Genomic DNA, 72,089 nt, shown 5'->3' on the forward strand with positions numbered 1-72,089 from the left:
AAGGTCAGTTTTCGGCATGCTTTCTTCCATCTATTTTCTGACACTTTCTGTATGTCACCGTTGTTGGTGAACATATGGCCCATTTGTTTTTTGTTGACTACTCTCCTATTCCTTTCCATCCAATAACTTAGTAATTTCCAGGAATAGATGAGCCTTTGCCTTATAAAAAGTTCCAAGAAATTTTAGAAACATTTTTCTCACTTTAACTGGATTTAGAGAAAGGCTACAGTGACAGCAAATAGAACTCTATAAATCCATTGTAGTCATCTACTAGTCATTGATATTTTACTCAAACTCCTTCTCTTCTTAGAATTGTCCCTAATATGATAATTAAGTCAGCATGGGTGTTTTAGGGAGATGGAGGTTAAAATATATGAAGAATATGAAGTTTAGTTGTATACTTGCTTTTACTATTGTAATCAAAATCTTCAATAAAATTGTTTTTTTTAAAAAAATAATATGATCTAGCATATTTCTCTTCCAATGGTGGAATTCAATTTTTTTTACTACCAGTTCTATGGGCATGGTGTAGCTTGGTGGGTGTGGCTTGGTGGGCATGGCAGGGGAAGGATACTGCAAAATCTCCATTCCCACCCCACTCTGGGGCCATCAAGAAGTGGTATTTTCCAGGTCTCTGAACTACTCAAAATTTCCACTACTGATTCTCCAGAACCTGTTAGAACCTGCTGAATTTCATCCCTTGTCTCTTCCTAAATTGACTAGATGGGCACTGAGTAAAAGATGAATCATACTGAAACAAAATTAAGTCAAGCCAGTCTTGTACAATTACCAAACCTGGGAAGATTGATGATATAATTCTTCCTTGGAACTGAAGGGTAATAAATGGTAATATTTCTCTTCCTCTACATAACTGAAGACAGACCGAGACTCCCTTTCTGCTAAACTTTGAGATATATCAGGGCATGAAAGTGACTCTGGAGAGCCTCACTCATCACAGCCTTCCTTTGCAGCCCTCTCCCAAATGGAAATATTGGCAAAACGTTATTGGCAAACACTGTAGCTTCTATTTATTTAAATCTAATTTGTAGCAGTGAAACGTTTGTTGTGTTCTATAGAACTCCACAACTTATATTTGTTGCTGTGGCCAGAATAGTTTCCTACATGTTGCAATTGTCATTAGCATTTACTTAGAGAAACTGGAGTAATTTCATCTGCTGGCATTTTGAATTACTGTTTTTTGCTTAATCAAGTGCTGCAGGACCATAAATACACCAAATAGATTTATGACCATGCAACATGCTGTGATCTGTTGATGTGATCTGTGATATTTTCAGCAGTCATAATCCAGCATATTGATCAGAAAGGGGAAAGCATGAAAGTTGGATACAACTGGTTTCATGGATTGGACCAGGGGTGAGTTCTAAATTTTTTTACTACCGGTTCTGTGGGTGTGGCTTATTTTGTGGGTGTGGCTTGGAGGTCATGTGACTAGGTGGCGTGGCTAGCTGGTCAGAGTCATTTCTGGAAGGTCCTCGCACTTACGACCAGTCCTCACACTTACGACCCGACTCATTTGTTTGCTTTTAACACTGATCAGCTGTAGGACGGCCCTTTAAAGCCCCGCGGCAAGAGTTTAAACAGTTTTTTTCCCTCTAGTCATCAGCTGGGACTCAGGAGGCAGCAATAGATTGGGGTGGGACCAAATAAAAGGTAAGAATAATGTGGGGGCTGGGGGAGTGGAGGGCGGGGGGGAGAACTGGTTCGGTGACGTCATATCGTCACCACTACCGGCTCGGCCGAACCGGGAGGAACCCACCACTGGATTGGACCCCAATTCAAGTATTTTCCTTTGCTTTAGAAAAGATGTCATTGGGTCATTGGAGTTTACTACAGAGACAAGGCCAGCTAGGTGGCCAGCTGGAAGATCTTTTCCATTTCTCTCCCTGACCACATGAAGTTGCCTGGGAATTCCCAGTGCCTCATTGCTTCACAAACAATTGAGAAATCTCTTCGTTTAAACCCAAAGGTTCTTTGTGCAATATCTCCACTCCTTTAGACACATTCTAAACTTCATATGAAATAAGATGAGCAGTAAAGCCAAATTTTAATTCTTATTACATTTTACAGCTTATTTATATTTAGAAAATTATGATAGGCATTGATTAAGAAAAAGAAAGTAAGTGATTACAGTCAAATAAATATAAATTAATTTTGCTAATTGGTTAACCAAAGCATGTAGGAATCACACCCTAGCAATAAAGGGTGACTTTAATTACCTGATATCAACTTGGAGACAAACTCTGCATCAAGTGGGAGATCATTCTGGACTGACTATCTGACAACTTTGTCATCCAAACGGTAGAGGAGGAAACTAGAGGGGCTGCTACAATGGACCTAATGAGCCAAAGTGGCACAATGGTTAGAGTGCAGTACTGCAGGGTACATCTACTGACTGACAGCTGACTGCAATTTGTCAGTTCAAATCTCACCAGGCTCAAGGTTGACTCAGCCTTCCATCCTTCCAAGGTGGGTAAAATGAGGACCAAAATTGTTTGGAACAATATGCTAACTCTGTAAACTGCTTAGAGAGGGCTGTAAAGCATTGTAAAGCAGCATATAAGTGTTCTGCCCCAGCTACAGATCCCAAAGAACACAGCACACACAAACTCTGAACAAAACTCAGTTTACTTCAAAACGCAGTCTTTTGCAAATGCAGGCTGTTAATAAAACATTCTTAACAACCTGCCAGAAATTCCACAGATAAGATAGAGTCTTACTAGAGTTGGCAGAAAGCCCAGAAGCAATGTTTGCAAAGAAAATACAAACTCAATGGTCAGCGAACGAATGAACGTTGTTTCCTGCAACTTTTTACAAGCTGTGTGCAAACTTAAATAGGCTAAGGGAGTGGCCAATTAGACCCAAGCCTTACTCTCAAGGAGACTTCCTCTTGAGGAACCACTCCTGCCTTTTAGCAGCTCTGCATGCTTGTGCATTGAGAAGAGGCTCTTCCACTTCATCCTCTACACTTAAAGAAGCCTCTGGAGGTTCTGAAGGCCCTGGCTGAATCTCTGCCTCTGGCACCACATCTTCTTCAGCCTCCTCGCTGTCTGATTTGAGCGCCGGTTGCACAGGCTGCTGGTGTGACAACACACCAGCCTCCTCGTCGTCGGGATCAGCAACAATCCGCGCAGTCTGCTGGTGGGCCACAACAATAAGTCTAAGTGCTATTGCTATTGCTAATTCATACTAAAATAAAAAAAGTGATAGAAAGGGTTGAAATTACTAGAACTTTGGGGGAATGTGACCATGTCTTATTGGAATTTAATATAATGCAAACACAAGGAACAGAAAAAAACCCATTGTCTTAGACTTTAATCCAATGTAAAGAAAAAAACTCCTAGGTACCATGCAATAAATATATGTAACAAATTAACATCTAGGAAAAAACTCAGTTCTTCACATTCTTGAAGAAGATAAAAGGGTCAGAGCCATCTAAATCATACAGAGGAAGCTTCTTCATAAGATAGACACTGAAACATAGAAGTCCTATGTAATGGACCACTTGCCGCAGCCAACTGGCCATGGCTAATTCACCACAGCCAAATTGCTGCAGTCAAATCCCCATGGGAAAACTCACAGCAGAACAAGAATTGCAATAATATTAAAGAAATAGTGGAATAGAATCATTAAAGAAAGGAGGGACAAAGTGAAATGTGAATGATAAAAATTAAAACATTTAAATTGTTTTAAATATTTAAATTGAATAGTTGAATTGCTCCCAGTTAACTGGTGAGTTGGCCATGGTGAGTTGTCCCACAATGAGTTGACTGTGATGAGTTGGCTGTGGCAAGATGCCTGTAGCTACTTGTCCTATTCCACTATGTAATTGTATATGTCATATACTATCTGGCTTAAATGTATACTTGGAAAAATTATCAGACACATATATAAAAGAAAGATTGTTTACAATTTTCTTTTCATTAGCTGATGCTTATTGTTCAGTTCAGGTCTCATCACAATGATAAAACACTTGGGAAAAAAGATGCACACCAATAAGCCAGCACTGGAGGAAATCATGGAGAAGATCTCCACAGCCAACATATATTTCCCCCTTGTGCTTAGATAAGTTGGAACAAAGCAAAGCCAAACACTGCAGAAGACCAACATGCTGAAGGTGATGAATTTGGCTTCGTTGAAGCTGTCAGGTAACTTCCTAGCTAAAAAAGCAGCAGAGAAGCAAACCAGAGCAAGAAAACCCATAAAGCCCAAAACACAGTAGAACATGATCGATTCCTCATTGCACTCCAGGATGACTTCTTCCGACATTGACTGTGTATCAAAATCTGGGTATGGTGGAAAAATTGCCAACCATACTATCCAAATAGTGGTTTGAACAAGGGAGCAGGAAAAAAGAATAAAAGTGACCATTCTCCCACCCACCCATTTCCTCATTTTGGAGCCAGGTTTGGTGGCCATAAATGCTAGAACCACTACAAAGGTTTTGGACAATACACAAGAAACTGCCACAGAGAAGATGAGTCCAAAAGCTGGTTGACGAAGGAGACACAGAATTTTGTTGGGTCTCCCAATAAATAGAAACACACAAAGGAAAGAGAGGAGGAGAGAAACAAGGAGCGTGTAGGTGAGATTCCGGTTGTTGGCTTTGACAATGGGAGTATCTTTATGTTTTATGAAAGTTTTAAGCACCAAAATCGTCTTAAAACAAAAACAAAGAGAAAGGGCAGTAAGACTGATCCCCACAGGTTCTTCATAGGATAAAAAACTAATCTGCTTTGGAAGGCATGTATTTCTGTCAGGGTTTGGATAGTGATCGTCTGGGCACCGAGAACAGTCATCCATGTCTGAAAAAGAACAAAAGAGAGATGTATATTCTGACTTATACACAGTGTCATACTGAAATCTTAATTCATTCTCCATTGAAATTGTCCATTTTGATCTTCACAAATTTGAAGCTGTTATCAGGGCCATTTGAGGTGGCAATTGGTATAACTATAATAGGTACGATATGCTTAGCTCCATTATATCTTGAATCTTCCTACCCTTCTCCATTGATATTTTTCCCTCTGGACATGGAAGACAATCATAGCAGCAAAATGACTTCCCATCTTTCTTGACCTTGCTGTATCCTACTTTACAAGGATCATTACATAAAGAACAAGGTGGTGCCTATCAAGAAATTCAAAAAAAATTGATGTAAGAATTTCAAGCATTATAAAAATTAAAATGCAGAGGAACCAAGAAATACCAAACCTATATTACTCATACATGTAAGTAGCTCAGGCTCACAATGAACAAAGGCTTGTGACAAATGTAAAAAAATAACAAAAAAAAGCTTCATCCAATATGTTACAAACAAGAAAAAAGTCAAGGAAACAATTGGTCCATTGCTGGGAGAAAGTAGCAAGAAGGTGACAAGCAACAGGGAGAAAGCAGAACTACTTAACTCGTTTTTTGCATCTACCTTTACACAAAGGGAAAAAACAGTCCAACCTATCAAAAACATCACCACAAAAACAGATTAGGAACACAAGTTAAAATAGGGAAGAAAATGGTAAGTGAGCATGTGTCTACCCTAGACGAGTTCAAATCACCAGTACCAGATGGATTATACCCCAAGGTTCTGAAGGAACTGGCACAGGGGTGAAATCTATTTACCTTCCCTACCGGTTTTGAAGTGAACGAGCCTGTAAAAAAAAGGTTACTTCCTGGTTAAAACCAGGAAGTAATGATGGGCGGGTGGGCGGAGCCTCGCACTGCTGTCACTACCGGTTCTCTGAACCACCTGCCGCCATTGCTACTGGTTTGGCTGAACCAGTCCAAACTGGTAGCTTTTCACCCCAGAACTGTCAGATGTGATCTCAGAACATTTGACATTTGACGAAGTAGACCATAACCTATTACTTGATAAAATAGAAAAATGTGAGTTAGACAGCATCACCACCAAATGGATATGTAACTGGCTGGCCAATTCCACTCAGTGTGTAGTCCTCAATGGAATTGCATCTACATGGAGGGAGATATGCAGTGCAGTACCCAGGGTTCTGTTTTAGGCCCAATACTCTACAACATATTCATCAATGACTTGGATGAGGGGATAGATGGAGAACTCATCAAATTTGCAGATGACACCAAGTTGACAGGAATAGGCAACACTCTGGAAGATAGACTTAAGATATAGAAGGATCTTGACAGACTTGAACATTGGGCACTATCTAACAAAATGAAATTTAATGGTGAAAAAAGTAAGGTTCTACATTTAGGCAAAACAAAATCCACAGGTTCAGTATATGTGGTGCCTTGCTCAATAGTAGTAACTGTGAGAGGGATCTTGGCGTTCTAGTGGACAATTACTTAAATATAAGCCAGCAGTGTGCTGCAGCTGCCAAAAAAGCCAACACAGTTCTAGGCTGCATAAACAGAGGGATAGAATCAAGATCACGTGACATGTTAATACCACTTTATAATGTCTTGATAAAGCCACAGTTGGAGCACTGCATCCAATTTTGGTTGCCATGATGTAAAAAATATGTTGATACTCTAGGAAGAGTGCAGAGAAGAGCAACAAAGATTATTAGGGGACTTGAGGATAAAACATAAAAAGAACAGTTGCTGGAACTGGATATGTCTAGTCTTATGAAAAGAAGGACTAGGAGTGACATGATAGCAGTGTTCCAATATCTCAGGGGTTGCCACAAAGAAGAGGGAATCTGACTATTCTCCAAAGCACCTGAGGGTAGAACAAGAAGCAATGGGTGGAAACTAATCAAGGAGAGAAGCAACTTAGAACTAAGGAGAAATTTCCTGACAGAACAATTAATCAGTGGAACAACTTGCCTCCAGAAGTTACCAATGCCCCAACACTGGAAGTTTTTAAGAAGAGATTAGATAATCACTTGTCTGAAGTAGTGTAGGGTTTCCTGCCTAGGCAGGAGGTTGGAATAGAAGACCTCCAAGGTCCCTTCCAACTCTGTTATTCTATTTCCCTTCACTAAGTCAGAGCCTCAAGCCTGGTCATGGAACCAGGTTTTAGAGTCTTACAAAAGGCCATCATGATTCTGGCCATCTTGACCTCCAGAGACAGAAGGTTCCAGTAGAGGGGTATTAGAGGAAAAAAAGGGACATTTTATAGGCTTTAAGCATTCTTTGGCTGATGGAACTTGAAGCATAATCCTCCTGCTTGCCTGGAATGGATTAAAATAATTGGGGAGAGATGATCTCTCAAGTAACCTTGTTCTAAGCCATGAAGGGCTTTAAAGCTAACACCAGCACCTTTAATTGCACATGATAGCAGACTGGCAACCAACTGAGCACACAGAATAGTCATGTTACATATGCCAAATAATAATAGACATTTACTAGATGCTCTATTGCATTCTGCACTAGTTAAAACTTTTGAACTCTGTTCAAGGGCAGTTCCATGTTGTGGCACAATCCATATCAGAGGTCATGAGGAAAACTGTGACACATATTTCTATACCAAATATTTTTAATGTTTTTTTTTCCTTTCCCCATGAGATTTCTACAGAGGTTAACCAAGAGATGATACTATGAATTTTCCATCAATAGAGAGACATTTTTATGCTGTATAATCGAAGATAGACAAAGCTAGATTCATACATCTAACCTGAGGAAATCCTACTGGCCACGTGATGGAATCCCCAGAGATATTGAAGAATTTGTCAGGTGGAGCTGTGGGATCTATTCTTCCAACTTTGACCCTAATAAAGGACTGGTTTGGGAATGTGATCCAGTTGATAATATCAAATCCACCAATGAATTCTCCATTTTTGTCAAAAGTGATCTTTTCACCAACACTGTTGTTGAATGAGACACTTCTTAGAAAGGAATGAAGCTATAATACAGTGATAAAAAAGGGAGGGAGGGAGGGAGGGAGAGAGGGAGGGAGGAAGAAAGGAAGGAAGGAAGGAAGGAAGGAAGAAAGGAAGGAAGGAAGGAAGGAAGGAAGGAAGGATGGATGGATTTATACTGGATATTGCTTGTTTACTTTTGTTTTAGTTATAGATCAGCACCAAACAAATAATATAACAATCGTTGGAAAACAAAGTAGAAGAAAATATGATATTAATACAATAAAATGTACATGTATAAACATAGAATTACAAAATAAAACAAAAAACAAATCCATGCTGATGGCAGACCAAGTGGCAACTAATTTACAATATGCTAAACACAATATTTTTTGTAATGCGAATAAACCAGGTAGATGGTTAGCTTATTTGTTAAGGAAAAAAACAAAAGCAAAGTACCATAGAAAAAATAGAATACAAAGGTAAAGAGGTATATCAACAAAATATGATTTAAAAAGCTTTTTTTAGAATTTTATACAAAGTAATATGCTAGTGATACAATTCAAAGTAAAGACATAGATAGATATTTACAGGAGGAGAATATTCCTGTAGTTACACCAGAGCAAAGGGAAGGACTGAACCAACTAATAACTTCAGAGGAAATTATTTTAGCAATTAAACAGTTAAAAGGGGGTAAAGCCCCAGGCACAGATGGATTGACAGCTGTTTATTATAAAAATTTGCAGTTAGAAATGGTGGAACCGCTTAAGGAATTATTTAGTAAGATTCAAGCTGGAGGAGATGTACCCCCATCCTGGAGAACAGCTTTTATTTCATTGATCCAAAAGGAGGACCAAGATTGTAGTCAACCCAAAAATTATAGGCCAATATCGCTTTTAAATACTGCTTATAAGATTTTTGCTAAAATATTAGCAAATAGGTTAATGATAGTTATGCAACAAATGATTCATAATGATCAATCTGGATTTATAAGTGGGAGACAAATGAAATGTAATGTAAGACAAATTGTAAATTTATTGGAGTATCTGGAAAGAAACAACCAAGTCCCTGCAGTGCTTATTTTTTTTGGATGCGGAGAAGGCATTTGATCGATTGAATTGGCAATTTTTATTGAAAATAACAGAAAAGATGCAGTTTGGAGAGTATTTTACACAATCTATTAGGGCAATATACCAGAGACAAACAGCACAAATAGTAATTAATGGTAGTTTAACAGAAACTTTTAAAATTGAAAAAGGAACAAGACAGGAATGCCCTTTATCACCATTATTGTTTATTTTAACTTTGGAACTTTTACTGAATAAAATACGAGGGTCAAATAAAATAAAGGGAATTAAAATTAGACATCATGATTATAGATTAAGAGCATTTGCAGATGACTTGGTTGTTACTTTAACTCAACCACTACAATCAGTTACAGGTTCAATGGATATAATTAGCCAATATGGACAAATGTCTGGATTTAAAATAAACAAACAAAGATAATAACTGAAAATATGACAGTAACGCAAAAAGAAGAACTAGAAAGATTAATTTGAAATAGTAAAAAAGGTTAAATATTTAGGGGTATATATTACACCTTCAAATGTAAAATTATATAAAAATAATTATGAATTGTTATGGCAAAAAATACAGAAAGAGATGGAGAATTGGGGAAAATTGCAATTATCTTTGTTGGGAAGAATAGCAGCAATAAAAATGAATGTTTTACCCAGGTTTTTATTTTTGTTCCAAATGATACCAATACTCAAGAAAGATGAAAATTTGAGGGAATGGCAGAAGGGTATTAATAATTTTGTTTGGGCAGGGAGAAGATCGAGAATAAAGTTAAAAATAATGCAAGATACACGTGAAAGAGGAGGTCTTAAAATGCCTAATTTAAGATTATACTATGAAGCAGCTGTCCTATCAATAATTAGTGACTGGATTAATTCAACAGAAGAAAGAATATTGAATATTGAAGGATATGATTTATTATATGGTTGGCATGCTTATTTATTATATGATAAGAAGGTGGATAAGACCTTTAAAAGCCATATATTAAGGAATGCCTTGTTATGAGTTTGGAAAAAGTATCAATATAAATTAAATTACCTATATGGGCAATACCCAGACATGCGATAGAGAATATAAGTGTAGAACAAAAGCAAGAGGTGATTACTTATAAAGAGCTTCTTAAAATGGAAGGGGGTATATTGCAGTTAAAGTCTTTAAATGCATTAAAAAAAGAAAGGATAATTCAAACTTAGTTTCAGTATGGTCAGCTGCAAGCTAGATGGAAAGAAGATCAGAGAATTGGTATCATGCAGAAAGAGGAAAATTTGGTAAAAGAAATTAGAGATCAAGGTCAAATGCATATAAAAAGATTATATAATATATTGATAGAAATCAATATGACTCAGCCTTCCATCCTTTCAAAGGTAGGTAAAATGAGGACCCAGATTGTGGGGGCAATAATCTGACTTTGTATAAAATATACAAAAGTATGAAGGCTATTGCTTAACTCATTGTAAGCCACCCTGAGTCTCCGGAGAAGGGCAGCATATAAATTAAAGCAAAAAAAAAAAAAAATAGATTCAGAAATGGAATTAGTTAAGGATTTTATGATAAAATGGGCACAAAATATTCAGGAACCAATAATGATGGAAACTTAGGAAAAAATATGGGTTAGAAATGTGAAATTTACGCAAGCACAAAATTTAAGAGAAAATTTTTATAAAATCTTTTATAGATGGCATTTAGATCCTAAAAAGTTAGCTTGTATGTATCCAAATTTGCAATCTAAGTGTTGGAGGTGTGATTATGATGATGCCACTTATTATCATATATGGTGGACTTGTAAAAAAGTTAAAGCATTTTGGATTAAAATATGGTGGATTATCCAAAATATTCTTAAAAAGAAGATAAAGTTTACTCCACAGTTGTTTTTGTTGGGTATAATCACAGATTGTACAGTTATAGAGACTAAATTGATCTTAAATTTAATAACTGCAGCTAGACTTTTGGTGGCGCAATATTGGAAGAAGGAAGATCTGCCTACTATTGAAGAATGGACATTAAAAGTAGCGAATTTAGAAGAAATGGCGAAAATTTCAGCTTATTTAAAAGATCATTCCCAAGAAAGATATATATCGGAATGGAGAAGATGGATTGATTATATTCAAAACAAATATCGGACTAAAAAGTATCAAATAGCTTATGAATGAATAGAAATTAAGAGTATTCATATTTAGTTAAGTAAAAGGGGAGTTAAAGTGTGAAGTGGGGGATAGGAATCCATAGATAGGTAGTCTAGTTTAGTATATGATTGTTAATTGTTATACCCTGTATTTTGTTCTGGGAAGTCCAGGGTGTGTGTGTTGGGGGGGATAAGGAAGGGAGGGGGGAGGGGGAAATATTTGTAAAAGTTTTTTTTTGTAAAACTCTTTAATAAAAAACAAACAAACAAAATATGTATATACAAAATTACACTTTGTAGCGCAAATAATATATACATAAACCGTGATTTTGCTCACAATCACCTCACTTGCTGGTTATTTGTGTTCAATCAAAATTCAGATATAGAACACAGCTACAACGAAATGCTTACTTCAGGTCCAGCTAGTAAGGAACAGATATTTCTATTTCTAGAAACAGAAATAGTTATTTCTAATTCTTTCTATTGTCTGGCTATAGTGTTACAAGTGTGGTAATATATACTTACACTCAGAGGTGACCCAAAGTGACCCAAAATTTCAATTTCCTCCTCACCAAGTTATTTTACTATGTCAGATATAGAACATTCCCTACAAATGGTTAGAAAGGAGGGCATTATAACAGGCAAACTCTTCTGGTGCCTTTAGGGACTATCTGTATAGATAAAGTGCATAATTTGCAGATGTTTCTGTTCTCTTAACAAAAAATTTTCATTATGAGCTTCATAAATTTGACAATTTCATCAGTACTTTTTCAGGTGGAATTGGATATATATATGATATACTAAACTATTTGAAATGATCAGATTAATTAATACTTTCCATGAATTTTCTAAATCCATGAATTATTATCTTAAACCAGATTGTTTTCTCCAATGTATCATACTACCTCTTTCATTCCCACTTACTGAGGCATTATTCAAGGAAATACATTATTCAAGGAAAAACAACAGTAGCTCCTACTAAATATATTATAATAATGAGAACAGAGAATGTGAAAAGAACACATCCAACATATTTTTTGTTTCGTTGTAGATTAGACAGGAGTTAACAAGGACTCCTAGAGTAAACAACATAGCTCAATGGCTTTTAGTCCATTTTTAGAGATGGAGTGGACCATCTCCTTCCATCTACTTATAGACTCATTTTTATGACAGTTAATTTGATGGACTGAAGTGTATTCAAAAGGTTGTTGCAGGAGTTTTGTAGAACACCAATTATAATTTTAATATTAGCATATAAATATTCCAGTTCAGTAAGTCAGTAGTATATTTCCCTTGGTAGAATCATACCAATGTCCTAAAAGTATTATTCATTAAGGTTGATGGACAGATGTTGCTACTACACATATGGTGCAGTTCTATCCTTTAGATCTTACCTGCCATAACACTTGACTCGGAAACTGCTGCCTTCTTTCTTTCACTAATATTCTTTGCCTGGATTTGAATAAATACAGAGAGTGCAAAGCATGTGCCACAGCATGGACTGCATTGTAAATATTATAACTCTGGCCACTCATGTGTGTTTCAAACACAGATGTAGGAAGGGTCTCAAGCCTCTCCTGCCCAGTACATTTGTTCTCGGACATCTCTGTTTCAGGATTGGTGAAGAAACAGTTGAATGCCTGTTCCCAGAAATCTTTCCTAAAATTATCATGCTGGTTGTTGATTGGACTTATACTTTCAAGAAACTTTGGAAAGTCTTTGATCTCCTTTGTGTGAACTGCAAAGGATAAAGCACCCTGCAGGAAATGAATATTCCACGATCTATGAAAGGAAACTGAAGTGTAATCTGTCTGAGCTGTTGTAACCCAGATTTTTGCCTTCTTTGGTATATCCTCCACTTCTGCCAATTGGAGATATGTTCTCAGAAGTGATAAAGATTCAGTTTCCCCATTTAAGACTATGACATTGGCTGTGCTGTTCATGAGAACTTGATATATATGGAGTCCTTCACCTACTTGATCATTAAAGTCAACATAAAAATCTACCTTAGGGAACTTTTGTATGAAATCAATGCAGATGCCATGTTGGGAAAATATGGGGAGCACCTCCTGGACAAATTTCTCCCCCTTGTCATCATTCACAACAAGAACTCCAATCCAGATCCAGCTAAAATACAGCAGTAGCTGCAAGAGGCCCTTACGTTGGTGGGATTCATCTGGAAACATTTGTTGGAAGAAAACTGCTTGAGTCTCTTTATCCATGATTGGAGTAGAGCCATAGGTCAGCTAAAGGAAGTAAAAAGCAAAGATTGCTGTGAGCCTCTGAAAATCTGAACATACAATTGAATCTTTGGGTGTCCTTGAGCTTATATAGTAAAACATGCTCCAAATATTTGTGCTTATTTCCAAATGTCTATGGAGATTCTCAGTCATCCAGGTTATGGTTGTCCCAAAGTTGCTTTTTCAAAAGGCAACTGGACTTTCTGGTTTTTCTTTGAAGATGTTTTGCTTCTCATCCAAAAAGCCACCAGGCTTGAGATTTTGGGTTTAGACAATTTAGAACTATGCCACCTTCGGTCTGACCTAAGCATAGTACACAAAATGATCTGCTAAAACATCCTACCAGTCAATAACTACTTCAGCTTCAACTGCAATAATACACGAGCACACGATAGATACAAACTTAAGGTAAACAGTTCCAAACTCGATTGCAGTAAGTACGACTTCAGCAACAGAGTCGTCAATGCCTGGAATGCACTACCTGACTCTGTAGTTTCTTCCCCAAATCCCCATAACTTTAACCTTAGACTGTCTACTGTTTACCTCACCCCATTCCTAAGAGGTCTGTAAGGGGCATGAATAAGCGCACGAGCGTGCCTACTGTCCCCATTTCTTCGTATCCATTTCATGTCTTCATAATTATGTTTATATTATATTTGTTATCTTATACATGCTTGACAAAATAAAATAAATAAAATGAATAAAAAATAAAATAAGCTTCTTCAGTTCTGATTGGATGGTGGGGACTGGATGGTGTGGAATATAGTCCTTGCAGACAGCTAACACATGGCACAATATAGGAGAACAAAAACATCAGGACTAGATTCAGCAATCCATCTGCATTTAAAAGACAGAGGCCACTCTTTTGAAGATAGCAAAGTCCATATATTGGACAGAGAGAACCACTGGTTTGAAAGAGGGGTCAAAGAGGCCATGTATGTCAAAATTGAGCAGAGGTCATGTATGTCAAAATCTAAACAGAGAGGGAGGGATACGATATCATCTATCTCTAGTCTACAACACAATCCTCTCAACAGTTCCAAGAAGGCCCCACATCCATTTGCACTGCTCAGGTGACCCTGATGACCACAGATAAACCTCCAGGTGGTCTTAACACCTCACTAAAAGAATGCAAATAACCAGCTGTCCACAAGGAGTCGGCAAAGACCATCTGCAAACCCCTGTTGGGTTTGTTCTCCTATTTTGTGCCATGTGTTAGCATGGAATAAACATCCTTTCATTCCCCACCCATCCAGTAAGAGCTGAAAAAGCTTCTTGGGTGACAAGCAAAATGTCTTTAAAAAACCCAGTAGGTCCAGTTTCCTCTTGAAAAAAGCAACTTGGGACATTTCTTTCCAAACATATCCAGGATATAGGAGTGAAAGCAATATTTTTGTGGAAGAACTCTCATTGTGTTTGTTGTCTTTGTAAAGAAATGTAAAGCACACACATGCACACATAAATAGTAGAACTGTACTAGAAAAGGAAAAAATTAATGCTGAATCTGAATTTGGTGTCTGGAATTGCAGAATATTTACCTATGCCAAACACATTCGGGTCAAAGTTGTCGTTAATCATGATAATTTGCCAATCCAATCAAGAAGAAATGAATGTCTATGAGTCCAAAATCTCTTTTCCTTCTTTCTACTCCAATCTTTCCAGAATATTTTGGAGATGCTATTGGCCTACAGAAGGAAGCATCCATGGATGCCCAAGACACTTAAAACACCATAGCTATTGTCTTCTTCAATATGCCAAATTTCTCTGCTTTTCTACTGGATAAAGTTGTTGGATTAGAAATAAAGGGCAGTTTCTCAAGGCTTAGAGGACATAGAGACTTTATTACACCTGGAGGAGGATCCCTAAGTATTGAATTTAAGCAGGTTGATTTTCTTCTTATTTTGAAATAGACACACAAGCCAGTTCTTTTCTCCACTTACTATTTAGATAAATCTTCAAAACTTCCTTAATGGGTATCTATCAAAAAGTTATATACAATGTGAATATGTTTTTTATCATAAAAGCTAACACTCTAAGCTTGTTCAGGTAGTCAGTCATCACTCTTACCTGAGGAACTTTGTAGATGTTCAGAATAGTTGCCCCATGGAGACAGATGTCAGGTCCCATAAGGACGGCGGCCAGATTTTTGGGGACCCCACATTTGTAGTTAGGAATGAATCTGCCCTGGGTGAAGGGAAGCCCCATGGAAGCAAGGTAAGTCCAACCTGGACTAAAATGGCTATTATAGATGTGAAAGCCCAGTGTGACATTGGGCAGGATATGAGTATTTTCATTGATCTCCTTGATCACAAACACTAAAGCCAGAATGTGCTGGTAGTTTTGATAAAATATTCTGTAACAAGAATTACATAATACATTTAAAAGGATCTGTTTCAGATGATGACATGTCCAATCTTCCAGACTTATATCTCGAAGAAAGAAACTCAATTTTCCTACAGTAATAGCAATTTAAATATTAAACATAGGTAATACAGTTCCTTAAGATTTTAGTTGTATGTATATCACGTACAGAAATCTATATTATCTACCTAGAATGAATTAGATATAATTTGTCATAATGGACTTCTGACCTACATTGAAAATACATCAAGATATCATATGTTTGAAAAAAAGGTGTTTCTTGGTTTTGTTATTATAGCTCAGAGGAAAAAATTCTGAGCATCATATAATTAAACAGTTGGACTCAGAGCTGCAAAAATCAATCTATTAGGAACATACATAAGTCCATCTTGAAGCTCCTGAGAAGGATGTCGTCTGAAATCAGGGGGATCAGAAAATGACAAGATCACAGAAATGATGCTACCAATGCTAACTTCTCCAAGCTGATGATATGTGTGACGAATTGGAGAAGGCTCATCATGGTCACATTGAACATTAGGATCTTGGCATGCCACTTGAGGCATTACTGTCAACAGTGATGCCATCAATGCTACCATTAACCATAGAAGTCTTCTTTTGGTATACAAATGTCCCTGTCTGCAACATGATTCTTGAAGGTGCCCAAGTAGAACAGTCTGACATGACTTCATCAGCTGTTTTTCAGGCAGAGATAGACAGTAATATCGACCACTGTTTATACTCACAGACTTCTAAAGGCTTCTAGTTTCAATGTCATGGGAAACATTAACGATGCTGTCATGGTCAGGTTATCGTTTTGCCTTGAAGTCCCATAGGATTTGGAAAATATAAACAGGTTAATTTCATAATGATAGAGAGACCAGCATCTGTATAGAGATTTTTTACATTTACAACTCAAAAAAAAAAAAAAAAGTGAGGGACTTCTCAGAAAGAAGTGATGGAAAAAAGAATGAAATCACTTATGTATCTATATCAGTGTAGAAATATGGAAACAGAAATAGAAGTAGATAATAAAGCTGACACAGCTTTAAGAGTAGAACTAAGAATTACAAGGGTAGAAGAGAGGATGTTTATTTTTAATTATTAGCTAAAACTACTCTTTAACCCAACAGGCCTCATATTAACAGAAATAACTTCTAATTTAACTGTAGTATATACATAGGAAGTCACTCTTCCAGCTTAACTGTTGAAGTGAAGTGACTCTTCAATAACTCTTCCAGCTTAGGAATTACAAGCACAAGTGCTCCTATCATCATCAAATCATTTCGACCTTTAATTTCCATATGCTTTCTAATTCCTTCTTCAAGCCCTGGTACTTCTGCAGATTCTCACATGCTTTCTTGGTGTTGCTGCTATTTGGCACTGCTACATCTATCACCATTATTCTCTTCTGGCCCTTGTCTATTACCACAGTGTCTAGTTGATTGGCCAGCACCTACATGCCTTCTCTACCTGGAAATCCCACACAACCTTAGCACTCTGCCCTCTGATCACAGCTTGCAGGTTATGAATCCCACTTCTGACACTAGATTCCTGTGGAATCAAAACTCAGAACCTAAAGCAAGTAATCAACATGTCCTGATGGATTCCCACCAAAGAACATTGAGAGAGACCCCACCCCACAAAAGGATGCACTGATGTTTATACATCTCAGAAAGAAGGAGGACACTAATGCATAAGATGTAAAGCCATCCCTATATATATACTGATAGGTAAAGGATCTCAGTTTATTATAGGTAATGGAGCTCATTACCTATAGTAGGTTGATACCTACAATATAGGTTGATTGTGCCTGTTTATTATCAGAAACAAAAGGAAGCAATGAAGCAATAAATGATGGCAGAAATAAATAAATCAATAAAATGGGGGGGGGAATCCCCCATAAATCAAGAGGAAGGGACAGTTTGGGAATGTCAGATGCCAAAGGGAAACATCTACCATGGCAAATCAAAGGGATTCTTGGAAAACATAAAGAGATAAAATGCTGCAGTCTGTTATACACTGTATATATCCTCTAAAATTGGTTTTCCCACAGTACAGTATTATTTTCCTACTTTCATGAATATACTCTTGTTTTTCCTTGTTATACAGATAGTCCTTGACTTATAACCGTACATTTAGTGAAATTCAAAGTTGCAATGTCATTGGAAAAAATGACTTATAACTGTTTTCCACATTTTTGTCCATTGTAGCACCCCTGTCCTGATGTAATCAAAATTTTGATGCCTGGAAATTGACTCATATTTATGATCATTGCAGTGTCCTGGAGTCATGTGATAACCTTTTGTGACCTCTGACAACCAAAGTTAATGGGAAAGCCAGATTTACTTAACTGTGTTACTAACTGAACAACTGCAATATGTCAGGGTTCCAAGTAACACCCCCAACGAAATAAAACGCTAAGGCTTAAAGTTCCTCAAAGCTAACTTTTATTAGAGATGTCATATTGGCACATCTGGGAAAACCCAAATCTGAGAGCTGTAGAATCTGTACCAAATGTGAATCAAAAAGATTTTTTGAATAAAATTACCGATTTGTTGCAAACTGAAAGGGTAGGGAAGGTAATTATTGCTGGTGATTTTAATTTAATTAGAAACCAGATGGATAGTACCAATCCTACCCGCTATGGTGGAATAAGAAAAGTGGGGATACTTGATAATTGGATGTTGCAAAATGGTGTAGTAGATGTTTGGACGGAGATTAAAGGTAATGAAAGAATGTATACTTTTTACTCAAAGGTATTTAATTCATATTCAAGAATTGACTATATTTTTGTATCCAAGAATCTGATGGATAACGTGGATAATATGGATGTTGGAATATTTAAAGACTCTGACCATGCAGAATTGTTACTAGAATTAGATATGTTTTTGGAGAAAAAAGAAAATTGTTGGAGATATGATGGAAAATTGTATAAAAACGAGGAAGATAAGAATCGTATTCTTAAGAAATGGGAAGAAAATTGGGATTGGAATGATAATGGGGAAGTCAATTATGGAACAGTTTGGGACACAATGAAAGCAATTTTTAGAGGAGAAAGTATTAAATTATCAAGTAGGAAGTATAAGAATTATAAAGTAAAAATAGAGGAAAAGAAGAAATTGATAAAAGAACTGGAAAATAGATTCCTAGTGACTAAGGATAGGAAATTATGGGAGGAACTTAAAAAATTGAAAAATAAACAAATAGCGGAAAATACAGAAATAGTTAAAAAAAATTAAGCTAGTTAAAAAGAGAATTTTTTGAATATGGTAATAAAAATTCAAAATTATTAGCAAGAATGGCGAAAGATAAAAAAGAAAAAAGAGAAATAGGTGTCCTAATAGATGAAAAAGGTAAGAGATGTTATAAAAAATTAGAGAAATGTGAAATTGTTAAAAAGTTTTTTCAAGAATTATATCTTAAAAAAGAAATTGATAATTGTAAATTAAAAAATTTCTTAGAAAAATATGGTCAGAAGAAAATTGATAATAAATATAAAGAAAAATGGAAAAGGATATTACCTCTGAGGAAATTAAAGATGTGATTCAGAAGCTAAAACTTGGAAAATCTCCAGGTGAGGATGGGTTACCAGCAGAATTTTATAAAGAGTTTAAAGAAACTTTGATCCCAAAACTACAGAAATTGTATAATAAGATATTACATGGAGGTGATATTCCCATGACCTGGAATAGAACAATTATATCCTTAATCCCGAAACCAGGTAAAGATTTAGAAAAGATTGAATCCTATCGGCCCATTTCCTTGATTAACCAAGATGCTAAGATATTTACTGCAATTGTAGCAAATAGATTGAATAATTTTATAGATTAATATATAAACCATAATCAAGTAGGTTTTGTTAAAGGGCGTTATATGTGTGATTTAGTTAGAAGAGTATTAAATGTTATTGATATTGCTGAGAATAATGGTGATAAGATAGGTATTCTTGCCTTGGATATTTTTAAAGCCTTTGATTCTATACAATGGGATACTATAAAAGAAATGATTTCTGCATTAGGATTTGGTAATAAATTTATTCATATTATTTCCAGATTGTACCAGAGGGGTACGGCAAGAGTGAAGGTAAATGGTACATTTACACAAGATATAAATTTGGAAGCAGGGACAAGACAGGGTTGTCCCCTGTCTCCGACCCTATTTTTATTAGCAATGGAAATTTTAACAACTTTGATTAAGAGGATTCAGAATTAATAGGTTATAAAGACGTCAAAGTTAATTTATATGCAGATGACACTCTTGTCATTTTAAATAATATTACAAATGATATAAAAAGAGTTCAAATACATTTGGAAGAATTTGAAGATATGACTGGTTTGAAAGTAAATTGGGCAAAATCAGAATTATTAATGGAAATTGATAGGGAAAACAAATTAGAAAAATTACAAAATCAATTTGGAATTAGGATAAAGGATAATTTAAGATATTTAGGTATTATACTTTCACTTAAAATTAAAAATTTAAAGAAACTAAATTATGACATAGTAATAACAGAAATTGAAGAGAAAATTGGGAAATATAAAAAACTTAAGTTATCTTGGTTTGGTAGAGTAGCTTTATGTAAAATGATATTACTTCCTAAATTTAACTTTTTATTCAAGATGCTTCCGATTTTTTTAACCGAGAAGGACATTGAAGTATATCAAAAAAAATTAGATAAATTTTGTAATGGGGATAAAAAACCAAGATTGATTAAGAAAATGTGGTATCAGAACCAAAAACAAGGTGGTTTAGGAATTCCAAAATTATTAAACTATTATAGAGCATTTAATATAAAAACAGTAGTAAAAATTTTAAAAGGACATGTTAAACTTTGGGGTAATTTGGAAATGAAGGAAATAAAGAAGTTTGGTTACAAATGGTTTTTGGAAAATTTTAAAGGTAAGGTTAAAATTTGTAATTATTGGTTAAATTTTTCGTCGGGCCCTGAAAACCTATTTATTTCAACTAGCTGGGCTGGCTTGAGTTAAATTTTAAATTGATTTTAAATTGGGTTGTTTACAGCCAAAATATTTAATTATTTTAAACTGTTTTTAAATTTTGTATGTCCTGTTTTTTACTTTGGCTGTTCACCGCCCTGAGTCCTATTTGGAGAAGGGCGGTATAGAAATTGAAACAAATAAATAAATGAAACAAATAAATAGTTTGACTAAAAATTGGGACAGAGTAGCAAAAAAATTAATACCAGACGTATTGTATTTAGGTAAACTGAAAGAGAATTGCCCAATGAAATTAAATAGTAACAGAGAGAGGATTATAATAGAAGAGAAAGTGGAAACAATTAGTGAATGGTTGAAATTTATAGAAAATGAAATGAGGAAAGAGGAAATTTATGGAAAATTAAAATTAATTGGTTTGAAAGAATTCAAATGAATAAATGGAGTAGGAAATGCAAAGAAAGGAATGATGAGAGTAGAAAGGAAACGGAATTTGAAAATTTGACATCTCGAATAATAAAAGATGAAATTGGGCCAAAGGGATTAGTTAGTAAAATTTATAAAATTATTAACTTTGATAATAATTCACAAAGGGTAATGAAAGAGAATTGGGTAAAAGAACTGGGTATTGAAATTTCTGATCAAAATTGGAATATGAACTGGGTTAGTAGAATAATGAGGACATTATCAATAAGGATTAAAGAACATAACTATAAAGTTATTTGGAAGTGGTATTTGACCCCAATAAGACTTTTTCAAATGGATAATAAAGTGGATAAAATGTGTTGGAGATGTAAAGTGGAACTCGGGACATATGCTCATATGTGGTGTAAATGTAATGGGGTTGAACTTTTTTGGTCTAGGATAGAAAATGAAATATTTCAAATGATTAAGAAGAGGGTCAAATTGAAATTGGAAACCATATTATTATTAATATTGAATGAAACAACATTAACAACTGGAGAAAGAGAATTGGTGAGGATTTTGGTTATAATGGGGAGAATTATAATTGCTAGATATTGGAAATTAAATGTTGACTTAAAATTAGAAGAATGGTACAATGAAACATGGAAATTTGCATTAAATGATAAATTGACTTGTGATATTAAAATTAGAAGTGGTATATATAAAGAAAATCTTATTCTCAACACTTGGCAACCATTTGTGGAGTTTGCACTTGGGATATTGGATGAATCGGCACCAGTACCTTATCAAAGAGATTTCTGGAAGAATTGAAGACTTCAATTTCCTAAAACTTCCTTTCTGTTTGTATAGCACGTTGGGGGGAAAAAAAAATTCTTTCCTTACTATTGATTTTTGTATTGACTTTTTTTTTCCTTTCTGTTATTCTTTAACAATAAAAATATAATATATATTTTTTAAAAAAAGATAGATGATAGATAGATAGATAGATAGATAGATAGATAGATAGATAGATAGATCATTATGGTCTTTGGTCAGCACAACTTCGAATAAAGGATGAAGCAGAAGGAAAAATACATTTAATTTCATTTCATCAAATTTTTCCATGTTATTGAAATATAGAAACAGGTTGCAATGAAAATAGATTTATGGATAGAGAGCAAATGGTTATGACCCAGCATGGAAATCTTTTGTAAAATGCAGTTAAATGTATGGGATTCACAAAGTCAATACGTTTTCATTTCGAAGAAGCCTAACAAATCCAAAACTGATATCCTATAATACTATGTTAAATATATTTTCATAAAATGGTAGTTAGCTTTTGCCATATTTAAGTAGTGCCTTATGAATTGTAAGCATAAAAACCATGAAAATGTCATTACAAACATTGAACATTGTTTGACTCAATAGCTGAAATATCCTGTTACTTGTTTAATTATTCTGGTCAGGCCCAATATAAAAGACTGAAGCCTTTCTTATAACAAAGGTATTTATTTCTTGTCTTCCTCAGGAATATATTTGGACAGCCCAGGTTCTGACAGGAGCAACAACTTATATACAGAGGAGGCGGGGCAAAAGGTAAGTAGGAACCAATGAAAAAGATCATGACATCACACAATAACATATATACAAATATACATATTTACAGAGAACAAGTTAGGTATTTTCAATTGTAACAAATCCCCCTCTAAAATACCTAACCAATAGTAAAATATTAATATTATATATGTACATTAAGTTTAGAAGTTAAATATACATGTTGTTTGGTTGCTAAGGGTTTAGTGAGAATGTCAGCAATTTGTTCACTAGTATCGCAATGAATAGCTTTAATAAATCCTATACTTGATAATTATCTCACATGTTTGTATTTGATATCGATATGTCGAGATCTTTGGCCTATTGCCTCGGAAGCTGATATATCTATTGCTGCTTTATTATCTTCATTGATGATAATTGGATAAATAGGTTCATCCCATATATTAGATAACAAATCATCAAACCAGGTTAGGTTATTGACTGCTTTAGATAGACAAACGTATTCGGCTTCTGCTGTAGAGGTGGCAATTAAATTTTGTTTGCCAGTGTACCAATGCACCGTACAACCATTTATAAGGAAAACATAACCAGAGGTGCTTTTTTGGCTCTTTGGCTCACCAGCCCAGTCTGCATCAGCGTAACAGGTCAAAGTTGGCTTTTCAGAAATGAATGGTTCTAAATATAAACATACATCAACGCTAGATTTCAGATATCTCAGAATTCTCTTGATTCCTTCCCAATGGTATAAGTTAGGATTACTTACATGTCTTGACAACAAATTAACGGCAAGGGTGATATCAGGTCTGTTCCAATTAGATATGTATAATAATGACCCAATACTTGATCGATATAAAGTGTTTTCTTTGAATGGCTCGTGTTCATTGTGCATGTTTCTATGGAAGTCAGTTGACATGGGTGTCTCGCAAGTTTTTGAGTTTATCATATTGCACTTTTGTATGAGTTCTATAATTTTTTCTTTTTGGGACAATTTGAACCCCTTATCGGTTTTATCAATTTGGACTCCTAAATGTTTGTTTACCTTTCCTAATATTTTTAAGTTGAAATGTTTACCCAATTGTTCAGCAAATTCATCACATTTGATTTTATCATGTCCAAAATACAATATGTCATCAACATAGATCAAAACATATTCAATAGAATTATTATTTCTTTTAGTGAAAAAACATAGATCAGATGAAGTAGCTATAAAACCCATATCTTTAAGTATTTTTGACAGACATTCATACCATTGTTTACCAGATTGTTTTAATCCCTAAAGACTCTTATTTAATAGCCAAATCTCTCCCTTTTTTGTATTCTTTCCTGGGAGTGCCTTTACATATATTTCTTTATCAAGATCAGCATGTAGATATGCAGTTTGTACATCAAACTGATATACGTCTAAATTTAAAATGGAAGCTAGTACCAATGTGGTCTTAACACTTTCTGATCTAACTGTTGGAGAGTATGTGTCCTCATAGTCATCAGGGAATCTTTGGGCAAACCCTTGAGCTACTAACCTAGCTTTATATAGGAATTTGCCATCTTCTAGCTCTTTGATTTTAAATATCCATTTAGTGCTAATGGGGGACTTTTCTATGGGTAGATCTGTTGGTGAGTATACGTTTAGTTCCTTCAAACTATCCATCTCCTTTTTCATTGCTTCCTCCCACTTATTTTTTTCTTCTAGAGGTAATTTAAGTATATCATCATATGTATTGGGAGTCAGATATTTTGCATGGAGAGACAGTATGTAATCATCTAATCTTTTAGGAATTGTACCCCTATTAGATCTAATGGGTCTATCCGGAGGTTGTTCATTGCTATGCATATATTTAGCTTCTCTTTCAGTTAGTGGGTCTACTTTCAATATGGGATGTCCTTTCTTCCATTCATCATTAATTATTTTTGGGTATTTGGGTTTGTTTGTTGTTATAATTTTGGGGTTGGTATCTGGTGAATAATGTTCTGTGTGTGTGTGTGTGTAGTGTTTTTTGATTCTGGGTATATCTCGTTGAGGTGTATTTTTGACCAATTTGCATGTTCATGGAACACGGCAGATCTGGATACAATGAAATGGTTATTTTTATCAATGAAGCGATATCCCTTGGTTCCTGATTTGTACCCCATGAATATTAGTCTTTTGGATACTTTCTCTCCTTTGTGTCTCAGTTGTGTGGGTACATATACATCAGCAGTTACGCCAAATATGTATAAATGTCCAATTTTTGGTTTTTTGCCATACATGAGTTCATATGGAGTTTTGTTGAGTGTACTTGGCCATAAGTGGTTTAGAGTATAATTGGAATAAGTAAGGGCCTCAACCCAGAATGATTGGCTTAAACCAGCATCGTCTAACACACATTTAACCATGGTTTGTAGCAAACCATTTTTTCTCTCTGAGACTCCATTTTGAAAGAGGGAGAAGGGACAAGATTTAAAGTGTAATATTCCTTGTAATTTTAGCCAATTTGAAAATTCGTTGGATAAAAATTCTGACCCTCTGTCGGTCATTATTTGTTTAATTTTAATATTGTGTTGAGTTTCTACCATTTTAAAGAATTCCTTAAATTTTTTGAAAACTTCACTTTTATGATTAAGGGTGTACATGAACCCAAACCTGCTGTAATCATCGACTATGGTTAGAAAGTATCTTTTTCTATATTTAATTGAAGGTTTCATTGGGCCTACAACATCCATATGAACCAGCTGAAAAATTGAATGTGTGGTGCGAGTGGCTTTTTTGGGCTTAGGTTTGTTTTTGAGTTTGGATGAATTGTATACGGAGCATTCCAAATAATTTTTACAATTTTTTATTTTTAAGTCTTCGGAACATTCTAACATTTTCCGTATAACAGGGAAACTTGCATGTCCTAGCTTTCTGTGAAGTAAATGGGTACAGTTGTCGTGTATAGGTTTACCATTGTGTAAATTTTCTGATATATTGATTTTGACAGTTGGTATATTATTATTACCCCCTTCATGACTATCTGGCTCTGCCTCTTTGTTTTTTAATTGATAGTGTGCATAGATTAATTCGTTATTTTGTGGTAGTAGATATGTTAGTCCTTCATTTGTGAATAGTTTGCCAATGTTTCTGTTGTTTTTAGTCATAAATACTTTTCCACTTTTGAACGTGGTCTCTACCTCATTTTCTATGCTTAGTTTTAGAGTTGCCAATATATTATTTGGAATTTCGGGTATAAATAGCACCCCCTCTATTTTTCCTATACCTTTTATATGTGTGTCACCTACTCCTCTTACTAGGACTTCATTTTGGTTTGCTACTTTTATGTAATATTCCTTTTCTGTGAAGTTGTTGAGTATTTTTCTATTGTGAGTTGTGTGACATGTGGCTCCAGAATCGATGAGCCATGTGTTGAGTGAATCTGATGTTGATATATCACTGTCTTTTATTCCATATAGTGATCCTTTTTTGTTTTCCCTAGGGTTGTCTCTGTATATTTGTTTTTCTTTTGAATGTGGTGATTCCCTGTGTTTATATCTGTAGTCAGGAGAAGTTCTATCTAAGAAATGTATTCTTCTATCTTTGTGATGATATGTATCACTATATCCTGCGTTCTTGGGGCAGTCTCTTTTTTGATGTCTTTCAGATCCACATATTGAGCATTCATGTGGGTATCTGTCTCTGACTCTAAAATCTGTCCTTTTTTGATTTCTACCTTCCCTTTGATGTACAGATCGTTCCTTTCTAAGTCTGTCTTCAGCAATAAGTTTATTGGTAAGGTTTTCTAAGGTAATTTGTTCTAAACTTAAGTTATCAATTAAAGTAATATAGTTATCCCAGCTGTGGTCTAATGAATTGATTATAATGCTTTTCATAGTGTTATCAGAAATATTTTTCCCCCTTTGGATAAGATCTGCTCTGGTTGCATTCAGATTTAGGATATGTTCGCTCATAGATGTATCATGTTTTAGTCTGGCAGAATAGAATTCTCTTGAAATTCTAATAGTTGTGGCTACACTTTTGCTATAAAACAAATTAAATAATTTTTGGTATGTTTCAGATACGGTTAGATTATGTTCAAGACTAGGAAGGATACTTGGGGAAATAGAAGCAATTAATATATAATAAGCCTTATGATGGAGGCAGTCTATTTCATAAGTCCAAGGTTTGTCTGGTGGATTATCAATAAAGAATAAAATGTTTTCCCTCAAATATATAATTTGTAAATACTGGCTCCATTCCATTAAGTTGCTTCCATCTAATTTTAATTTTATAAAGTCTGTAGGTAGTGTCCCAGAGTGTTGTGAGAAATTATTTATATTCAGGAGCTGTCCATGGTTTAAGACCTTAGCATACTCGTAATAAGGCTTAGGTATGTAGATGCATGTCTGTATTTACTTATCTCTATGTTTTGGCTGGATCTGTGCTGACTTGTATTTATGTCTTCTTCTTTTTTCTTTGCAGGTTCGTTCTGCACATGCTCAGTCCTCATTCTTCCCCAACAGTTGACGAGAGAGGATCCTGTGCCTGCAGCTCCCGGGATGAAGTCCCAGTCGGCCTTCTGTTCTTCGGCTTTGTTTCCGGAGGGCCTCTGGTGACTGAAGAATGCCCAGGATGCTGTCCTGCTCGTCGGGAAGTCTCCGAAGTCACGGCGATCGAAGAAAAATCCACCGGAGGCTTGTCGGCCATGTTCCTCGATGCGGTCAGGAAGCGGAGCTCGAAGCGGGCTGTCATTAGCGGTGAAGTCGGGTCGCTCAGCAAGGTGTTCTTCGGCAGGTAAGTATGGTTGCCAGTGCGTCTTTTCTCGGGTGACTAGTTCTTCTTTTAGATAGTTTAGTTCTTTTTGACTTTTGATAGGTGTTAGTTTAGAATTTTCTTTTTCATTTTCTGATTGTTTGTTTGGTATTTTTAGTTTAGTCCCGAATGCTGCAGTTAACACCTGCATGGCATTATCTATTTCAAGTTCAGTAGGTTGAGTGTTGTATTGGTTAAATAGTTGTTTTTTATTTATTTCTGGACTCGGGTAGGCATCTTCTTGGTAGGTTTTGTTTCCCGCTTTGTAATTTAAAATTTGGGATTCCTTTAATGATTGGTCGGCCATTTTGGGAGTATTAGGTAGATAAGATGGCCACAATGAAAAAGGCGGGAAACCAATGCTAGCTTCATTGTTAGTGTAGTAGTCAGGAGTTGACTTTCTTACCGTGGATTTTTTATGTTCGATCTCTTCATCTGATGCTGCTCCGTGATTGTTTGCTAGGCTGTGGAGTTTCGCGATCAGACTTGAGTCATCTGGAGTTATTTTTATTAAGTCTAGTATTTTTCTTTTTATGTCACCTTCCCTGTTTGAGGCTGAGGGAGTGATTTCTGTTTCATCTATCTATTTTTTGGAGTTTGTCAAAAATTCTTTTTCTTGACAAAATTCATACTTTTCTATTTTTATATAATACTTTCAATGAAAAGCTATTTGATACTTCCTAATTTGATATTTATGCTGCACATAATCTATCCATTTTTTCCATTCCCATTCATAAGTCTCTTGTGAGCGATCCTTTAAATATGCTGAAATCTTCGCCATCTCCGCAAAACTGGCCATCTTCAAAGTCCATTCTTCAATAGTGGGTAAAGCTTCATTTTTCCAATATTTACCTATCAATAATCTCGCTGCTGTTATCATGTACAATATCAACTTAGTTTCATCCAATGTAAAACTCTTTACTATACCCAATAGAAACAATTGTGGAGAGAATTGAATTTTTTTCTTCAAAACATTCTGCATAACCCACCATATTTTTATCCAAAAAGCCTTAACTTTAATAAGTTTATTTATAAGGGGGTTTGAGGGGTTCAAGTTTTATAAAAAAGGGGATTTTGATGGGATTATATTCTGTGGAAGTCAGGGGGGAGGGTTAGGGGGGGTTTGGGGGGGTTAGGGGGGGACTGTGGGGTGGATTGGGGGGAAAAATGGGGTGAAAATGTAATTGTAAAACTTTTGCAATAAAAAAAAAGAAATTCCTTTTCTTGGAATTGAGTATATTTCTTCACTTCTTCAGTTAGTGTGTTTTTGTCAGGAGTCAGCTGGGCTGCCATTCTTTTTGTTATATATCTAGTGGCAGGTCTTCTTTTGTCTTTTTGTGATTCTTGCATTTTTATGTTTGGTTGGGCCTACCAAACCATCCTCTTGCTACCAATTTGTTACTTGTTTAATTATTCTGGTCAGGCCCAATATAAAAGACTGAAGCCTTTCTTATAACAAAGGTATTTATTTCTTGTCTTCCTCAGGAATACATTTGGACAGCCCAGGTTCTGACAGGAGCAATGACTTATATACAGAGGAGGCGGGGCAAAAGGTAAGTAGGAAACCAATGAAAAAGATCAAAATGACATCACACAATAACATATATACAAATATACATATTTACAGAGAACAAGATAGGTATTTTCAATTGTAACATATCCTAACAGGAACCAAGACACCTAGTTCAAAATGAGTGTTGAAAAGGGGAAAGGATTAGGTTATAGAATCTTGGAAAATGGTGAAAATATAGCAACTTAGACTTAGACTAACTTTATTGTCACTTTAAATGTATACTAATTGGCATACATTAAAATGAAATTTCATTGCATACAGCTCTCAAAGGGTCACCACTTCTAATATACACCATGTAAACATGACAAAATAAATAAATACAAAATTATGCATATGCCCTCATACATATATTATATGACATAGAGAAACAACACATTTAGTTTGGATGCACACATGTACACTTGGGTTACTAGTTCCTCTTCATCAGTTGCTCTCTGTGGTTTAGGTCAGGTCTGAAAACAACAATGTAGCACTTTGACAGAAATATGCATCCCAGTAATGCAGTGCTAGAGGACAAGATGGAGAAGACCTCCACAGCTACCATGGCTTTGCCTTTTGTGCTCAGATAGGCTGGAAAGAAGGAGACCCACACACTGCAAAAGGCCAACGTGCCGAAGGTGATGAACTTGGCTTCATTAAAGCTGTCAGGTAAGTTACGGGCAAGAAAAGCCACAATAAATCTGGCAATGGCCAAGATACCCATGTAGACCAAAATACAGTAGAAAAAGAAAGCTGACCCCTCAATGCATTGTAAACTCATTTCTTGGAGCTCTGACTGTATGTCCAACTCAGGGAATGGGGGAGATGTTGACAACCAAAGAATACAAATCCATACTTGGAATAGAGAATAAGAAAGGATAGTCCAAAAAGCCAATGTTTTCCCTACCCATTTCCTCATTGGAGATCCTGGTTTAGTAAGCCATGAAAGCCACAACCACTGTCATGGTTTTGGCCACTACACTAGAAATGGCCATGGAGAAAGTGACACCAAACATTCATTGTCAGAGGAGGCAGGTCACTTTGCCAGCTTGGTTGAAGAAGAGCAAAGAGAAGAGAAAACAGAGCTGAAGAGAGACAAGCAGTGTTTAGGTAAGGGACAGATTGTTGGCTTTGACAATGGGAGTATCTCTGTGCTTAATAAAAGTTCCAAGTACCCAAGATGTCAAGAAGAAACAAAGAGCTGCTGAGGCTAAACCAATTACTGTTGTTGTTAGTTTTGAAGTCATGTCCGACCCATCATGACCCCATGGACAACATTTCTCCAGGCCTTCCTGTCCTCTACCATCCTCTGGAGTCCATTTAAGCTTACGCCGACTGCCTGAGTGACTCCATTCAGCCACCTCATTCTCTGTTGTCCCTTTCTTCTTTTTCTCCAAATCTTTCCCAGCATTAGGCTCTTCTCCAGTGAGTCCTTCCTTCTCATTAGGTGGCTAAAGTATTTGAGTTTCATTTTCAGGATCTGGCCTTCTAAAGAGCAGTCGGGTTGATCTCCTCCAGGACTGACTGGTTTGATCGCCTTGCAGTCCAAGGGACTCGCCAATTCCTAAGGCTTCTTCAAAGGTTAGAAACACCACCAGTTTCAGGATACATCCTTTCTTTTCTTTATTTGGATAATGATCTTCTGAACATTCAAAACAGCCATCCATATCTGGAAGGAAAATCAAGGAATTTGTCACCTAGACATTTCAAATTATTGAAAATCACCTTATTATTTGTATGCATCCAAGTAGTTTATTAAAGTTTGCTTAAGTCTCATGTAAATTGGTAGAATGCCTAACCTATCATTTTGATTTGAAATCTTCCCTTCTGGGCATGGAACACAATCATAGCACAGAACTGATCTCCCTCAATTCCTCTCTTCCAGGATCCAGGGAAACAAGGGTCATTACATCTAGAAAGTGGAAGAACCTGGTGATAATCATAAAAGGTTTTGAATTCAGAGATACTTAAAACAGTTTGTATTTTTTGTCCTTTACAGAGGGAAAATATTTTTGGCTTCCCCCCAAAAATACTGAATTCATCAACTTCATCAACAATTTAAAAATATGTAGAAATTACAATGATGTACAAAAGGTTCTGTTTGAAAGGCAAGGTGTTAAAATCATTTCACAGGGTAACAATGTCATGGAAACATGGCCTCTCTTGTGATTATAAATGGAAATGCAAATGAAATATGCAAGCATGCTTTTGTATTGTAATGTCATTTTGTCAATTTGACAAATGATTGATCATCAACAACATTGGAAAAAAAATATGCCATTGTTTATTTTAAAAAACCCAGAAATCAGATTTCTAAACAGACTGCATTCAATATGCGATCATAATGGATTAAGTAAGTTGATACCTGGTTAATAGCTGGGTTCAATACAATCATATCTTCATCCATGAATAATTCTTTCCCTTTTGGAGCCTTTCCAACTCTGAAAGGATCAGTCTGGAAAAGTGATCAAGTTGGTGATGTTGAATCCACCTGTTGCTTCCCCTTCCTCATTCAAGAACATTCTGTTTCCAGCTGAATTGTTAAAAGAAATGCCTTGAAGAAATGAATGGAGCTACTTGAAAGAGAATGAAAAAGAAAGGGGGTTGAATATGATGTAGTAGAGAGGAGAACATTGTATTCAAGTTTCATTGATGTATTCTTCCTATTCCTATAACAATTATTAAATATGTACACTTAGAAATTTGATAATTGGTATTTCATAGAAAGGTAATGGATTTTTATTAATTTGATATTATTTTAAGGAAAGATAAGAATGAACCAAAGCAGAATGAAAATAGGCTATTGGGATTAAACAAATTCCTTCAATTGTGATTCAGTAGTATAAATATATTTGATAATCTGAAATTTCCTTTAGCCAGATTTAAAAATTTGAGACTCATTCTTCAATAGATAATTGTGAGATGGAGATTATTGCAAAGCATGGATTGCTGAGATAGATAGATAGATAGATAGATAGATAGATAGATAGATAGATAGATAGATAGGCAGGCAGGCAGGCAGGCAGGCAGGCAGGCAGGCAGACAGACAGACAGACAGACAGACAGAGTGGTGGGATTCAAATTATTTATTTATTTATTTATTTATTTATTTATTTATTTATTATATTTCTATACCGCCTTTCTCCCGTAGGACTCAAGGCGGTGTACAGTCAAGAAAAACATAGACACACAAACACCACAAAATTGCTAATTAAAATTGCCACTTAGTTTGGTCAATTAAATAAATTTAAATTTAACAACCAGTTCTCTGCCCTAATGATTTCTTCCAACAACCAGTTCACCAAACTGCTCAGAAAGTTAGCAACCGGTTCTCCCGAAGTGGTGCGAACTGGCTGAATCCCACCATTGATAGATAGATATGTATGTGTGTGTCTATATATGCATATACAGTATGCATATGCAAACACACATGCAAACACACACAGAGAGAGGTATTGCACTACTGAAAATGCTGAATCTTTTGAAGGTTATAATATTTCACTTTTCAAATCATCCAAAATGTCATCCCTGTATGTCTATGTCAGGAGTCAGCAACCTGTGACTCTGGAGCTGCATGTGGCTCTTTCATCTCTCTGCTGTGGCTCCTTGTTGCCAGTCAGCTCAACAATTGATAGGGCTTTCGATTAGGACAGGTAGAGGAAAAAGGGCGCCGTGCTAGGAGGAGACTCTAGGGTGGGGTAACCAGACTTCCAGCCAGCAGAGGAAAAAGGACACTGCACTAGGAAAAGTCTCTATGGTGGGGAACCAGACTTTTGGTTGGCTTCAGAATTGAATGGGGTGCTTCCGGTTAGGACCTTTATGGCTCTTTGAGTGTTTAAAGTTGCCGACCTCTGGTCTATGTGGATGTGTAGTGTGGTGGAAATTCAAAAAACGGTGTTTTCACACTGAAGGGTTCTTTTAATATTCTTATTGCTGGGGATTTTATCTTTTTCTGATTCTTACACATAAAACATTTCCATTGTTTCTTCTTTAAGGTGAGTTTGAATGAAACACTATGAGCATATGATTATTTACTGTACCTTATAATTATCCAATTAGACATGATGATCTTCACTTGTTTTTCAAATCCTTGAGAGTATCAGAGGAAAATCATGAACAAAGGCTAAGAATGCTATTAATATTCCTTCAAACATTCAGAGCTGGGGCTCTAGACAGACACATTTTTCTCCCCGTGAGCACTAATACATTACACTGTCCAGTTTGGTCTTCGAAACAATTGAGAGAAACATGGCAGGCTCTGCGATTTGGAAATATGCATTTGCAATGATCGGCCACTCACCAAGAAAATATGCATTTACCAAAGTAGAAGAAGGTCCATTTGTATACAGAAGGAAGACTTTCAGTCAATATGGTGGTATTTATTGTTTCATTATTGGTATCAATGCCTGGGTAGTGTGTAAGGTCCCCAATCATAATTGCAATGTTAGTAAACCTCTCCCTATTCATCATAAATATGTTCGGTCTGGAGATCTCAGAATTTCTGGCATTATTTCTCAGCTCTATGTCTTTTCCAGTCCTGTTACTTTCATTCAACACCCTTCTCTGGAACTGCTTGATGATTTTGTGTAAGTCTTATATTTTTACCCCCAGTGTTGAATCAAATGATTCTCAAGGCAATCCCTGCTACAGCTACCATCACCCAGTAATGAACAGAATGCCTTAATCTTTTTAATCATTTAATCCTTTTGTTTAACAATTAACTTTCTGCTGTGGAAACTCTCTGTCTGAGAATATGATCTTCTGTGAATGATAATGAATGATATTATCATATATCATATCATATCATATCATATCATATCACTTTGCTAACAGTGTTTTGTGTTATTATTGATAAACAATCAAGGGATAGCAGAAGGGTCCAGATTGTGTTTGACTTAAATGTATGGGGTCTAAATTTAACTAAGAATAGCTGTGACTCCCTTTTGCATTACAGGTTTCAGAAGTAACATCCTTAGCTCCTAGATACCATCCATTATTATGAAGTTGGTTTGTGATACTGTGAATTCTACATAAATGTACAATGCAAATTATATTGGTTTAAACAAAGACAGTGCTTGCTTGTTCAGAAATGTCCAAAGGAATAGAGTGTTTGCATTTACTTGGATAATAACAAAATCATTTAATTTTTTTTTATATAATTTATGAAATGCTCAGTATTAAGGTGATTAAAGCATAAATATGGGAAATATTTTTGGAACCATTTACTTTTAAAACAACATGCAGTTTTCATTGCAGGGTATTGTTTCAGAGTTACCAACACATCCTGGCCTTAGCTTTTGCTATAAAGGAAATCAATGAAAAACCCCAGATTTTACCCAATGTCACCATGGGAGTCAACATCTATAATAGCTACTTCAGTCCAAGCTGGATCTACCTTGCCTCAATGGAGCTTCTCTTTGCTCAAAATAGATTCATCCCAAATTTTAAGTGTGGCATTCAAAACAATCCAGCTGCAGTCATCGGGGGACCTGATATCTGTCTCCACATGGCAGCCATACTGGACATCTACAAAATTCCCCAGGTAAAGTGTACTTATGACACATATTAACTGAATAAGCCATTTACTGTTCTTGTAATTGTTTGGATGCCATTTTGTGGCTGAGGTTTAGGAAAGGGTATGATTGAAAAAAACAAAAACAAATAAAGCTTACATTATACCAGAAGAGAAAATTCTTGAGGAGAAATATACATAAAGTCTAAACAGGTCTAAACAGACCTGTAATTTGCTTTTTTTTTTTTTAAAAAAAAATATTTTTTATTAAACAGTTTGTCTTTAAAAAACAACACAAAAAACAACCACATATGCATAAAAAAACAAAACACGTCAAAACATAACGTATTGAACATTACATGCCGTCAATGGTAATTTTACAGAATTCCGTATCGACATACGTATTTTGCTTTTGTAGTTCTCTATTCTATCTATTTGCTTTCATTTGCAGTTAGAAAGACCAGTTTACTTGGTATTTATTTTAGGCTTCAGCAATCTAATGGCTCCATTCGGAATCTGTTTCTGGATCACAAAGCAGTGCATCATTTTATGTCTCAACTTTCTGCTTGAAGTTATAAAGTCACAAATACAAACATTTCCTCTAAAGCTAAAAGATGTCCATTTTTTAGGGGGGGGAATATTTAATTCAGATTTTGATTGCCTTTTGATTGATTGCATAATCAGTATTCATACTTGGCAAGGAGAGGGATCTGTGAAACTGGAAGACAAGTTGCTATATATTAATATTTCTGTAGGTTTAAGTATTATCTTTTGCATACAGTTACCAAAAGTCTTGGTCCCTTAGAAAATTATGGAACAGTGTGCTAAAAGACATGTTCAAGGTATGCAAGAAAATCAACCCAAATACAAAATCAGAAATTCCATGATGATGATGATGATGATGATGATGATGATGATGATGATAATAATAATAATAATAATAATAATAATAATAATAATAATAATAATAATAATAATAATTTTATTTCTATATCGTCCTTCTCCCGAATGACTCAGGGCGGTGTACAGTGTATTTAAAAACACAAGACAAAACAACGATTAAAAAATTTAAAATAATTAAATAGATTTGGCTCAATTTAAAACCCCAGAAATTTAAAATACCCCAATTTAAAATTATTATGTTGATAGCCCAGCCTGGCGGAACACAGCGAAACACCCGGAGGTCGGAGATCAAAATGATTAACTTTTGGTTGGCATAGGATGCCCAATCTGGATCTATGTTCTGTTGCATGAGGTTTTAAGCCTTTCAACCTCACAACCAGGGATGGTATTCACTTACTTTCCCTACCAGTTCGCAAATGTGAGCATGTGCGCGCATGCTCACAGCCTTCTGTGCATGTACTTTGCTCTCATACACGCTTTCCGCTCATGCACCTGGCCTCAAAAATGTGCCTAAATAGGACGGCATAGAGCCGGGGTGGGTGGGCAGGCCCACCTGCAATTTCCAGAACTGATTCGCCTGAACCGGTCAAACCGGCTGAATACCACCTCTGCTCACAACATTTTTTTGCTTATTGTGTTCTCTGGTGTAAAGGTTCCCATTCATTTTAATGAGAGCTTCTTCCCAGTGCAAAAGTTCTTATACATCCATAATATAGGACTGTGGTATGGAACCTTCACTAAAATTTGCTATTTATTTTTCAAATTTATTTTTCAGATGTGGTTCAGGGGTGGGTTCTACTTACCTTTACTACCAGTTCGCAATAGGATCACGTGCGCGCCGAGGTTCTGTGCATGTGCAGATCGCCTATGGCAATATCTGGGGTGGTGGGCGAAGTCTCCCACCAGTTTTACTATGGGTTCTTGCGAACCGGTCTGAACCGGGGACAACCCACCACTGGTGTGGTTGTGTGTGTGTATACATGTGTGTGTGTTCATGTTCTTCTAGATTTGGCCTTGAGCAGTAGAGTATATTTAAGAAGAGACTGGACAATCATTTGAAATCTGAAATGATATTAGGCCTCCTGCTTGAACAGGGGTTGGACTAGAAGACCTCCAAGTTCCCTTCCAGCTCTATTCTGATTGATATGTTCAAGTCAGTTTTCTCCTAAGGGCGGTTGGCTTTACTTTTTGTCCAGATGTTTTCTATAGCAATGCATTCAAAATGCTTTCATGTCCACATGGAAAAAAAATAGAAATTGTCCAATTTGTTCATAATCATCATAGGAAGACACATGAATGTATCCATGAAAAACATCCCAACTGATTTTTTGAAAATAGGCATTATAATTTAAAAAGTGTAACATTATTTAGAGAGCAAGTTTGGTACAGGGATTAAGGCAATGGGCCTGAAATTGGGAGATGGGAATTTTAGTCCCACCTTAAGCATGAAGCTAATTGACCTTGGGCCAATCATTCTTGCTTTGCCCTAGGAAGCAGAAAATAGCAAACCACTTCTGAAATCTTGCCAACCTCTCCAGGCAATCATCAGGGGCCAACCCTGATTTCAAGGGAAAGAAGAAATTTAGCACTATTAAGATGGAAAAACAGTTTCACACATTCTTCATTCTTCTGTATCATTTTTCTCAGCTGACCTATGGCTCTGCTCCAATCATGGATAAAGAGACTCAGGCAGTTTTCTTCCAACAAATGTTTCCAAATGAATCCTATCAACATAAGGGCCTCCTCCAGTTATTGCTCTATTTTAGGTGGATCTGGATTGGTGTTCTGGCTGTGAAGGATGACAAAGGGGAGAAATTTGTACAGGAGGTGCTCCCTACATTTCCCCAGCATGGCATCTGCTTTGATTTCATAGGAGAGTTCCCCAATGTAGCTTTTTACAGTGATTTTACGGATGTGATGGAAGAAACCTACAAAACCCACTCTATTATTGCGAAAAGCACAGCCAAAGTGATTGTTTTATATGGTGCAATGGAATCCATGAACTTTTTGAAAATGTTAGTGCAGTATTCAGAGGTGGAGGATAAGTCAGTGAAGACAAAGATCTGGATCATGAATGCTGAAATGGATTTCACTTCCATTTCTATTCAAAGAGATTGGGATGTCAAATTCCTCCAAAATGCTTTATCCTTTGCAGTTCATTCAAAGGAGGTGCCAGGCTTCCAGGAATTCCTTCTACTCAGAAATCCAACCGCAGCAGAACATGATGGGTTTCTAAGGAATTTCTGGGAGCATGCATTCCAGTGCTTGTTTCACAGCTCTGACCTAGGTAATAAATATGGCACAATTTGTACAAGGAAGGAGAAGATGGCAACCCTTCCTGCATCTGTGTTTGAACTTAGCACAACTGCCCACAGCTATAATGTATACAATGCTGTCTATGCTGTAGCTTATGCTTTGGAGGCAATGCATTCATCAAAACTCAAGCACAACCTTATTGTGGGCAGGAGAGGCCCCAATCTTCAGAACCAGCAATTGTGGCAGGTAATGTTTAGAGCAGAGATATGATGCAGATCTGCAAGTTCAGTCTATGAGCCAATTAGAAGACTCACTCTACGAAAAGTAGGACATCTAAGGGCTATATCTAATACTTACACCATCTTAGACCACAGAGGACATAAGAAGCAATTATATATTAAGATGTCTAGAATTTTTAATTAGATTCTCCTTCAGTATTTATAATTGTCCTGGTCTTTGACTGAAATAAGCATGTGACTTGACTATATTAACACTACAATCTCCTTATATAGATAGACGAGTGATGGCGAACCTTTTCAGCACTGAGTGCCCAAACCATGCACGTGCATGCACCGGGACACTGGAAACCCAAGGGCCAGCTGGCTGGTGCTCATGCACACACCAGCCACCTGGTCTTCATGCGCGCCGGAGCGCTGGAAACCCGAAGACCAGGTGGCCTGCACATGCATGAGCACCAGCCAGTTGGTTTTCAGGTTTCCAGTGCTCCACCATACATGAAGAACATCTGGCATGTGTGTTGGAAACCAGAAGAGCAGCTGGCGATGGCACGCATGCCCACAGAGAAAGCTCTGTGTGCCACCTTGGTACCCGGGCCATAGGTTTGCCATCATGGGAGTAGATCATTGGTTTGATCAAAACTTTGGAAAAATAATTGAAGACATCCCCTGCATTTATAACATCTCTAGTGCCCTTCAGACAAAAAAAATATATCCAGATACTCATTATTATATGGCTCACACACTGAAGGAGAAAATGAACACATAATAATAAGAGCATATCATTACATACAAATGTTTGGAAATTGATTCTCCTCTTTCATCAGTTCCAGTGCTAGAGCTGTTGACAATACTTTAGAAATGAGGTCCTATAGCCAGGCATTCATATTTTCATATTATTTTCACTATTGCTCAGAAGAATATCTGCTGGAGACAAATGCTTCCCTCTAGGTTGAAACTCATCAGGGGAAGAAAAATATTTTAACAACCAGAATGCCCCCTTTTCCTCATGTGACATCTTCCAAGGCCTTCCATTACAAAATGATATATTGAAATATATATGTACATTTTCATGTGCTTAAGAAATTCAGAGATTAATAATGAAATATGATTTAAACATCTAATGAACTCCATATGAAATGGACTTTGACCAGAAATAGAATGATGAATGAGTCTTTCATATTTTATCTTCCCTCTCACCCTTTTCAATTTAGCTTAACTTTTTCTTGAGAAGGGTCTCATTTAACAACAGCGTTGGAGAAAAGATTTCATTTGACAAAGAAGGGGAATTCATTGGTGGATTTGACATTAATAACTGGGTCACATTCCCAAACCGGTCATTTTTTAGGATCCAGGTTGGAAGGATAGATCCTATGGCTTCCCCAGATAAATTCTTCAATATTTCTGAAGATTCCATCATGTGGCAAAAAAGCTTGAATGAGGTAAGGACTGAGTAGCTATGTTTTCTTTTATTTAAACAACAATGTACCCTATGACTATCATTAAGTGTTGTACCTTATGATTCTTGACAAATGTATCTTTTCTTTTTATGTACCCTAAGAGCATATGCACCAAAGACAAATTCCTTGTGTGTCAAATCACACTTGACCAATAAAGAATTCTAATTCTAATTAAAAACATTCTGGAATGAAATGTGTTTCTTAGCTCTTTCCCTGGAACTAGCAAATTCTCATTTTATATTAAATGTAAAATATGTTTATAATTTTTTAAAGGCTGATTTCCTAGGAGCAGAAAAAAGATTCATGTATGTCTATTGTTTGTAGATAGCTACCAAATATTTTACAAATTGCTATAATTTACATGACCAAAAAAAGCTTCTTTTTGGCTCTAATTATTTTCTTAGTCATGCACTTTGAAAACTTGGTTTTGAAATTTAGGCTGCAATCATATCTGTCTGTCTGTCTGTCTGTCTGTCTATCATCTATCTATCTATCTATCTATCTATCTATCTATCTATCATCTATCATCTATTTATCTATCTATCTAATCTATTTATCTATCTATCATCTATCTATCTATCATCTGTCTGTCTTTCTGTCTGTCTATCTATCTATCTATCATCTATTTATCTATCTATCTAATCTATTTATCTATCTATCTAATCTATTTATCTATCTATCTATCATCTATCTATCTATCATCTGTCTGTCTGTCTGTCTGTCTGTCTGTCTGTCTGTCTGTCTATCATCTATCTATCTATCTATCTATCTATCTATCTATCTATCTATCTATTGTGTATGAATGTATTGGGTTTTTTTTTTTAACTGTTCCCTCTACATATTCAAATTGATACCCCCTATATAATATATCAGCATGCAGGTCCCATCACTCCTATACAACTCAGCCTCTATTTTCCTGGATAGGGATGATACATAATGTGTATCACTGTTTATTTATTTATTTTTTAAAAAGCTTGATAACTTTAAGATTTGTGAAATCCAACTCCCATGTTGGCTGGGGAATTCTGAGCATCAAAGTCTACACATCTTAATGTTGCCCACTTCAGAAAAAAAAAAGAAAAGAACCCATTGATCTAGAGATAGGTTGGACAATGCAGTGGATTTTGTTTCCTAGTCAAAATGTACATAATTGTTCTGCAAGTTGTCACCTCACAAACAGGAGTTTACAGAAGTTTATTTCCCCTGAATTCATTCCCAGACTCTTATCTAACTATTCATAAAAGGCCAAAAGCACAGTTAATAGTGGAGATCTGTTTTTAGAAATAAACAGGAAACAAAAGAATAGAACAGAGTAGAGTAGAGTAGAGTAGAGTAGAGTAGAGTAGAGTAGAGTAGAGTAGAGTAGAGTAGAATAGACTAGACTAGACTAGACTAGACTAGACTAGACTAGAATAGAATAGAATAGAATAGAATAGAATAGAATAGAATAGAATAGAATAGAATTTTTATTGGCCAAGTATGATTGGACACACAAGGAATTTGTCTTTGGTGCATATGCTCTCAGTGTACATAGGAGAATAAAATACTTTCATCAAGAATAAAAAGATACAACACTTAGTGATAGTCAAGGTTACTAATAAGCTATCAAATCGTACTAGGAAACAGATAAAAACAATATAAATTGAAAGATACAAGCAACATGGTTATAGTAATAAGTGGGAAGAGGTAGATACTAGTAAGGAAGAGAAGAATAATAGTAATACAGTCTTAGTAAATTATTTGACAGTGTTGTGGGAATTAGTTGTTTAGCAGAGTGATGACATTCAGGAAAAAAACTATCCTTGTGTCTAGTTGTTCTGGTGTGCAGTGCCCTTATAGTATTGTTTTGAGGGTGGAAGTTGAAACAATTTATGTTCAGGATGTGAGGGGTCTGTAGATTTTTTCACAGCCCTCTTTTTGACTCATGCAGTATACAGGTCCTCAATGGAAGGCAGTCTAAAGTATAAGTACAAAGATCTGAAAAGGTGCTTTCTTTCAATGAAGCTTCAAATGAAACTTACCTTCATATGTGCAAAAAAACCCAAACAAAACCAAAAGGGTTCCCTCATTTGTGAGATTAAAGCAAGGTGACCCTGTGTTTTATCTTCTCTGTTTGGGGGTTCCTCTCAAGTCTCCTTCCCAGTACTCAAATATCAGGAGAGGTCAAAATCAATTTTTGCCTCCTCAGTTCTGGGTGATCTGCTTCCAAGCTTACTGGCTTCAGCAAGTATGCAATGAAGATGGCTCTTTTGAAGCTGTCTCCATTTGCTGATGGTCTTCTAGGCTGGCCTGCTTTAACAAACCCTGAAAGATTGCTTTCACCATGAACTAAAGGGAGCCATCCTGGAACCTTTTTAGTATCTGCTGACATTCTGCTTGGTTGGATAGCTTTGGTGTGAACTTCAGGCATGCACTTAAGCCATCTGGAATAGAGTCATCCCTGCCTGCTTACCAAAAGCTTTGGTTAGCTCTGTAAAGGAGAATTACTTGCCTTCTTTTTATACAGGTAATACTGTGCTCTACAGGTAAGCCATATGAAGAAGGTGAGAAACACTTCTCTATTAGTTGGCTAACGTTCTGATCAGTACTGCAGTTGAGATGTCATTTGTGTTGTGACCTAGGCTCACTTAGTCATTACAAGACACAATTAGTCCCAAACAAACCTATTTTATTATAACAGTTGAGAATTACTTCATTTCCAGCTGAGTCCAAATTAATTGCAAACCAAGTCTTTCAGAATAAGTCCTTCAGCTTATCACAAACCTTTATCTTCTTTGGCACCCTGCCAAAGGCCTTTCTTGGCAAAGCCCCATGAAGTTCAGAAACAAGAGGTGCCAACTGGAAACAGATTTAGCAATATTGCTTTCCTACAAAGAGCCTAAGAGCCTTTGCTGCTCTTTTAAACCTTACTCCCGAGTCGTCCCTTTTGCTTTAGCTGCTCTTGCCTTCTGGCAGCTCTGCTCATGCGTGCACTAGGAATAGCTCCTCCTGTTCCTCTGCCTCTCTGCTGTCTGACTCTGGAGCTCTGGAGTCTGTGCATCACTCCCAGATGGCCCTGGCCCCATCTCTGCCTCCGATGCAGAGCCTTTGTCTGGGCCTTCCCCAGAATCCAGGACTGGCCCATTGTCCTCCCCAGCCTCCTCACTATCTGACTCCACTGCCAGCTCCGCAGACTGCTGGTGGACCACAACAATTTGTCTAAAGCTTGGCCTTCTTTGTGACATCAGTCAGAACTTTTGGTGATGTCTCTGAACCTTAGTTTTCCAGGTGTAGGAAATTAGCACCCACCCCTCTCCTAGAAAAATAAAATATTAGGAAATATTAAAAAGGCAGAATATTATACCTCCCTGGATAAGAAATGGAGAAACATGTTTTTAGGCAGGAAGCAGACTCACTCTTAATAGCCCCCACACTCTCAATAGCCCACAGCAGATGTCAGCACTTAAGAGATAAAGAGATAGCTAGATCTATTCATAAGCAAAGGCCCTCACCCCAGATCCAACAAAGGTAGGATTAGCCCTCTACCCATCTAGCAACAGAACTCACCACATGGCACCTGGGGAGATTACATCACCCAGCAAGATTCAACCACATTTGGGTCTCAAAAGACAACTTACAAAGTTGGTGCCCTGGTGGCGCGGCAGACTAAAGCACTCTTATTAACATCAGCTGCCTGCAATTACTGCAAGTTCAAATCTCACCAGGCTCAAGGTTGACTCAGCCTTCCATCCTTTCTAAGGTAGGTAAAATGAGGACCCAGATTGTGGGGGCAATAAGCTGACTTTGTATGAAATATACAAAAAGTATGAAGGCTATTGCTTAACGTATTGTAAGCCACCCTGAGTCTCCAGAGAAGGGCGGCATATAAATCAATTTTTTTTAAAAAAAAGTTACCCATGGCCCCATGGGAATCTGACAACCAATCAGAATACAAACTCAAATTCAAAGCCCAGCGGAGGATATAAATCTATCTCTCTCCCTCTTTCTCTCTCACCCATATGCCTTTTTCCCCAGGACTTCAAAACCATGTGGTTCTGTTCCCATTAAGCCATCTTTTCAAGCAGTCTCCATGTTTCCAGTGTCTTTCTCCCCACTTGGAACTGAACCCAGATGGACATTTCTTCCAACATTGGCTAGGCAGCTCCATAGCATAGATCAATCCCAAAGGGCATCAAGATAGAAACCCTTCAAAATAGTCAATATTGATGAAAAAGATTAAGAAAATCCTTCTTTTTTCACCCCTGATCTACAATGATTTGATGCCCTCCAAAGAGCTTCACTGATCCTGATCAGCTGAACTTTTTACATCAAAAATACATTCTGTCACTTCTATGCCTCAAAAGGTTGTAGCAAATCTACACTGTTTCTCACAGAGCTACAATAAAATGCAAATTAAGTCTTTTCCCACCACAAAATCAATTATAAATGAAAATGACTGCAAAAGTAAAGGTAAAGAGGTAAAACTGAATGCTCAAATATGCACAACACTGCTGTGGGTATATATGCATAGTCAAGTTGAGCTTATCTACAAGCAACAGCCTCAACATGGGTCAAAATGCAAAATAGTGGTCATGAAATTATGATTAAAACACCCCCTCTTTGTACAGGAATTGCCATTGGCAAATATACAAAAGTCATGGGGTACCGGATAGTGTTGCTTAGAAGTTTGACAGTTGAACAGATGCTAAGAATCTTCTTTCTGGTAAAGGATCTCAGTTGAAAAGATCAACTGCATTCATGAGCTAGAAATCAAAGGATAAAGAATACTTTGGCTTCAGGAGCCAGTTAAAGAAACTTTGGGGGACACATTCAAAGAAGGGTGGACATTCCATGAAATCATTGCAGACCAAGTATTCTTTCCCAATAATTTAATAATGGTTCGATAGTAATTTTTTTACTTCATGTCTAAGCTTTAAATTCTGCAGCAAGGTAGAAATTACTCAAATGCCTTTTAAAAATCTTAACAATATTCTCAATTTTTGCATAGGCACATCCCCTTTCTTTGTGTAACGATCCTTGCCAAACAGGGCATAGCAAGACCAAGAACGAATCAAGACCATTTTGCTGCTATGATTGCCATCCATGTCCAGAAGGGAAAATTTCAAACAAAGAAGGTAAACATTTTTGAGAAGTAATGGAATAAGCTACCTTATTAACAGGGTTACTTATTTGGATTATTTTTTTATTTTGAATATTTATATGACTACCAATGTCATACAAGTGACTGGGTAGTGTACAAAGATTAAAACATAGCTTTCCCTATGTGTTGAAATTCCCTTGCATTTAAAGCTATTCATAGTGAAAAGGATTGTGAAAATACATTACATACATATTTGTAATCAAGAATGATATACAGAAAATAACATAGTATGTGATATCCAAGGTAGAATGAAATGCATGGCAGGTAAAGGCTTTGGGTATGGGCCAAGATTTCTGGCCCTCAATTATTCTCTAATCCTCAGAAGTCCTCAGTGAATATAATTTCATATTAAAATGGTTAAGTAGTCAATGTCACTGTTGATAATTAACTTCTCTCTCAGAGTTATGCAACACTAAGGCTTGATGAATGAAAAACAAGGCACAGAATTGTTGTTGTTGTTTTTTCCAGATATGGAAGACTGTTCTCATTGTCCAGAAGGTCATTATTCAAACCGTGACAAAGATGCATGCATTCCAAAACGCATAACTTTCTTATCCTATGAAGAACCCTTGGGGATCAGTTTAGCTACTTGTGCTCTTTCTTTTTCTTTTATCACAGCTCTGATGCTTGGGATCTTCATTAAACACAAATACACCCCTATAGTCAAAGCCAACAACCGGAATCTCACCTACACTCTTCTAGTTTCTCTCCTCCTCTCTTTTCTTTGTGTTTTATTATTTATTGGGAAACCTGATAAGATTGTGTGTCTCCTTCGACAACCAGCTTTTGGAATCATCTTCTCCATGGCAGTTTCTTGTGTCTTGGCCAAAACTTTTGTTGTGGTCCTAGCTTTCATGGCCATTAAGCCAGGATCTAGTATGAGAAAATGGATGGGGAAAGGAATGGACAGTTTCATTGTTCTTTTTTGTTGCCTCATTCAAACCACTATCTGCATAATATGGCTGGCAATTTTTCCACCATATCCAGATTTTGATGTGCACTCAATGTCTGAAGAAGTTATCATGGAGTGCAATGAAGGATCAGTCACCATGTTCTACTGTGTGCTGGGTTTTCTGGGTTTTCTGGCAGTGATTAGCTTCTCTGTTGCTTTTCTAGCTAGGAAGTTACCTGATACTTTCAATGAAGCTAAATTCATAACTTTCAGTATGTTGGTCTTCTGCACTGTTTGGTTGTGCTTTATTCCTACTTATATAAGCACAAGGGGAAAATACATGTTGGCTGTGGAGATCTTCTCCATGATCTCCTCCGGTGCTGGCTTATTGATGTGTATCTTTTTTCCCAAGTGTTTTATCATTGTGATGAGACCTGAACTGAACAATAAGCATCAGTTAATGAAAAAAACCATTTTAAACTTCAGCTATGTCAGCATCAAATTGTTATAAGCCCCCAATTGTGGACATCTTTAAAAAGAGTTATTTTATAAAATTATTATTTTAGGGTGAACTGAGGAAATGGGGAGCCTTCTTAATTATGGTTCCCATTTATCTTGTTATTTCCAACTCCATTATCATTTAGTGCTACAATTTCCTCCCTCCCTCCCTCCCTCTTTCCTACCATGTGACATGTGTCAAGAATTCTTATCTATAAATGGAATACAAGTTTTATTTATACAGTGAGCTGACTTTCATGATTTGCAACTTACCAATTGTATTTTAAAATAAAATATTTCAATTATTAATTAATAATTCTTGATATTTTAAATAACCACTCTAATAAATGGAAAGTCAAATCTTTAATAAGTCAGCATGATTTAGTAATTAAAATGCTGGACTAAAATCAGAAAGACACAGATTTACATCCATCCATTGACACAAAACCAGCCATGCTTCTCCAGCGAACTTATCTTATAGTTGTTGTGAAGAAAAATTGGAAGAGGCAATCAGTCAAGAGCGTGTTAAGGTCCTAGAGGCAATCTAACCAATACATTAACAAATGAGTCCTGTGTCAGTGTTCCAAGTAATGCACCCATAGAAAGCAGAACTCCGAGGCAGGCAAATTCCTCAAAGAACAGTTTATTGGATACATCATATTGACACAACTGGTGAAAGCCAACTCCAGCGTCCCCGTAGCTTTCACCTAATTGAAAAGTAAAAGTTTCTCCCCTTTCCCCAAGTCACTGGTCACGATGTCCAATCCAGGTGCTGGCCGGTTGCTTGGTTACTTCACTCCTCCTCTGGCCAGCCACCTATGAGAATGTGCTTGGTTCCCACAGGAAAATTTTATTGTTTTGGCTACAAAGCCCCATCTAACTATTTTCCCCCTTGCTCTATTGGGTGGCAAACCTGAAGCCTCCAAGATGGCCTCAGTCACGTTCACTTCAGGGTTGCTTAAGAAATGGTCTTAAAAGAACAACAAAAGTATAAAAGGCCTTTTCTGAATCAATCACTGAATAGAGAGAAGAAGTTACGTTCTCTGGCTGTCAATCAAATGTTTTCTTCATGCCTTCTCCTAGCAACCTGGCCTAGAAGATGGATTGCTGGAATCAGGTTAGAAGTTTCAGGGTGATATTATTTTCATCTGCTGCAAGTGCAGTTATGGTCACACTATAGAATTTATTGCATTCTGTTATTGAAGGAATATAAATTAATGCATTAACATTCTATTGGTCTCCATGTCTGTTACTGGCTTGGAGATCTTGTTGATGCATATATTCATCACTGCTTTACTCTGTCAACTCCTTTATGGTCCCTCTTGTTATGCCCATTTTTATTTTTATTTTGTTGCAATTATTGAGGCAATTCTTCACAAAAGGGAATGTAAAAAATGAAGATAGGGATATAGCTTCTTTCTCTTATTTACAGCTTTCAGTAAATAAAATCTTTCAAAGCCCCAGAGAGCAGCAGGGAAATACCAGACGACTGGAAAAGTGCTGATGTGGTTCCAATCTACAAAAAGGGGAAAAAGTGGATCTAAGAAACTACAGCTTCATATCAGCACCTAGGAAGGTGTTGGAAATCATAATCAAGAAGTGGATTTGTGAGCAAGACAATTACTAGAAGCCACAATAGGTTTGTCAAAAATAGATTATGCCAGACAAACATTATTGTCTTCTTTGACAAAGTGACTAAATTAGAAGATAAGGAAAATACTATGGACATAATTTACTTAGACTTCAGTAAGGCATGTGATAAAGTAGAATTGCAGCTTACTTCTTGGTAAGATAGAACAATGTGGAATAGACAGTACCACCACCAGATGTATTCACTGGGTGACCAACCATAGTCAGTGGGAAGTCCTTAGTGGAACTATATCTACATAGGGGGAAGTAAGTGATGGCCAACTTCAAGGTTCTGTCTTAGGCCCAGTGCTCTTCAATATCTCTATAAATGATCTAGATAAGGGGATAGAAGGGCAATTCATCAGAGTTACAGATGACACCAAGCTGGGGGGAATAGCTAACACTTTATAATATAAATTCAACATTTGGAAGGATCTTGATAGACTTGAACACTGAGCCCTATCCAACAAAATGCAATTTAGTGGTGAGAAATATAGGGTTTTACATACAGTATAGGCAAGAAAAACCAAATACACAGGCACAGAATAGGTTGTATTTGGTTCAATAATTTCAATAAAAATTTTCTTGATATCATTCTCTGCTTATTGTTTTTGGGGAACGTGGCATGTTTTATTTTGAACTGAAATACATTTTTTTCTGTGTGCAAGAGCTCAGAATTTTGGGTTAGTTATTATAATTAAACATTGGTTACCTGTTTCTCTCTTTGAAACCCATGGGATTCCAGGGCAAATGAAGACATGAAATATGTTATTACTATTTCCCATGATATTCCAGCCATAGATGGAAGCCCCAAACCTATGTGAGTTTATTCGATAGTATGTTGCACTGCCTATTTCTGTCTGAAAAACAGAAGAAGTCAGGTCTCTTGGAACTATTTGGAAACATTCAAGGATCATGTGGCAGACAGGGGTATTTGTATACAGAAAGAAGCCATTCATGGAAGACGGTCCTATTCCTGCAATCATTGTTTCTGTTAATGCCTCAAGTGGTGTGCAAGAAATCCATCCATCATTGTGATTTGGATGAGCCTCTTCCTATTCATCACACATATCATCAGCTTGGAAATGTTAACATTGCAGGCATTATTTCTGTATTCTCAACATATTCTGATCCCCTTGATTTCAGTCAACATCCTTCTCAGGGATTTCAAGATAGACTTATGTAAGTACACCATCAATTTATTTTCAACCTCTGGACCTTGCTGTTCAATCATATGATGATCAAAATGTTCTCTTGTAATAACAAAAACTCCAGATACAAACACATTAAATAGAATTTTCAATTAATTCCCATGTAAAGTTGAAAAAAAAATAAGAAAGACGAATCTCTATTATAATAAATGGAGATGTTCTAATTTCTAACATCTCTAATTTATAAATAGAGAAGTTGCTGCAGATTAATTTATAAATCTATAACTAAAACTGGGAGGTGGATATATTTCCCCTGATAACTTTTATCATTGGAAACTCCCAGTGCCAAAATTAATCAATTTCCTTGTGGATATAAACATTTTTTAGAAGATGGAGTTTGATATTGGTCCTTTTTCATGTATTTAAAAATAATTCTTATAATTTCAAGACAGTGTTCATCTTGTATTAAAAAATAACTCCAGATTCTGGAGGAGTATATAAATGCTTTGCTCTGAATTTTCCAGAATTCTAGGCAAATAGTAAATATTTTGCAGTAATAAGCACAATAATAAACACAAAATACAAGCTGAGTGGACACGACCTTGTAGATGATCCTTACTCTGTCAAGGACCTTGGAGTACTCATATCTAATAATCTACATGCCAAAGCCTACTGTAACAACTTTGCCAAAAGGCATTAAGAGTTGTAAACCTAATCTTGCATAGCTTCTTCTCTGGTAATATTACACTACTAACCAGAGCACACAAAACATTTGCTAGACCAATTCATGAATACAGCTCATCTGTCTGGAACCCGCACTGCATATCGGACATTAATACAATTGAGCATGTCCAGAAATATTTCACAAGAAGAGTTCTCCACTCCTCTGCTCGCAACTCTCGCAAATATCTCATGCCACCAGACTTGAAATTTTGGGCTTAGAAAACTTAGAACTATGCCGCCTTCGCTATGACCTAAGTATAGCTCATAAAATCATATGCTACAATGTCCTACCTGTCAATGACTACTTCAGCTTCAACCACAACAATACATAAGGAAACAATAGATACAAACTTAAAGTGAACCACTCCAAACTCGATTGCAGAAGACTTCAGCAACAGAGTGGTCAATGTCTGGAATGCACTCCCTGACTCTGTGGTTTCATCCCAAAACCCCCAAAATTTTATCCTAAGGCTGTCTACTGTTGATCTCACCCCATTCCTAAGAGGTCTGTAAGGGGCATGCATAAGAGCACCAGCGTGCCTACAGTCCCTGTCCTAATGTTCCCTTTATTTGTATTCATTTTATGTATTCAATTCATGCTTAAACCTATATATATTATCTAATATGTGCTTGACAAACAAACAAACAAACAAATAAATAAATAAAAATACATCAACTTATTATACTACCAAAAGTTAAAACCTGTCATATTGTGAATCAGACCCTTCTTAATATATGAATTGGAGGCTATATTTCCCATGATAACTTTTATCGTTTGATACTCCCAGTGCCAAAATTAATCAATTTCCTTGTGTATATAAACAGTTTTTTGAAGATGGATTTTGATATTGGTCCATTTTCATGCATTTAAAAATAATTCTTATAATTTCAAGACAGTGTTCATCTTGTATTAGAAAAATAACTCCAGATTCTGGAGGGGTATATATGTGCTTTGCTCTGAATTTTCCAGGATTCTAGGCAAATAGTAAATATTTTGTAGTAAAATAGATCAACTTATTATACTACTGAAAGTTTTAACCTGTGATATTGTGAAGCAGACCCTTTTTAATGTATTATTTAATTTTTGCTACAGAATATGGTTTCAGAATTACCAGCACATCCTTGCCTTAGCATTTGCTATCAAAGAGATCAATGAAAATACCCAGATCCTACCCAATGTCACTCTGGGCTTCCAGATTTATAACAGCAATTTCAGTCCAAGTTGGACTTATCTTGCCTCAATGATGCTTCTCTTAACTCAGGGCAGATTCATCCCTAACTACAAGTGTGGGGTCCCAAAATATTTGGGTGCAGTCATTGGGGGACCTGACATCTCTCTCCATGTGGCAACTCTTCTGTGCATCTACAAAGTCCCTCAGGTAAGATATGTTGTGTATGTATGGCACTACCTGAAGAAGCCTAGAGTGTTAGCTTTTACTGTATAATAAAGAGCATGGTCAAATTCTATAGAACCTTTTGATAGATGATCAGTTTTAGCTTGTTGCTAAAATATTCCCAAATAATAGAAATAACGTTGATAGTGTTCAGGAAGCTTTTAAGATGACTAATAGTCCTTGTTGATGAATGAAACTCATTTGGCACACAACAATCCATGTCTTGTAATTCAGTGAACATTTATTATCACCAATAAAGGTATGGAAAAAGGGACGCAGTGGCTCAGTGGCTAAGATGCTGAGCTTGTAGATCAAAAGGTTGGCACTTCAGCAGTTCGAATTACTAGTGCCGTGTAATGGGATGAGCTCCCATTGCTTGCCCCAGCTTCTGCCAACCTAGCAGTTCGAAAGCACGTAAAAAATGCAAGTAGAAAAATAGGGACCACTTTTAGTGGGAAGGTAACAGCGTTCTGTGCACCTTTGGCATTTAGTCATGCTGGCCACATGACCATAGAGATGTCTTTGGACAGCGCTGGTTCTTTGGAGATGAGCACCACCCTCTAGAGTCAGTAATGACTAGCACATATGTGCTAGGGGAATCTTTATCTTTTTAAAGGTATGGAATACAAGAAGTCAAATATTTTCTTGGGTTAATAGCAAAGGTTTAAGGTATTCTAATTATCTAACTTGGTCAAATACTCCATTTGGTTCAACACTCCAAATAAAAGTTAAAAAATAGAAAAAGGAAGAGTACCAATGACTGAACAGGACAGGAAAAGGATGGAAATATTTATTGAAGATCAAATATTAAAATTATCAAGGTGGATGAACACAGCACTTGGGGATCCTTCTCCTCCTGGTATAAGGTCCATTTTTCCTCTAAACTTTGGCCTTTGGAAACACTAACAGGAAACAGTATAGCATTCAATGTATCTAGGTTTCCATGGATGTTTCTCTCTCTCTCTCTCCCTCCCTCCCTCCCTCCCTCCCTCTCTCTCTCTCTCTCTCTCTCTCTCTCTCTCTCTCTCTTAATATAATTTTTAAAAGTGATCCAAATGATCTTTAAAGAAAGATGAAAGAATGGGAAAAAATGTAGGAAAATAAATATATGAAGAAGTGACTTACAGCTTTCATCACAATAAATATAACCAAATTTAATAATAATTTTCCATTTCCATACTAATATCTCCATTTGTATATTACAGCCAAAATATTTAACCTACTTTATCATACTTTTTTTTTCATTTATACTTCTCTTTCAAATTTGAGTACGTTCTCATACATTCTAGGAAATACCTGTTTGTCATTTGTATTAAAAGAAAAGATTGGATGGTGACATCATGGATGCCCAGTTGAGGGCTCCTTTCACATCCCCGTTAAGTTACCCACCAAAGTGGTGCCCATTTATCTCTTTGTAGCAGCCCACTTTCCAACGTCAGCAGAAGTTGGACCCTGTAACAAGAGTTCAACCCACCCTGCTCAGCAGCAACCAGGGCTCAAACACGAGCCTGCCGATCATCACCCTATCATCCTAACTTCATGAGAACTGTGAACTACGTTCCCTATCATTTATAAAGAATTCTAGTATCAAAAGTTGGAAAAAAATGTATTTTTTTCATACTTTAAATATTTCAAATAATTGTAACAGATTATTTATAGATCTTCACGATTGATATCCATATCCTGCTGCCATTAGTTCTTCCCTTTATTTTTATTTTACATTCTCCTTGACAAAATTCTAGTGCTTCATGATGAATGAGCCATTTGTGTTTGCCTATTATTTTTCATCTATAACATTGTGTGGTGACAGGCATGAAGGTCTTTCTGGGAACAATATGGCTTTGTATCTATTCCATAGTCTCAACTATGTCTAACATAATGATTTTTAAAACATAAATTAACCTTAACTTTGTCATAACACAAATATCCATACCACCCAAATTTTAGATCATATCTTTCTAACTCCAAACTTTCTAAATTCAGCATACCAAATCTTTCATCCAAATCAAATGCCAAGCTAGGAAATCCCAATCTTCCCCTTCATTTGCATTTTGTAACAACTTATACTTAACTCACTGTCTTTTCCTCTGGTACAGAAATTAAGGTATCACCTTCTACCACTGTTTAAGCGGTGCATCAGCTGTCAAAACAGGTACTGACTGAAACAAAAAAAAAACTTCTTAAGCAAGGCATTCATTTTTATAACTGAACTTCTCCTCAGTGTTGACAGTTGCTGCAAATTAAAATGAACTATATAAAGCAACAAAATCATGAACTTTTAACTAAACCACCTTAAACATAAAGGTTTGCCCTGTCCAGTCATGTCCATCACAGGGGGATGCTTCTCATCTTCTTTTCTTAGTCAAGGGAGCCAACATTGTTTGAAGACATTTCTGTGGTCATATGTCCAGCATGAATATCTGCCAAGGTACACGGAACACTATTACCTTCACACCAAAATGCTATCTATTTATCTACTTGCATATGAATGCTTTCAAACTGCTAGATGGATGGGATCTAGGAAAAGGAGATGAGCTCACCCAGTCATGCAACATTTGAGTATCAAACCGGGGTTCTCAGTTTTCAACTGAGGCATTGCAGGTCCCCAAACCAGGATGAAATTGTGAAAAGGAAAAAGGGAAGTATGTTAAAATCATCAGAGGGATAGATTATATGAATGAACTATACAGCCACACAAAAAGTATTTCTTCAATTTTATTTCAACTTTCGTAAATTCTTCCCTATCATTTTTCTTAGCTGACCTATGGCTCTGCTCCAGTCATGGATAAAGAGACTCAAGCAGTTTTCTTCCAACAAATGCTTCCAAATGAATCTCACCAACATAGGGGTCTCCTCCAGCTATTACTCTATTTTAGATGGATCTGGATTGGAATTCTTGCGGTGAATGATGACAATGGAGAGAAATTTGTATAGGAGGTACTTCCCACGTTTTCCCAGCATGGCATCTGCTTTGATTTCATACAAGAGTTCACCCATGTAGCTTTTTACAGTGATTTTACTGATATAGTAGATGAAGGAGTCCAAATATACGGAGTTCTGATGAAAAGCACAGCCAATGTGATAATCTTGTACGGTGAAAGTAGGTCCATACCTACCCTAAGAACATTCCTCCAGTTTTCAGAAGTGGAGTATATACCAAGGAAGACAAAAATCTGGTTGATAACAGCTCCGACAGATTACACCTCAGTTTCCTTTCACACATCTTGGGATATCCACTTTCTGCAAGGTGCTTTATCCTTTGCAATTCACACAAAGGAGATCCAAGACTTCCAGAAATTTCTTGAAAGGATAAATCCAAGGAATAATCAGCACGATCATTTTCGGAAAGATTTTTGGGAACAAGCGTTCAATTGTTTGTTTTACCATTCTACAGCAGAGAAGTCTGAGAAAAAATGTACTGGACGGGAGAGGCTTGAGACCCTTCCTACGTCTGTGTTTGAAACACTCATGAGTGGCTAGAGCTACAACATTTACAATGCTGTCTATGCTGTGGCACATGCTTTGAAATCTCTGTATTTATCCAAGTCCAGACACAGAACAATAGTGAAAGAAGGAAGGAAACAATTTCACAATTACGTGTTGTGGCAGGTAAAACTTTCAGCAGGGAAATGCAGAAACCTGGAATGATTTATATTGTTGCAGGCATCTGGTCATTATAATTTAAATCCTTCCCTCCTCCACCATTCAGTCAGAACTGAAGAAACTTCTTGGATGAGAAGCAAAATGTCTTCAAGGAATGTTTTGAATAGATATTCAAAACAACAATTCATAATATAACAATGTATAATTTTAGAGCAAATGAATGGAAAAGAAATGGAATGGTTTTATATGCTTCCAGAAACAAGGTTCTAGAAGAAACAAGGGAGGGAGTGAAGGTATTTTTTTTTAACATCTCAGGGTCTTAATAAAATTGGAGCAAGACAGGATGTCATTTTGGACATACCTCTTTTCAGACATAAGTACTACTAATGAGGGAAAGGATCATAGATCCCAAAATGGAATTTAGGACATCAAATCCAATCCTTGCTCAGTGCAAGATTTCAAATTTCCTTCCAGATCAACAGATGTTGACTCTGCCTTTTCTAAAAAATAACCAGAAAAGAAATTCCCTTTTGTCATCAATTCTTTTTGATGAACATCTACTTAGATATCATTTCTTCGTTAGAAAATTATTTTCTAAAAATATTTTTTAAGGAGAGAAGCAACCTAGAACTAAGGAGAAATTTCCTGATAGTTAGAATAATTATCCAGTAGAACCTCACTGGAGATTTTTAAAAACAGACTGAACAGTGGAACCATTTGTCTGAAATGATATAGTCTCAATATAGAGTCTATAGCAGGGGTGTCAAACATTCAGCCTGCAGAATGGTTAAATATGGCCGACATGGCTGCCTTGGAAAAAACAAAGGACTTGCAGGACATGCTTCAGCCAAGTGCAGGCTGACCGGGTGCTGATCTGTAACCTGGTGGCAGCCATTTTCATTGGAAGAGTGCGGCAGGAGGTCATCGCATCCAAAAATGGAGCACCCCTCCCGAACTCCTTTTCCAGTGGCAGAGTGCTGGAGCAGGCCATCACAACCGAAAATGTAGCTTGGAAGGGGCACACATGGCCCTCCTGAGCTCCATTTTCATTGGCAGAGTGCTGCAGGAATCAATCGCAACTGAAAACAGAGCACCCCTCCCAAGAACCATCTTTGGCATCGTGCTAACAAAACAAACTTGCGTACCCTCCACTGTGTAGGGCAGTGGATAACCTGTGCTGCCATGCAGGGGTCCTTGCGTGTCCCAGGAGAGAAAGCAAGGCTCTTCTGGAGGAAAGAGGTTTGGTGCTGTCCCTGGTCTCACCTTCCTCCGCTAGAGAAAATGGATCACCCACAGCCCCTCTGGGCCACCACAGGCATCCCCAACACAAGTTATGTTGAATGGAAACGCCTACCCTAGCCACGCCCATCCTGACTATGGCTCCTACCGCCTTGAGTTCAAACAGAACCCTGATGTGGCCCTCAATGAAATCGAGTTTCACACCTCTGGTCTATAGTATCAAATTTTATATGTGATCAGTTTACTTAACTGATGATAGATTGCTGTTTCATAAAATTTTCCTATATTTTATATTATATCATAGTTATATTTTCTAATCACACATTAAAAATATTTTAATTTTATTTCAGTAATGTGAAATTTTGGAATTTTAAAATTGGCTTTTTCTCCCACTTTACATCTCTATATTTCAGCTTCATTCTTTTCTGAAAGGTATTACATTCAATAACAGTGTTGGTGAAAAGATCTCCCTTGACAAAAATGGAGAATTCATTGGTGGATTTGACATTATCAACTGGATCACATTCCCAAACCAGTCCTTTCTTAGGGTCAAAGTTGGAATGGTAGATCCCACAGCTCCAGCAGACAATTTCTTCAATATCTCCATTGATTCCATCACGTGGCCAGTAGGCTTTAATCAGGTGAGCCATTTGAATCTAGATTGGTCAACATTCATTTATGTAGCATAAAATATCTTTACCAATGAAATTCCCATAGCATCAATTTTACCTAATGTAAGTAGAAATAACCTAGGGAAGGAAATATATATATATTTGCAAGAATGCTTAATTTCTAATGGCTGGTTTACAATACTGCACCTTTGATTTTGTTCCCCTGTTAATTATGGATAATCAATTCACTGGTTTTGATGTAAAATATCCAGTTCAGTGTACTAGATTTCATTAATCTAGTCACATCAAATTAAAAAGAAATAAAATTTATGTAATCAGTATAGAAACTGCCTTTGAAGAGTGGGGATGATGGTTATAGAAAAGCCAGCAATTGCAATCATGATAGATATTCAATGAATTTGTTTGAGAAAAAATAAATAAATCTCAAAATAATGTCGTCACACTACTTCTACTTATCAATATATTTTATTCTGTTGATTCTACAGGAACAGGATCTCTCCAAGCACTTCCCTTACCCTCTGCATCTAAAAATATTATTTTTCATTTATTGATAGGCATTACCTCTATCTTTATGTAATGATCCTTGTGAGACAGGATTCAGCAAGGCCAAGAAGGAAGGGGAGACGTTTTGCTGCTATGATTGCCGTCTGTGTCCAGAGGGGAAAATATCCAAGGTGAAAGGTAGATACTTTCCAATTATAATGGGAATATGGTACAACACGGTATGGTACGGTAAGAGCCCTGGTAGCGCAGCAGACTAAAGCACTGTGATTAACATCAGCTGCCTGTAATTATTGCAAGTTCAAATCTCACCAGGCTCAAGGTTGACTCAGCCTTCCATCCTTTCTAAAATAGGTAAAATGAGGACCCAGATTGTGGGGGCAATAAGCTGACTTTGTATAAAATATACAAAAGTATGAAGGCTATTGCTTAACGCATTGTAAGCTGCCCTGAGTCTTCGGAGAAGGGCGGCATATAAATCAAATTAAAAAAAAACAACACTGTGAATAATCCACTATATTAACTGCACTATGTTCTTTTTCAGACATGGATGATTGCTCTCCGTGTCCAAATGATTATTATTCAAACCTACATCGAAATAGGTGTATTCCAAAGCAGATCAGCTTTTTGTCCTACGAAGAGTCTATGGGGATCAGTCTAACTGTTCTTTCTCTGTGCTTTTCATTGAAGACAACTTTGGTGCTTATAATCTTTGTTAAATATAAAGACACCCCCATTGTCAAAGCCAACAACCGGAATCTCACTTACACTGTCCTTGTTTCTCTCCTGCTCACTTTCCTTTGTGTGTTTTTATTTATTGGGAGACCTGGTAAGATTGTGTGTCTCCTTCGACAATCAGCTTTTGGACTCATCTTCTCTGTGGCAATTTCTTGTGTATTGGCCAAAACCTTTGTTGTGGTACTAGCCTTCATGGCCACCAAACCCGGGTCCAAATTGAGAAAATGGGTGGGTGGAAGAATAATCAGTTACATTATTCTTTCCTGCTCCCTTGTTCAAGTAAGCTTTTGTGCTGCATGGCTGATAATATGCCCACCATACCCAGATTTTGATACATACTCGATGGCTGAAGAAGTCATCCTGGAGTGCAATGAGGACTCCTTCATGTTCTGCTGTGTTTTGGGCTACATGGGTTTTCTTGCTCTGGTTAGCTTCTCTGCTGCTTTTCTAGCTAGGAAGTTACCTGACAGTTTCAACGAAGCCAAATTCATCACCTTCAGCATGTTGGTCTTCTGCAGTGTTTGGCTGTGCTTTATTCCAACCTATCTAAGCACTAGGGGAAAATATACGTTGGCTGTGGAGATCTTCTCCATGATCTCCTCCAGTGCTGGATTATTGGTGTGCATCTTTCTTCCCAAGTGTTTTATCATTGTGATGAGACCTGAATTGAACAATAAACATCAGCTCATGAAAAGAAAATTTTAAACCTTTGTTTGTTTGCCTCTGATTATTTATATGTACCCAGATATTTGGAATCTGTTTGGAAATATTCCTTTGGGGAGAATTTTTTTTTTTTTAGGTAGAACTGATTAAATAAGCAATATTCTCTCTGTTCTATGTTTTCGAAAATTGGGGCGTGCATATGTATTTTCTAGAATCAAACCAAAAAATGAAGCCAGAAAAATATACAGAACATCTTAATTTACATCTGTCAAATGCAAAGACAGCAGATAAAAATGAAACGTCACCAGTGTCTCATTTATCCCATGTAGTCTACTGCAAACTAATTACTTGGGAACTTATATTTTCTAATTTTTCCATGTCATGCCGTTTGCTTCACAAGTTCTGGTTCACATTCTTGATAAGCAATCCAAACTCCTTTACCTTGAAGGTTTATCTTCTATGACCTGTAGGATCAACGTTACTGCATGGCTGTTAACTTGAACAATATTTCCCTAATGCCATTTGTACAAATGGTGAATAAGAAAATGTGAATGTACTTTAGAAAAAAATGGTTCTTAATGGTCCTCTGATTGCATCCTACTTTTCTAAAGAGCTCATCCAAACTCCCACAAAATTGTGCTATATAATCCAAGAAATGTAAGTGACCTGGACATTTACTCAGAAAGCTTCTAAAGTAGGAAGTAGGGGAAATCTGCAAATGTGGCAGCTGCCCTTTTAGTGAATGCATGTCTTCTCCTTCTCCTCCTACACTTATTTTCTTCTCCTACAGCTTCTCCTTTCTGTATCATTTTCTCTTCTCTTCCTTCTCCTTTTACTATCTTTACTACAAAGTGACTATTTTTACAATAGTTTATCAATACAGGTTGTCCCCTATGTTATGACTGGTAGCTTAGCTAACATTTGTCAGTGTCCTTTCATTTCATTCATTTTGGTGTTATTTCCATAATTTTTAATTTCATAACTCATTCCTATGACATTTAATTTACATAAGAAAGTTGAATATAAGATCCTTTATTAGATATTTCTGGATGTGTGTAGGACCAGTGGTTTAATTGATTTAAGATATATTTTTTAAAAAAAATAATTCATCTTTCACACCAGTGGTCCACTTTCCAATAAATAAACAAAAGAAATCACCAATTAAAGGTTTTTGTTAGATTGATGTACTGTATGTTTGTTCAATTATGTGCCAATAAAATGGTATAATTTAACACAAAAAAATAATCTTGTATTTAACTAAGATTTGTCAAGGGATAAGCAATTCCTATTCCTGTTTTTTTTTTTCCTCCTAATTTAAGTATTTTAATTAAAAGGGTTAACATTGTTGAAAGGAAAACACTGTTTTTCAGAGGGGAAAAATATCCCATCCATGTTGGCAGCAAAGTCACAATTTGCTGCCTTTGCACCAGGATGGCTTGCCATCATTAACGGAATTGTGAATCCTGAATTGTACCAGAAAATTCTATAGGTAAATGTCAGGGTATCTGTCCTTGAAGAGAAAGCCAAAAGAAAATGGGTCATGCAACAAAACACACATTGTTGTACAATCAAGGACTGGCTAAAGAAGAAGAAAGTTAATGTTTTGGAATGGCCAAACCCAAATTCTGACCTTAATGCTAGAGAAATGTTGTGGAAGGACCTGAAGCAGAATGGTTCATACAAGGGAAGCCCCAACATCCTTGGCTGAAACTGTTCTGCAGGGTAGAATGGGCTAAATTTCCCCCAAGTCATTGTGCAGGATTAATTAACAGTTATCAGAAGCATTTACTTGCAGCTATTGCTACTCAAGGGTTAGGATTAGGGTTAGGGTACACACTGGTTACTGAAAGGAAAGATTCTTATATTTTTGCCACACACAAATATATAGCTTTGGATCATTTTTCTTCAATAAATACATGGATAAATATAACGTTTTGTATTAATTTGTTTAATTGGATTCTTTTTCTCTAGTTTTAAGACTTGTGTGGAAAAGAGATTCATGTGAACTTGGAGGAAATTTGTCTTTACATTTGTTTTGTAACATTTAAAATAACAAAAATAATCAAACTATATGTTGAAAAGCTCGGTATAATTGGGATTGGTCAATATTTGGACAGTGGTCAACCAGAATTTCCAGGAGTATAGCTTAGACTGAACAGCATAACAATCCCAGAAGAAGAAGAAGAAGAAACGCTGTTAAAGCAGAATACAGATAGTCCTCAACTTACAAAAGTTCATTTAGCGACCATTCAAAGTTAAAATGGCACTGAAAGAAGTGACATCACTGTTTTTACACATACCATGTAAATGTTAGCTATACTTTATAGAAATTATTATTCCTCTATTTGCATCTTGCATCTGTATCTATCTAGGCAGATTTTTCTAATTTTAATAAAAATTTGTTGATAAGAATCACTGCATATCATCTCTAGGGTACCTGGCATGTTTTCTTTTGAGATGCAAGACACTTTTTCTGAGTGGAAGAGCTCAGAATTCTCAATTGTTGTTATTAAAATTAAACATTGGTTACCTGTTTCTCTTTTCGAAACCCATGGGATTCTAAGGCAAATGATGAAATAAAGGATATTATTATTCTCCATGATATTCCAACCACGGTTGGAAGCCACAAAACTCTGTGAGTTTATTAAATAGTATGTTGCACTGCCTATTTCTTTCTGAAAAACAGAAGAAGAAGTCAGGTCTCTTGGAACTATTTGGAGACATTCAAGGATCATGTGGCAGACAGGGGTATTTGTATACAGAAAGAAGCCATTCATGGAAGACGGTCCTATTCCTGCAATCATTGTTTCTGTTAATGCCTCAAGTGGTGTGCAAGGAATCCATCCATCTTTGTGATTTGGATGAGCCTCTTCCTATTCGTCACACATATCATCAGCTTGGAAATGTTAACATTGCTGGCATTATTTCTGTATTCTTAACATTTTCTGACTCCCTTGATTTCAATCAATATCCTTCTCAGGGATTTCATTATAGACTTATGTAAGTACATCATTAACTTATTTTCAACCTATGGACCTTACAGTTCAATCATATGATGATCAAAATGATCTCTTGTAATAACAAAGACTCCAGATACAAGCACATTAAATAGAATTTTCAATCCATTCCCATGTAAAGTTGAAAAAAGAAGACAAAGCTGAATCTCTATTATAATAAATCACATCTGGATATTTATAAAAATAGATGTTGCTGCAGATTAATTGATAAATCTATAACAAAACTGGGAGTAGGAGGCTATATTTCCCATGATATTTTTTATCATTTGATACTCCCAGTGCCAAAATTAATCAATTTCCTTGTGGATTTAAACAGTTTTTAGAAGATGGAGTTTGATATTGGTCCGTTTTGATGTATTTAAAAATAATTCTTATAATTTCAAGACAGTGTTCATCTTGTATTAGAAAAATAACTCCAGATTCTGGAGGGATATATATGTGCTTTGCTCTGAATTTTCCAGGATTCTAGGCAAATAGTAAATATTTTGTAGTAAAATACATCAACTTATTATACTACTGAAAGTTTAAACCTGTGATATTGTGAAGCAGACCCTTTTTAATGTATTATGTAATTTTTGCTACAGAACATGGTTTCAGAATTACCAGCACATCCTTGCCATAGCGTTTGCTATCAAAGAGATCAATGAAAATACCCAGATCCTACCCAATTTCACTCTGGGCTTCCAGATTTATAACAGCAATTTCAGTCCATGTTGGACTTACCTTGCCTCAATGATGCTTCTCTTAACTCAGAGCAGATTCATCCCTAATTACAAGTGTGGGGTCCCAAAACATTTGGGTGCAGTCATTGGGGGATCTGATATCTCTCTCCATATGGCAACTCTTCTATGCATCTATAAAGTCCCTCAGGTAAGATATGTTGAGTATGTATGGCACTACCAGAAGAAGCCTAGAGTGTTAGCTTTTATCATAAAGAGCATGGTTCAAATTCTATACAACCTTTTGATAGATGATCAGATGAAGAATTTGATAGATGAGCGTTTGAAGAATTCTAACCTCAAAAGTTGGAAAAAAAGATATTTCTTAATAGTTTAAATATTTCAAATTATTGTAACAGATTATTTATAGATCTTCCCCCTGCCAGGGCCACCACGCCATACCCGCCAACCCACGCCCACAGTAAAAAAAATTGAATTTCACCACTGGATCAGGGACAAGCAGTCATGCAAATTTCAAGTATCACACCTGGGTCTTCAGCTTTCAACTGAGGCAATGCAGGTCTCCAAACAAGCATAAAGATGTGAAAATGAAAAAGGGAAGTATGTTAAAATTACAAGAGGGAGAGATTATACGAATGAATTATGCAAAAATGTATATCATCAATTTTATTTCAACTCTCATAAATTCTTCCATCATTTTTCTCAGCTGACCTATGGCTCTGCTCCAGTCATGGATAAAGAGACTCAAGCAGTTTTCTTCCAACAAATGCTTCCAAATGAATCTCACCAACATAGGGCTCTCCTCCAGCTATTACTCTATTTTAGATGGATTTGGATTGGAGTTCTTGCTCTGAAAGGTGGCAATGGAAAGAAATTTGTACAGGAGGTGCTTCCCATGTTTTCCCAGCATGGCATCTGCTTTGATTTCATACAAGAGTTCACCAATCTATCTTTTTACAGTGATTATACTGATGTAGTAGATGGAATAATGCAAATATACCGAGTTCTAATGAAAAGCACAGCCAACGTGATAATCTTGTATGGAGAAAGGATCATAACTGCCCTGAGAACATGCCTCCAGTTTTCAGAAGTGGAGGATATTCCAAAGAAAAGAAAAATCTGGTTGATAACAGCTCCAACAGATTACATGTCAGTTTCCCTTCACATATCTTGGGATATCCATTTCCTGCAAGGTGCTTTATCCTTTGCAATTCACATAAAGGAGATCCAAGACTTCCAGAAATTTATTGAAAGCATAAATCCACGGAATAACCAGCACAATCATTTTTGGAAAGACTTTTGGCGTTCAATTGTTTTTTCCACCATTCTACAGCAGAGATGTCTGAGAAAAAATGTACTGGACGGGAGAGGCTTGAGACCCTTCCTACGTCTGTGTTTGAAACACTCATGAGTGGCCAGAGCTACAACATTTACAATGCTGTCTATGCTGTGGCACATGCTTTGAAATCTCTGTATTTATCTAAGTCCAGAAACAGAACAATAGTGAAAAAAGGAAGGAAACAATTTCACAATTACGTGTTGTGGCAGGTAAGACTTTCAGCAGAGAAATGCAGAAACCTGGAATGATTTATATTGTTGCAGGCATCTGGTCATTATAATTTAAATCCTTCCCTCCTCCACCATTCAGTCAGAACTGAAGAAACTTCTTGAATGAGAAGCAAAATGTCTTCAAGGAATGTTTTGAATAGATATTCAAAACAACAATTCATAATATAACAATGTATAATTTTAGAGCAAATGAATGGAAAAGAAATGGAATGGTTTTATATGCTTCCAGAAACAAGGTTCTAGAAGAAACAAGGGAGGGAGTGAAGGTATTTTTTTTTTTAACATCTCAGGGTCTTAATAAAATTGGAGCAAGACAGGATGTCATTTTGGGCATACCTCTTTTCAGACATAGGTACTACTAATGAGGGAAAGGATTATAGATTCCAAAATGGAATTTAGGACATCAAATCCAACCCCTGCTCAGTGCAAGATTTCAAATTTCCTTCCAGATCAACAGATGTTGACTCTGCCTTTTCTAAAAAATAACCAGAAAAGAAATTCCCTTTTGTCATCAATTCCTTTTGATGAACATCTACTTAGAGATCATTTCTTAGTTAGAAAATTATTTTCTAAAAATATTTTTTAAGGAGAGAAGCAACCTAGAACTAAGGAGAAATTTCCTGATAGTTAGAATAATTATCCAGTAGAACCTCACTGGAGATTTTTAAAAACAGACTGGACAGTGGAACCATTTGTCTGAAATGATATAGTCTCAATATAGAGTCTATAGCAGGGGTGTCAAACATTCAGCCTGCAGGATGGTTAAATATGGCCGATATGGCTGCCTTGGAAATAACAAAGGACTTGCAGGACATGCTTCAGCCAGGTGCAGGCTGACCGGGTGCTGATCTGTAACCTGGTGGCAGCCATTTTCATTGGAAGAGTGCGGCAGGAGGTCATCACATCCAAAAATGGAGCACCCCTCCCGAACTCCTTTTCCAGTGGCAGAGTGCTGGAGCAGGCCATCACAACTGAAAATGTAGCTTTGAAGGGGCACACATGGCCCTCCGGAGCTCCATTTTCATTGGCAGAGTGCTGCAGGAATCAGTCGCAACTGAAAACAGAGCACCCCTCCCAAGAACCATCTTTGGCATCGTGCTAACAAAACAAACTTGCGTACCCTCCACTGTGTAGGGCAGTGGATAACCTGTGCTGCCATCCAGGGGTCCTTGCGTGTCCCAGGAGAGAAAGAAAGGCTCTTCTGGAGGACAAGGGTTTGCCCCTCTCTCTGGTCTCACCTTCCTCCGCTAGAGAAAATGGATCACCCACAGCCCCTCTGGGCCACCACAGGCATCCCCAACACAAGTTATGTTGAATGGAAACGCCTCCCTAGCCACGCCCATCCTGACTATGACTCCTACCACCTTGAGTTCAAACAGAACCCTGATGTGGCCCTCAATGAAATCGAGTTTCACACCTCTGGTCTATAGTATCAAATTTTATATGTGATCAGTTTATTTAACTGATGATAGATTGCTGTTTCATAAAATTTTCCCTATGGTTATATTTTCTAATCACATATTAAAAATATTTTAATTTTATTTCAGTAATGTGAAATTTTGGAATTTTAAAATTGGCTTTTTCTCCCACTTTACATCTCTATATTTCAGCTTCATTCTTTTCTTAAAGGTATTACATTTAATAACAGTGTTGGTGAAAAGATCTCCCTTGACAAAAATGGAGAATTCATTGGTGGATTTGACATTATCAACTGGATCACATTCCCAAACCAGTCCTTTCTTAGGGTCAAAGTTGGAATGGTAGATCCCACAGCTCCAGCAGACAATTTCTTCAATATCTCCATTGATTCCATCACGTGGCCAGTAGGCTTTAATCAGGTGAGCCATTTGAATCTAGATTGGTCAACATTCATTTATGTAGCATAAAATATCTTTACCAATGAAATTCCCATAGCATCAATTTTACCTAATGTAAGTAGAAATAACCTAGGGAAGGAAAAATATATATATTTGCAAGAATGCTTAATTTCTAATGGCTGGTTTACAATACTGCACCTTTGATTTTGTTCCCCTGTTAATTATGGATAATCAATTCACTGGTTTTGATGTAAAAGATCCAGTTCAGTGTACTAGATTTCATTAATCTTGTCGCATCAAATTAAAAAAAAAGAAAATTTATGTAATCAGTATAGAAACTGCCTTTAAAGAGTGGGGATGATGGTTATAGAAAAGCCAGCAATTGCAATCATGATAGATATTCAATGAATTTGTTTGAGAAAAAATAAATAAATCTCAAAATAATGTCGTCACACTACTTCTACTTATCAATATATTTTATTCTGTTGATTCTACAGGAACAGGATCTCTCCAAGCACTTCCCTTACCCTCTGCATCTAAAAATACTATTTTTCATTTATTGATAGGCATTACCTCTATCTTTATGTAATGATCCTTGTGAGACAGGATACAGCAAGGCCAAGAAGGAAGGGGAGTCGTTTTGCTGCTATGATTGCCGACTGTGTCCAGAGGGGAAAATATCCAAGGTGAAAGGTAGATACTTTCCAATTATAATGAGACTACGGTACAACATGGTATGGTACGGTAAGAGCCCTGGTAGCGCAGCAGACTAAAGCACTGTGATTAACATCAGCTGCCTGTAATTACTGCAAGTTCAAATCTCACCAGGCTCAAGGTTGACTCAGCCTTCCATCCTTTCTAAAATAGGTAAAATGAGGACCCAGATTGTGGGGGCAATAAGCTGACTTTGAATAAAATATACAAAAGTATGAAGGCTATTGCTTAACGCATTGTAAGCCGCCCTGAGTCTTTGGAGAAGGGCGGCATATAAATCAAATTTTAAAAAAATTGTGAATAATCCACTATATCAACTGCACTATGTTCTTTTTCAGACATGGATGATTGCTCTCCGTGTCCAAATGATCATTATTCAAACCTCCATCGAAATAGGTGTATTCCAAAGCGGATCAGCTTTTTGTCCTACGAAGAGTCTATGGGGATCAGTCTAACTGTTCTTTCCCTGTGCTTTTCATTGAAGACAACTTTGGTGCTTATAATCTTTGTTAAATATAAAGACACCCCCATTGTCAAAGCCAACAACCGGAATCTCACTTACACTCTCCTTGTTTCTCTCCTGCTCACTTTCCTTTGTGTGTTTTTATTTATTGGGAGACCTGGTAAGATTGTGTGTCTCCTTCGACAATCAGCTTTCGGACTCATCTTCTCTGTGGCGATTTCTTGTGTATTGGCCAAAACCTTTGTTGTGGTACTAGCCTTCATGGCCACCAAACCCGGGTCCAAATTGAGAAAATGGGTGGGTGGAAGAATAATCAGTTACATTATTCTTTCCTGCTCCCTTGTTCAATTAAGCTTTTGTGCTGCATGGCTGATAATATGCCCACCATACCCACATTTTGATATATACTCAATGCCTGAAGAAGTCATCCTGGAGTGCAATGAGGACTCCTTCATGTTCTGCTGTGTTTTGGGCTTCATGGTTTTTCTTGCTCTGGTTAGCTTCTCTGCTGCTTTTCTAGCTAGGAAGTTACCTGACAGTTTCAATGAAGCCAAATTCATCACCTTCAGCATGTTGGTCTTCTGCAGTGTTTGGCTGTGCTTTATTCCAACCTATCTAAGCACTAGGGGAAAATATACGTTGGCTGTGGAGATCTTTTCCATGATCTCCTCCAGTGCTGGATTATTGGTGTGCATCTTTCTTCCCAAGTGTTTTATCATTGTGATGAGACCTGAATTGAACAATAAACATCAGCTCATTAAAAGAAAATTTAAAACCTTTGTTTGATTGCCTCTGATTATTTATATGTACCCAGATATTTGGATCATGCTTGGAAATATTCTTTTGGGGATAATTTTTTTTTTTTTTTAGGTAGAAATGATTAAATAAACAATATTCTCTCTGTTCTATGTTTTCGAAAACTGGGGCGTGCGTATCTTTTTTCTAGAATCAAACCAAAAAATGAAGCCAGAAAAATATACAGAACATCTTAATTTACATCTGTCAAATGCAAAGACAGCAGATAAAAATGAAACGTCACTAGTGTCTCATTTATCCCATGTAGTCTACTACAAAATAATTACTTGGGAACTTATATTTTCTAATTTTTCCATCTCATGCCGTTTGCTTCACAATTTCTGGTTCACATTCTTGATGAGCAATCCAAACTCCTTCACATTGAAGGTTTACCTTCTATTACCTGTAGGATCAACGTTACGGCTTTGCTGTTAACTTGAATAATATTTCCCTAATGCCATTTGTACAAATGGTGAATAAGAAAATGTGAATGTACTTTAGAAAAGAATGGTTCTTAATGATCCTCTGTTTGCATCCTACTTTTCTAAAGAGCTCATCCAAACTCCCACAAAATTGTGCTATATAATCCGAGAAATGTAAGTGACCTGGACCTTTACTCAGAAGCATCTAAAGTAGGAAGTAGGGGAAATCTGCAACATGTGGCAGCTGCCCTTTTAGTGAATGCATGTCTCCCCTTTCCCCAAGTCACTGGTCACGATGTCCAATCCAAGTGCTGGCCGGTTGCTTAGTTACTTCACTCCTCCTCTGGCCAGCCACCTATGAGAATGTGCTTGGTTCCCACAGGAAAATTTTATTGTTTTGGCTACAAAGCCCCATCTAACTATTTTCCCCCTTGCTCTATTGGGTGGCAAACCTGAAGCCTCCAAGATGGCCTCAGTCACGTTCACTTCAGGGTTGCTTAAGAAATGGTCTTAAAAGAACAACAAAAGTATAAAAGGCCTTTTCTGAATCAATCACTGAATAGAGAGAAGAAGTTACGTTCTCTGGCTGTCAATCAAATGTTTTCTTCATGCCTTCTCCTAGCAACCTGGCCTAGAAGATGGATTGCTGGAATCAGATTAGAAGTTTCAGGGTGATATTATTTTCATCTGCTGCAAGTGCAGTTATGGTCACACTATAGAATTTATTGCATTCTGTTATTGAAGGAATATAAATTAATGCATTAACATTCTATTGGTCTCCATGTCTGTTACTGGCGATGAGATCTTGTTGATGCATATATTCATCACTGCTTTACTCTGTCAACTCCTTTATGGTCCCTCTTGTTATGCCCATTTTTATTTTATTTTGTTGCAATAATTGAAGCAATTCTTCACAAAAGGGAACGTAAAAAATGAAGATAGGGATATAGCTTCTTTCTCTTATTTACAGCTTTCAGTAAATAAAATCTTTCAAAGCCCCAGAGAGCAGCAGGGAAATACCAGACGACTGGAAAAGTGCTGATGTGGTTCCAATCTACAAAAAGGGGAAAAAGTGGATCTAAGAAACTACAGCTTCATATCAACACCTAGGAAGGTGTCGGAAATCATAATCAAGAAGTGGATTTGTGAGCAAGACAATTACTAGAAGCCACAATAGGTTTGTCAAAAATAGATTATGCAAGACAAACATTATTGTCTTCTTTGACAAAGTGACTAAATTCATCAAAGTTACAGATGACACCAAGCTGGGGGGAATAGCTAACACTTTATAATATAAATTCAACATTTGGAAGGATCTTGATAGACTTGAATACAGAGCCCTATCCAACAAAATGCAATTTAGTGGTGAGAAATATAGGGTTTTACATACAGTATAGGCAAGAAAAACCAAATACAGAGGCACAGAATAGGTTGTATTTGGTTCAATAATTTCAATAAAAATTTTCTTGATATCATTCTCTGCTTATTGTTTTTGGGGAACGTGGCATGTTTTATTTTGAACTGAAATACATTTTTTTCTGTGTGCAAGAGCTCAGAATTTTGGGTTAGTTATTATAATTAAACATTGGTTACCTGTTTCTCTCTTTGAAACCCATGGGATTCCAGGGCAAATGAAGACATGAAATATGTTATTACTATTTCCCATGATATTCCAGCCATAGATGGAAGCCCCAAACCTATGTGAGTTTATTCGATAGTATGTTGCACTGCCTATTTCTGTCTGAAAAACAGAAGAAGAAGTCAGGTCTCTTGGAACTATTTGGAAACATTCAAGGATCATGTGGCAGACAGGGGTATTTGTATACAGAAAGAAGCCATTCATGGAAGACGGTCCTATTCCTGCAATCATTGTTTCTGTTAATGCCTCAAGTGGTGTGCAAGGAATCCATCCATCATTGTGATTTGGATGAGCCTCTTCCTATTCATCACACATATCATCAGCTTGGAAATGTTAACATTGCAGGCATTATTTCTGTATTCGCAACATATTCTGATCCCCTTGATTTCAGTCAACATCCTTCTCAGGGATTTCAAGATAGACTTATGTAAGTACACCATCAATTTATTTTCAACCTCTGGACCTTGCTGTTCAATCATATGATGATCAAAATGTTCTCTTGTAATAACAAAAACTCCAGATACAAACACATTAAATAGAATTTTCAATTAATTCCCATGTAAAGTTGAAAAAAAATAAGAAAGACGAATCTCTATTATAATAAATGGAGATGTTCTAATTTCTAACATCTCTAATTTATAAATAGAGATGTTGCTGCAGATTAATTTATAAATCTATAACTAAAACTGGGAGGTGGATATATTTCCCCTGATAACTTTTATCATTGGAAACTCCCAGTGCCAAAATTAATCAATTTCCTTGTGGATATAAACAGTTTTTAGAAGATGGAGTTTGATATTGGTCCTTTTTCATGTATTTAAAAATAATTCTTATAATTTCAAGACAGTGTTCATCTTGTATTAAAAAATAACTCCAGATTCTGGAGGAGTATATATGTGCTTTGCTCTGAATTTTCCAGAATTCTAGGCAAATAGTAAATATTTTGCAGTAATAAGCACAATAATAAACACAAAATACAAGCTGAGTGGACACGACCTTGTAGATGATCCTTACTCTGTCAAGGACCTTGGAGTACTCATATCTAATAATCTACATGCCAAAGCCTACTGTAACAACTTTGCCAAAAGGCATTAAGAGTTGTAAACCTAATCTTGCATAGCTTCTTCTCTGGTAATATTACACTACTAACCAGAGCACACAAAACATTTGCTAGACCAATTCATGAATACAGCTCATCTGTCTGGAACCCGCACTGCATATCGGACATTAATACAATTGAGCATGTCCAGAAATATTTCACAAGAAGAGTTCTCCACTCCTCTGCTCGCAACAAAATATCTCATGCCACCAGACTTGAAATTTTGTGCTTAGAAAACTTAGAACTATGCCGCCTTCGGTATGACCTAAGCATAGCTCATAAAATCATCTGCTACAATGTCCTACCTGTCAATGACTACTTCAGCTTCAACCACAACAATACATAAGGAAACAATAGATACAAACTTAAAGTGAACCACTCCAAACTCGATTGCAGAAGACTTCAGCAACAGAGTGGTCAATGTCTGGAATGCACTCCCTGACTCTGTGGTTTCATCCCAAAACCCCCAAAATTTTATCCTAAGGCTGTCTACTGTTGATCTCACCCCATTCCTAAGAGGTCTGTAAGGGGCATGCATAAGAGCACCAGCGTGCCTACAGTCCCTGTCCTAATGTTCCCTTTATTTGTATTCATTTTATGTATTCAATTCATGCTTAAACCTATATATATTATCTAATATGTGCTTGACAAACAAACAAACAAACAAACAAATAAATAAATAAATAAAAATACATCTACTTATTATACTACCAAAAGTTAAAACCTGTCATATTGTGAATCAGACCCTTCTTAATATATGAATTGGAGGCTATATTTCCCATGATAACTTTTATCGTTTGATACTCCCAGTGCCAAAATTAATCAATTTCCTTGTGTATATAAACAGTTTTTTGAAGATGGATTTTGATATTGGTCCATTTTCATGCATTTAAAAATAATTCTTATAATTTCAAGACAGTGTTCATCTTGTATTAAAAAATAACTCCAGATTCTGGAGGGGTATATATGTGCTTTGCTCTGAAGTTTCCAGGATTCTAGGCAAATAGTAAATAATTTGTAGTAAAATAGATCAACTTATTATACTACTGAAAGTTTTAACCTGTGATATTGTGAAGCAGACCCTTTTTAATGTATTATTTAATTTTTGCTACAGAATATGGTTTCAGAATTACCAGCACATCCTTGCCTTAGCATTTGCTATCAAAGAGATCAATGAAAATACCCAGATCCTACCCAATGTCACTCTGGGCTTCCAGATTTATAACAGCAATTTCAGTCCAAGTTGGACTTATCTTGCCTCAATGATGCTTCTCTTAACTCAGGGCAGATTCATCCCTAACTACAAGTGTGGGGTCCCAAAATATTTGGGTGCAGTCATTGGGGGACCTGACATCTCTCTCCATGTGGCAACTCTTCTGTGCATCTACAAAGTCCCTCAGGTAAGATATGTTGTGTATGTATGGCACTACCTGAAGAAGCCTAGAGTGTTAGCTTTTACTGTATAATAAAGAGCATGGTCAAATTCTATAGAACCTTTTGATAGATGATCAGTTTTAGCTTGTTGCTAAAATATTCCCAAATAATAGAAATAACGTTGATAGTGTTCAGGAAGCTTTTAAGATGACTAATATTCCTTGTTGATGAATGAAACTCATTTGGCACACAACAATCCATGTCTTGTAATTCAGTGAACATTTATTATCACCAATAAAGGTATGGAAAAAGGGACGCAGTGGCTCAGTGGCTAAGATGCTGAGCTTGTAGATCAAAAGGTTGGCACTTCAGCAGTTCGAATTACTAGTGCTGTGTAATGGGATGAGCTCCCGTTGCTTGCCCCAGCTTCTGCCAACCTAACAGTTCGAAAGCATGTAAAAAATGCAAGTAGAAAAATAGGGACCACTTTTAGTGGGAAGGTAACAGCGTTC

General features: G+C 36.5%; 1 protein-coding gene across 1 annotated transcript; it reads left to right on the forward strand.

The window, feature by feature from the left end:
- The first annotated feature begins 27,169 nt into the window (after nt 1–27,169).
- On the forward strand, nt 27,170–45,728 carry LOC117673038 (vomeronasal type-2 receptor 26-like). The gene is made up of 6 exons (XM_087893433.1): nt 27,170–27,248; nt 28,752–28,819; nt 36,881–37,735; nt 38,940–39,167; nt 44,173–44,299; nt 44,794–45,728. The coding sequence occupies exons 1-6, from the start codon at nt 27,170–27,172 to the stop codon at nt 45,726–45,728; spliced, it is 2,292 nt and encodes a 763-aa protein (XP_087749559.1).
- Nucleotides 45,729–72,089: the final 26,361 nt, after the last annotated feature.

This window comes from Pantherophis guttatus, chromosome 4, assembly GCF_059756535.1.
Source record: "Pantherophis guttatus breed Tessera chromosome 4, ASM5975653v1, whole genome shotgun sequence".
Classification (NCBI taxonomy): Eukaryota; Metazoa; Chordata; class Lepidosauria; order Squamata; family Colubridae; genus Pantherophis; species Pantherophis guttatus.

Coding starts and splice junctions, on each gene's coding strand:
- LOC117673038 (XM_087893433.1), top strand. CDS start 27,170: ATGCGGTCAGGAAGCGGAGCTCGAAGCGGGCTGTCATTAGCGGTGAAG. Junction 37,736..38,939: donor AGAACCAGCAATTGTGGCAG/GTAATGTTTAGA, acceptor TTTTCAATTTAG/CTTAACTTTTTCTTGAGAAG. Junction 44,300..44,793: donor GAAAATTTCAAACAAAGAAG/GTAAACATTTTT, acceptor TGTTTTTTCCAG/ATATGGAAGACTGTTCTCAT.